The sequence below is a fragment of the Tursiops truncatus genome, chromosome 2 (assembly GCF_011762595.2).
Source record: "Tursiops truncatus isolate mTurTru1 chromosome 2, mTurTru1.mat.Y, whole genome shotgun sequence".
NCBI lineage: Eukaryota > Metazoa > Chordata > Mammalia > Artiodactyla > Delphinidae > Tursiops > Tursiops truncatus.
The window spans coordinates 11,746,320-11,818,408 of NC_047035.1; the positions used below are offsets into that span (position 1 = coordinate 11,746,320).

Genomic DNA, 72,089 nt, shown 5'->3' on the forward strand with positions numbered 1-72,089 from the left:
GAGTTTGTATAATGAATGAGTAAAGAGCCCTAGGAAAAGGGACCAAAAGGGTGTCCTTCACAATGTCCAGAGCCGTATTTCTGGGTGGTGTGAATAGAGGTAATCTTAATTTTCTCCTTTCTATCTGTATGGTCTAAATGTTCCACACAGAACATTGATTCGTTTATCTGGTAAATTATTTACAACAAATGCCAATTACTGAAAAACAATGGTAAATTATTTAAAAACAATCAATACAAAGCAGGGAAAGACCAGCCTTTACCTCAGGGCCCTTGGGTACAGGATCTTTCTGGAAAAAAGTTCAAGGTTACCTTAAGCCCCCAGAAATCACTCCAGGCAATTGTGAGAGTACATCAGTATGCCCAAAGCCCAGTCCCACCAAAGCGGATGGAGGCTGCGCCCTGCAGCAGGTCACCGGCCTCTCCATGGGCTCTGCCTTCTCCCCTGTGGATTGGGGCAAGGATGTATGCAGCATTCAGCACAGGGCTGTACCCCTCTAGGTGCCCCAGAGATCCAGGAGATTTGGCAGGAGTGGGGAGCAAAGGAAGGTTATTGTCCCATTTGCAGACGAGGTGACTGAGGTCTGGAGGCTGGAATTGGAACCCCAGTGCAGGGGGAAGGGTGGCTTCATGGTCTCTGTCCCTCCACCCCTGTACCTGACGGCCAGGCACGTCCCCTCACCCTCACCCTCCCTCGCTCTGACACTGCCTGAGAACTGACCTCCCCAGGGGAGGCGACACTCACAAGTGTCCCCCGTGCCATGAGCGTCCCTGGAGAGAGCAGTGTCCCACCAGGATGACAAATGGCTGCTCTCAAGGCCAGGCTGAGACTGGTCACCTCTCCAATCCAAGTGATTCATAGCTGACCCTTCTCTCCAGGCACAAGAGCCCGTCCAGATCCACCGGGACGACATACAGCCTGCAAGATAGCTGTTGACAAAATCCAGGCTGTGGTTTTAATGAAAAGCAAAGTGAGGATTTTTTTTTTAATGAATAGACTTTATTTTTTTAGAGCAATTTTAAGTTGACAGAAAAATTTAGCAGAAAGTGCAGAGAGTTTCCGTAGAGCCTCTGCCTCCCCACCCCTCAGTTTCCCCTACAAACCCCTTGCATTCATGTGGCACGTTTGTCACAATCAGTGAATTATTATTCCTAAAGTCCAGAGTTTACAGGGTTCACGATTTTTTTTTAGTTGTAGTAAAATACACATAACAGAATTTACTGTTCTAACCATTTTCAAGTGTACAGCTCAGTGACATAAAGTGCTTTCACGCTCTTCTGCAACCATCACCACTATCCGTCTCTCAGACAGAAACTCTGTACCCGTTAAACAGCGACTCCCCATAGAGCTCACAGGTGCTGCACATTCTGTGGGTTTGGACAAACGCATTGACAGGTAGCCTCCATCACAGGGTCATACAGAGTAGTTTCACTGCCCTAAACATCCACCTATTCATTCTCCCCTTCCCTCCTAACCTCTGGCAACTGCTCATCGTTTTACTGTCTCCATCATTTTTTTGCCTTTTCCAGAATGTCCTGTAGTTGGAATCATACAACTAAAAAAGTGTGACCTTTTCAGACTGGGTTCTTTCACTCAGCATACACCTTTCAGAATCCTCCCTGTCATTTGAGGGCATAACGGGTAGAGCTGAATAATATTCCACTGTCCGGAGGCACCATAGTTTGTTTATCCACAAAAGTGGGGGATTTTTCATGAAAAAAATTGTATGCTAACTTTTGGAAACTGAGAGAAACCAAGAGGAAAGGAAGAAAAACTATCCCCTGTAATCTTATGCCTGAAGACTATGCTGTGAGCACTTTGCTATCATTTCCTCCGTGTGTGTGTGTGTGTGTGTGTGTGTGTGTGTACGAAGATCTTTTTTGGTTTGATGTAGCATGGTACATAACATTTTTTTTTTTTTTTTTTTTTGTGGTACGCGGGCCTCTCAATGCCGTGGCCTCTCCTGTTGCGGAGCACAGGCTCCGGACGTGCAGGCTCAGTGGCCATGGCTCACGGGCCCAGCCGCTCTGCGGCCTGTGGGATCTTACCGGACCGGGGCACAAACCCGCATCCCCTGCATCGGCAGGCGGACTCTCAACCACTGCGCCACCAGGGAAGCCCGGTACATAACATTTTGATTCCCCTTTTCTCATTAATTATAACTTTGCTTTTTCCGTGTTCATAAATTCTCTGTAAGCATTTTTTCTTGTGCATTTTTTAAATGTCTTCAGTATTCTTCTATGACTGGGGATGCCATAATTATTTTACTCTTCCATTTCTAGACACTGGGGTTGTTTTCAATTTTATGCTAATATAAATATAAATAAGTCCACCTTGAACTGTTGATGCTTAAATAATTGTATAGGTCCCCCCCCCCCACTTGCTAAGAAGTGGAGTAGCTGAGTCAGAGAGCATGAACATTTTAAAGATATCCCAGAGATTTCTTTCTTTTTTAATGCATTAAAAATTTTTTTCAAAACAAACAACTTTTTCTTGAAGTATAGTTGATTTACAATGTTGTATTACTTTCAGTTGTGCATTCATAGATTTTTTATTGTGGCAAAAAACACGTAAATGTTACCATCTTAACCGTTTTTAAGCGTACAGTTCAGCGGTGTTAAGTATATTTACATTGTTATGAAATAGAGCTCCAGAGCTTTACATCTTGCAAGTCAAAGTCTGTATCCATTGAACATCAGCTCACCGCTCCTCTCTCGTCCCCCCTGCCCCTACCCCAGCCCCTGGCAACCACCATTTTACTTTCTGTTTCTAAGAATTTGATTGTTTAAGATACCACATATAAGTGGAATCATACAGTATTTATCTTCTCATGATTGGCTTATTTCACTTAGCGTAATGTCCTCAAGATTCATCCAAGTTGTGGCACGTGTCCGACTTTCTTTTTTGAGGCTGAATCATATTCCTTTGTATTTTTATACCATATTTTGTTTATCCATTCATGTGTTGATGGACATCTGGGTTGCTTCCACCTCTTAGCTATTGTGAATAATGCTATGAATATATAGCAATAAACATACAAACAATATTTGTTTGAGTCACTGCTTTTAGTTCTTTCGGATACATATCTAGAAGTGGGATTGACAGATCATATGGTCATCTATTTTTAATTTTTTGAGGAACCTCCATATGTTTTTCCATAACTGTAAGACTATTTTACAATCCTACCAGCAGTGCACAAAGGGTTCTAATTTCTCTACATCCTTGCCAACGCTTGCTGTTTTCTGGATTTTAGGTTTTGTTGGTTTTTTTTTTTTTTGAGATTTCTTTTAAAGAGCCGGAAGGGAGCATCTGGTCAGTGGTTCCCAAATTTCATGTCTTTCTTTTGAGCTCACAGTTCAAGAGATGTTTGTCTATCAAACACATTGTACCAAGAACTCGTTAGCTTCCAGTCTCTATCCATTGGTCCAGTGTGTGCAGGTCTGGGGATTTCCCTTGGGACTGATTGCTGGCTATCTGCGCTGCCAGTTCTGTGCCCCCTTCTTCCAGGCATGCTTCCAGCTGCACACACTTCCCAGCAGCCAGCTGCGGCCGTGCCACTACGTCCTCACCAGTGGAATGGGGACAGAAGTGATCCACACAACTGTTTAAAGGGCTCGTTTACCTGGGGTTTCTCTCTCTCCTTCCTGCAAACAGAGCACAGGACAGTGGCCCCAGGGATGGTGGCTCACCCTGTCCTGCCAGCCAAGGTCTCTTTGTCACAGCATTTGGCCTGCAGGGACACAGCCCCACGTAAAGATCACAGTGGTCATTGTCACTTCAGTGTTATTCACTGGTGTGCTGTTGGTCAGAGCAGAAGACTGGAAATGGCCTAAATGTCCACTAGGGGGCAACAGTTAAAAAAACTGAGACACATCTGTCCAGTGGAATTCCCTGCAGCTCTTTAAAAAATGAAGTTAAAAAATTTAATAGACTATTTTTTCGAGCAGTTTTAGATTCATAGCAAAATTGAGCCAAAGGTACAGATGTTTCCCATATACCACACGCCCCGGCAGGCAGAGCATCCTCCACCAACACCCACACGGAGGTGCATTCACCACAGTTGGTGAACTCACACTGACACATCATCATCACCCAAACTCCAGAGCTCACACTGGGGTTCACTCTTGTACATGGTTTGGACGTGCTTATGACGACATGTATCCACCGTTATAGTATCACACAGAGCCGTTTCACTGCCCTAAAGAAAAGCTTTATTGTTAAAAAGTTAAAAAAAAAGCAAGAATCAAAACAGTATATTTCTGTGCTAATATATTTTTTTCAAGTGGGGACAGGGTACATATTTGGGTTTGCTTGTACTTGCAAAGCACCACATCTGAAAAGGAGCCACAGAAACCCGGGGTCAGTAGTTATCAGTCTCACCCTAGGGTGCAGGTGGGTGGGAACTGGGCAGATGGGGGTCAGGGCGGGAAGAAGTTTTCCACAGTTTGTCTTTTTATACATTTTGATGCTATGTGAATATATTACCTATTCAGAATGCAAATAAATACAGTGTAAAATTTTCAATAGTTTCTTTTCCCATTTTATTGTAACTCAAAGTTCACGTACGCCCCCGCCGGGCTTCTGCTTGTTGAATCCCTGAGCTGAAAGCGTCTGGCTGAAGGCAGAGCTGCTCAGGGTTCAAGCTGTCCGTGGCCTCCAAGTACAGAGGGAAGCTCGGCCACAACCCCTCCCAGGACGCCTGCCCTTGTCGGGCTCGCATCCAGCCTGCTATGCCCAGGCGAGGCCCAGCCCTCCACCTGCCGCCCCACACAGCCAAGCTGCTCACCCCCTTCCTGCCAACTGAGCATCCTAATTACATGATAAATACTAATTGCCCGTGACTAGGATCTTCCACAGTCATAGACATTAACCAAAGTCACACCTAATGAGCCTCACCGTTAATTATCCGTGCTCACTGCTCCAGGATTTAATTAAGCCTTGGCAGGACACAGCAATCCACATAGGCTGAGCAAGGAAACGGAGCTTGCAAAGACACCCTCTTTTCATCAGGTGGCCTGGCCAAACTGCTCCAAGTCTCCCTTCCAAGCCCCCGGGTTTTCCCAGTGAACAGGAGACACTGGAGAAGGGAGCGCCTGATGTATGCCAGGCAGAATCAGACACGGTTGCATACCCTATCTCATCTAATCTTTGCAATCACTGCAGGGGCTAGGTCTCCATTTTACAGATAAGGAAACAGAGGCTCAGAGAGGCCTAGTGACTCTCCAAGCAATTGGCAGGGCCAGGTCTGTCTGAGCTGCAGGTGCGTAATTCCCACTACTTGCTGCTGAGGAATGGTATCTTAATGGTATTGTTTTTCACTCTGACCTTGAACCTGTGTTTTTTCTTTCTCCAAAGCATTCCCAGGTCTTGTTGTGTCTTTGTCTCATATTTGTTCACTAAGAAAACAAAAGGCTGAAGTATCTGAAGCCCAGAGAGATTGTGACGTACACCCAGTCACACACCCAGGAAGACAGTGGGGTGGGTGTGGGGACGGGGGTAAAAGACCGGCCCTGCGGTCAGACTGCCTGGTTCTCATCCTGGCACATCTGTCCGGGCTTCGTTGGACTTCTTGAATCTAAGGCTTGATTTCTGTGTTGGTTAGAACAAGTAATGCTAGCTGCTGTAACCAACAACTTCCAAATCTCAGTGGCCTAGTAGAAAAAGAGTTCATTTATTGTTCACTCAGAGCAAGTAGGTGGTCATCAGGTGACCTTCTTAGCAGGGGCCCAGGGACCCAGGGTCCTTCCATCTATGCAGGAGTTGTTAACCACTGCTGGACCCTTGAGAGGTCTATGGATAGAATTCAGGGGACCCATGAACTTAAATGGGGAAAGTTATATCATTATTTTCTTTATTATTGAATAAAATTTAGCATTTTCCTTTTATTATGAATATAGACAACCAACCACAATTTTATACCTGTGAATATGTTTCCAGGGGAAGTCACAGATATTTTGATATCCCATTACAGTTGCTGCAGATATCTTGAAATATTGTTTACACTCATTCACTACTTTGAAACAATGGTGGTATTAAACCTGTGACTAGCTGGCATGGGATCAAAGCTCTTCTGTCTATAGATGCTTGGTTGGAAGCAGATGGCCTATTGCTGGCTACGTACTTAATCGTTCAGCCACAAATGGTGGCATTGCATGCTCTCATGTTGGTGACAAGCTCTCTCCTTTGCTTTCCAGCATTCCCTAATGTTTACTGTTGATCAGTACCTCGAAGGAAGTGAGTCAAACCCCGGGTGGCATGCTGCTTCCTTCTGATAGCCGCCCTGACCTCTAAGAATAAAATCCTTGGCGTGAAGGCCACCAACTGGGGCTTATAGAGCTGTTTGGCAGGAACTAAGGGTTCCTTTGTGGCTGTGATTCCCCACTTGGCTTTGCACACAGGGAAGGGTGCTGCACTGGTCACCTGGGGGTGCCCTGGGTGCTGCAGCAGGTACTGACCAGAGGCTGGGGGCCTCGGGTCTTTGAGCCTCATTTGCTGGTGACCCCAGCAGAGTCTGTCCCCCTCCCACTTGGCGATCATACCGAACACATACACTATCTAGAAATTACGAGAACCTAGACAGTACTCACGCAGTTCCTCTTTTACTGAGTCTTCCCATTAAAATGACCTGATCTTATAAAACATATTCAAATAATAAACATGAAAAATGTTCTACCTGATTATATTCAACCTAACCAGTAGTCAAATGAATATTAAACCAATGAGATACCGTGCTCTCCATTGGATTTTAGGAACTGCTCTCTCGTTTTTATTCTAATACTTGCTGCAGGTGAAAAGGCACTAAGAAATTGGTCTACTCCTGGTGGGTGGCAAGCTGGCTACTGCCTCTCTGGAGGGCAGTTGGGTGACTTGCACAGCGTGTCGGAAAAGTGCCTCTACCTTTAACCCAGTGACTCCCCTCTGGAATGTGTCCTAAGGCACTCAGTTCAAAAAATGTATTTATGCACAAGGTATTTCATCACAGTGTTATTTTGAATAGTGAAAGATTCCTTCCCTCCAAAGTACGCAGTATTAATGGAATAGTGAAGTGGTGGTCCAACCAGTTACTGGAAATATTATGTGGTTAGCAACTTGAAAAATTGTCTTTAAGGTCCTAATGTCGAGATCTTGCTTTCTATCTTTCTCCATGAAAAGGAACCTTTTTTGCAGAAATGGCTGATTCCAGGTCCAGGAAAGGAATGTTCCAGATTAGACTGGAACATCTTGGTATGCTGGAAAGCAAAGATGTGCACCAAAGGGGGACAGGTGGAAAGGACGCCAGAGCTGGCTTGAAGGGGCTCCCCCTAGCCAAACCTGGGACAGTTTAATTATCAACAAGGATAATGACCACACTGGATTTCAACACAAATAAGTGTTTTTTTTTTTTTTTTGTGGTACTTGAGCCTCTCACTGTTGTGGCCTCTCCCGTTGCGGAGCACAGGATCCAGATGCGCAGGCTCAGCGGCCACGGCTCACGGGCCCAGCCGCTCCGCGGCATGTGGGATCCTCCCGGACCGGGGCACGAACCCGCGTCCCCTGCATCGGCAGGCGGACTCTCAACCACTGCGCCACCAGGGAAGCCCACAAATAATTTATTAAAAAAGAATTCGTAAGTACACAGTGATAGTATTTAAAAAAAAAAAAAGAGTGGTGGGAAAGAAAATGGCCAGCTAACAACGGTAGAAAAAAATGATATATTTATAAAATCATCATTTTGTAACCACCAATATAATAATTCAGGCAAGGATCACCAGTGCATTCTTGTTTTGTTTTTTCTTTTTGACAGTGCATTCTAAAACCACTGAAAATTTGTTGGGGAAAAGGGTATTTGCATGGTCTCACGGTATCACTCCACAAAATACTTATTACCAAAAAAAAAAAAAAAGGAAAAACATGCTTTTATGATGGAGAGACCAGGCAGGAGCCATTTTAACTAAGTGGTCAACTTAGCATCATTGACATTCTGTGGCTCCGGGACTGATGTGCTGACCTGACATCACTTGTACAGGAATTCCTCCCCAAAATGTGGGACCTGAATCGAATTGTGAGGAAACAGACATCCATGTTGTTTGTCTTTCTACAGGGTAACTGGCCCACGCTCTTCAAAATATTGGGGTGGGGAGGGATAAACTGGGAGATTGGAATTGACACATACACACTACTATGTATAAAATAGATAACAAATAAGGACCTACTGTATAGCACAGGGAACTCTACTCAATTACTACATTACTACTCTGTAATGACCTACATGGAAAAGAATCTAAAAAAGAGAGTGGATATGTGTATATGTATAACGGGTTCACTTTGCTGTACACCTGAAACTAACACAACGTTGTAAATCAACTCTACTCCAGTAAAAAAATTTTTTTTAAAATATCAAAACAAGAAGGACTAAAAAAGGGGCGGAGGAGAAAGGGCTGTTCTAGATGAAAGGGACCAGGGTGTGGGGGTGAATGGGATAATCCAATGTAATCTTGGATTGGATCCTAGACCAGAAAACAATTTTAAACAGCTTACAAAGAACGTTTTTTGGACTATTAGAAAAATGCGTATATGGACTGGATATTAGGTAATATCCTTGCACAATGTTAAATTTATCGGCTGTGTCAATGGTGCTCTTGTTATATAGGAGACTCTGCCTCTCTTCTCAGACCCAAGCTGGGATCTATCCTGGGATGAAGTGCCATGAGGTCTGCAATTTAAGTTTAGGTCATTCAGAGAAAAAAAAAAAAAAGAGAGAACGGATGGTGCAAAATGTTAACAATGGGGGAATCTAGGTGAAGGGCATATGGATATTCACTGTGTTGTCTTTTCAACTCTTCTGTGAGTATAAAGTTTTTCATGTTTATTTTGAAAAACATAGGCAAAAAATAATGTGGGTGGTATTTACTACAATACTGTCAGATACTATTATGTCATCAAAGTAGGATATGAAGTTGTGTATACATCTGGATGTACAAATATGCTTGTACCCATGGCAGACAGCTGTTGTTTGTAATCATTGCATTTGCACTGATTATAACATGCATAACTAGCAGCACCCTTATTTTCTTTTGGCACCTACCCTCCCTCTTTTGGTTCATGGGGTTTGGATGTGGGGGCCATCTACATCCATCTGTCTCCAGGGATTGGTGGGCATATGTCTTCAGTTAGTCCAACCAGAGCCAATGGACATCTACCCCAGGGCTCTTGCTGGACCCGTGGGGAAGAGGTGGTACTTTTTTTCACTGAGGTTGTCAGGTTGAGAGGATGTGAACGAAGCAGTGTGGTCATCTTTGGGGAGTAGCTACCTGTGAGTCAAGCTGACACAGGAGAACTAAGAAGGAAAGAGAAAGATACCAGTTGACACTGTTTGAGCACCTGGATTTAAACGTGCCTGAAGTCAGGTGAACCTATAGATTTCCTTTTTCTTATACCAGTTTGAGCTGGTGCCTGTTGCTTGCACCCAAGGAGTCCTAGCCCTACAGCATGGAAATGCATAGAAAAGGTGTATTTGTTTCCTATCACTGTGTAACAAATTACCACAATTCTAGCACCTTCAAACAATACCCATTTATTATCTCGAAACTTCTGTGGGTCAGGAGTCTGGACACAGTTTAGCTGGGTTCTCTGTTCTGGGTCTTACAAGGCTATAATCAAGATGTTGGCCAGGTCTCATCTGGAGGCTTGACTGGGGAAGAATCTCCTTCCAAGTTTGTGCAAGTTGTCAGCAGAATTCATTTCCTGGCAGCTGTATTACTGAGGGCCTAGCTTTTTGCTGGCTGTCAGCTGGAGGCTGCCATCAGGTCCTAAACGTTACACACCATCCCTTGACCCATGGGCTTCCTCAACACAGCCACTCACTTCATCAAGCCAACAAGGAGAATCCAGTCTGCTAAGATGGAATCTTACATAATGTAATGTAATCAGGAAGCTGACAACCTACCACCTTTGCCTTACAATGTAACCAAATCAAGACACTGATATCCTATTACATTCGCCATATTCTATAGGTTAGATGCAAGTCACGGATCCCATCTGCACTCATGAGGAGGGAATTACACAAAGGCATGGACAGGAGATCCTTGGGGGTCAACTTAGGGTCTGTCTGCCACAAAAGGGATGGGAAGAATCCACTCTACAACTGCCACACCCACCCCTACCCACCACTAAATTCTTATTTACTGAGTATTTACAGTTGAGCACTAAAGCTCGTTTCTTCCTTAAATATTTGAGAGGAGTTATCACTGGGAAGTGGCTGGATAGGGAGGCACTAAAAGGGCACCAGAACTTTGGTATGGTATGGCATATGGTATTGCTTAGAATTTTTATAATGAGCATGTAGTATGTAATTTAGAAATACAATTAAAATAGAAAATTGAATATACAGTGTGACTTCCACTATAAGCTGTTTTTTCTCCACTTCTGGACCTTCCTATGTACATACACATACACAACGGGAAAAGACTGCAAGGAAACAGGCCCAGATGTGAAGACTTACTAGAGGGATGGGTCTATGGATGAATGACACTTTCTTCTTTACACTTTTCTGTATTTTTCACAACAGGAATATTACTCTAATAATCAGATTTTTTTAAAAAGTGATTTGAAATGTTTTTTAGGTCCAATATTATGGCTGAAAATAAAGCAAACCCTCTTGTTTACCTTCTGTAGAAAGGCAATCTCCTGCTTGGGTGGATGATGGAGTGTCTGCTTCTAGAACTCAAAGAAAGAAATCAGATGGCAGCGGGGAACACACATCTGCTTCCTCTCACACTGATAAACTCTCATCAGAATGCATCCGGCTTTGCCACAGGACGAAGCATTATTTGAAAAAATATGGCAGGTTTTCTCCAGTGACTAAAAGCTACTGGAAAGTTCTCGCCAAGATGGTAAACAGAAGACCTGGTGCCAGACAGATCTGGTAAGCTGACACGTTCAGTAACCAAATAGTCCAAGCCCATGGCTACATGAAAACAAACTGAAGACATGTTTGATCTCATTTTTATAGCTAATTAGAGGACCCTGATGGGTCTCCGAACCTGTTTGCGGGTCTGTGAATTTAGAATTAAATATGAGGACCAAAGACCACACCTGTAGTCAGAACAGATAAACACAACACACACTTTCAAAGCTAGGTTTACCAAGCTTGCTGCAGCCCAGGAGAAGGCGTCCTCAGGAGCATCCCAGCGGGGAGACGAGAGGGGCTTCTTCTAGGGTTTGTGTTTCTGTTGGATGATTGTAGGGGGCATTAAAGAACCAGGGGCCTGTTCTGGGTTGGATGCTGTCAAGAAGCAGGGGCAACGGGTGATTGAGTACTTCAGTGATTATCACCTAGAAGGAGAGTTAAAATGGGGCTTGAGTTGTTATTGGTGAAACAGCAGCAATTGCTCAGAAAGGAGGAATGCTTGTCAGAGTGGGGGGGGGTTGGTAATTTGGGGGCTCACAAGAGTGGCCTTTTCAATGTCTTGTTCTGAGTATTGTTCATGTCCAGCTGGGAACATGGCTGACTGTTTGTCAGTAGGGCCGTTTTCTACTTTCTCACTCCCATCCAGCTTTAAAATAAACATAGCACCCGATGAAAAACTAACACTCAGATACACTTTCAACTTAGAAAATGCTCTTTTTACCTGGGGAAATCCTTTGTCACCCATCACTGTTCCTCATTAGTTCTGGTTTAGAAAGTTGTTTGTTTATTCCAGAATGATGGCGTGATGGAAAGTTAAGAGGCAATTCAATTCAGCGTCAGTATTATGTTTAGGGAACTACTGTGTGATTGGGGTTCATAACCAGGGAAGGACACCGTATCAGAGTCTATTGCTGCTGTAACAAATTACCACAAGCTAAGTGCCTAAAAACAACACAAATTTATTCTCTTACAGTCGTGGAGGTCAGAAGTCTGAAGTGGGTCTCACTGGGTTCAAATCAAAGTCCTGGCAGGGCTGTAGTCCTTTGCGGAGGCTCTAGGGGAGAATCTGCTTCCTGGCCTTTTCCAGCTTCTAGAGGCTGCCTGCATTCCTTGGCTCATGGCCCCTCCTCCATCTTCAAAGCCAGCTATTCAATCATTCTGACTTCTGCTGTCATGACACCTCTGACTCTGCTTTCTTCTTCCATCTTTTAAGGACCCTTATGATTACATCGGGCACAGCTGGTTAATTTAGGATAATCTTTTGTTACAATCCTTAATCACATCTGCAATGTTTTGACATAACATATTTATATGTTTCAGGGATTAGGACATTTGCGGGGTGGACATTATTCTGCCTACTAGAGACACCTAGCCTGGTATTTTTTTGGTGGGGAGGGGCAGGGAGGAATTCTGACTTAATAGAGAAAGAAGCATCTAAGCTGACAGCAGGAGGGGCCAGGAACCAAGAAGGGAAGTGTCTTTAAGCAGAGGGGAGGTCTGGAGGTGGAGAGAAAGCAGGGGGCATTGGTGGGTCCATCAGTCATCTATCGCTGGGTCGTGATGCAGTAACAACCAAACTCCCAAATCTCAGGGGCTCACAAAAGCCAAGTTTTACTTTTTGCTCAAGCTACATGTCCATTGTTGACGTGCGCCATGTTTTGGCTCTGCTCTATGTCCTCTTCGTTCCAGGAGCAGCCCCTGTCTAGAACATGTTGGGTTCATGGTGGAGGAACAAGTTAGGGGGCAAAACCGTAAGATGATGCTTAAAACTTCTGCTTGGGAATGGCTCAGGCCCCTTCCACTCACATTTCATCAGCCAAAGCAAGTCAGGTCATATGGCCAAGGCTGACATCAGCGGGACAGGAAGTAAAATCTTCCCATAAGAACAGGCAGTGAATAGTTGGAACAGCAATAGACTAGCACAGTACAAGAGGCTGGAGTGTAGTAGATGTGGGGGTGGCTTGAAGCTCATGAGTGAGGGCAGATCATGCATGACTTTAAAAACCAGTTTCCTTAGAATGTAGGCTCCACAGAGATAAACCCACGCACCTATGGTCAACTAATCTATGACAAAGGAGGCAAGGATATACAATGGAGAAAAGACAGTCTCTTCAATAAGTGGTGCTGAGAAAACCGGACAGCTACACATAAAAGAATGAAATTAGAACACTCCCTAACACCATACACAAAAATAAACTCAAAATGGATTAAAGCCCTAAATGTGAGACTGGACACCATAAAACTCTTAGAGGAGGGGCTTCCCTGGTGGCGCAGTGGTTCAGAATCTGCCTGCCAATGCAGGGGACATGGGTTCGAGCCCTGGCCCGGGAAGATCCCACATGCCGCGTAGCAACTAAGCCCGTGCACCACAACTACTGAGCCTGCGCTCTAGAGCTCACGTGCCACAACTACTGAAGCCCGCGCACCTAGAGCCCGTGCTCTGCAACAAGAGAAGCCGCTGCAATGAGAAGCCAGCGCACTGCAACGGAGTAGCCCAAGCTCGCTGCAACCAGAGGAAGCCCACACACAACAACAAAGACCCAACGCAGCCAAAAATAAAAATAAAAAATAAATTTATAAAAGAAAAAAAAAACAACTCTTAGAGGAAGACATAGGAAGAACACTGTTTGACATAAATCACAGCAAGATCTTTTTGTCTCACCTCCTAGAGTAATGGAAATAAAAACAAAAATAAACAAATGGGACCTAATGAAACTTAAAAGCTTTTGCACAGCAAAGGAAACTATAAACAAGATGAAAAGACAACCCTCAGAATGGGAGAAAATATTTGCAAACGAGTCAACGGACAAAGGATTAATCTCCAAAATATATAAACAGCTCATGCAGCTCAAAATTAAAAAAAACAAACAACCTAATCAAAAAATGGGCAGAAGACCTAAATAGACATTTCTCCAAAGAAGACATACAGATGGCCAAGAAGCACATGAAAAGCTGTTCAACATCACTAATTATTAGAGAAATGCAAATCAAAACTACAGTGAAGTATCACCTTACGCCGGTCAGAATGGGCATCATCAGAAAATCTACAAACAACAAATGCTGGAGAGGGTGTGGAGAACAGGGAATCCTCTTGCACTTTTGGTGGGAATGTAAATTGATACAGCCACTATGGAAAACAGTATGGAGGTTCCTTGAAAAACTAAAAATAGAACTACCATATAACCCAGCAATCCCACTACTGAGCATATACCCAGAGAAAGCCATAATTCAAAAAGACACATGCACCCCAGTGTTCACTGCAGCACTATTCACAATAGCCAGGTCATGGAAGCAACCTAAATACCCATTGACAAATGAATGGATAAAGATTATGTGGTACATGTATACAATGGAATATCAGTCAGCCATAAAAAGGAATGAAATTGGGTCATTTGTAGAGATGTGGATGGACCTAGAGACTGTCATACAGAGGGAAGTAAGTTAGAAAGAGAAAAACAAATATTGTATATTGACACATATATGTGGAATCTAGAAAAATGGTACAGATGAACCGGTTTGCAAGGCAGAAATGGAGACACAGATGTAGATATGGACACCAAGCGGGGAAAGCGGCAGGAAGGGTGGTAGTGGTGCTGGTGGGATGAATTGGGAGATTGGGTTTGGCATGTATACACTAATATGTATAAAATGGATAACTAATAAGAACCTGCTGTATAAAAAAATAAAATTAAAAAAGAAAAAAAAGAATGTAGGCTCCACCAGGGCAGGATCTAGGTTGCTTGATCTTTCTAGCCCAGTATTTCTCAACCTTTTTTTTTTTTCATTATTACTCCCTACCCCAATAAAATCTTAATGTCACAGATGTACTGTTATGTACTGCATGTATATTTGGGCTTTATAAATATAAACAGTAAGATACTTTTCCCCATCTAAAAATCAATTTTCACCCCCTTGAAGGTGATATCAGCCCACGTTGAGAATGCATGTTCTAGCCCCAGTTACATTTGTTTTAATTAATTCTTGAGTTCAGTTGACTTAAGCCACATTTGTGAGTGAAAGCAAATTGTTAATAGTTGATAAGTTTACATGCATAAACCTTATTATATACTTTGTGTAAACTCAGTTTAACTAGCACCACAAGAAGCTAATCGGCTAAAGAGGAGAGGTCCAGTGGAGTAGAGAGGAAACTTAATTTGACATTAGAAAAGAACCTGATTGTACCTACATGTTGCTTTGCAGAACTTTCAAAAAGTGAATCTAAATATCGTATTGCTTTCAGAAGGCTTCTCCACTGTGAGGCAGCCTTGCCTGTCTTTTGGGAGTCATTAAGCAAGACTGAACTCTCCCTGATGATTAAAGGTCTTCACTATGAACATCTAGGACCAGCGAAATCCTCAGGTCACCTTTTGCTTTTATATTTTAAATTATTATGGCTTTTCCCTCTTTGGGAAAACCCTGACAAGCTGCCCAATCAAAGTCCTCGCTACTAGCAATGTGCCTGGCCAGTTACAGTTCTTTGCTCTGGCTTTGGAAACCAGAGGTGCTGTGTGGACGGGACAGATGCTGAGTGAAGGTCCGAGGAGCTCTCGAGGAGTCATGCGTGAATTTAGTGTTTTGCCTGATTCAGTCAATGAAGTTCAGTGAACAACAACTGAAGGCCGCTTATGTGTCAGGCAGTGTTCTAGGCGTTAAGGATATAATAGTGGATTAAAAAGGTAGTATCTTTGTCCTCACGGGATCAGAAATGTCATTTTGAGTTTACGAGCTCTGATAGCACAAGAGCGGTGGTGCCGGACAGTGAGCCGTGCTTAGGCTGGTTGATCAAAGGATGAGAGATATTGCCTTCAGATATGAAGGGCTCTGCTCTTGGATTTCACTTTTCTCTTTGTCCTTGACTTGAACAAAGATGAGGCATTAACTATGAATGCGGAGACCAAGAAGTTATGGGGGAAAGTATCAATTCACTGACCTGGTATTCTTTGCAACTACATAGGAAAATCACCTCCTCGGGTTCAGCCCGTCCTCACCTCAGCAAATTTAGCACCTTTCAGGGACTTTGCATTTTAACCCACTGCCACTCCACTTTGCATGGCCTGTCACCTTATTCAGGCTCTGCACCAGTGTCACCTCTGCAGGGAGGACTTCCCTCTCTCCTCCCCCATGTCTCTCTACGCTTTGCCTCGTTTTATTTTTATTCCCAGCATTTAACTCTTAGTGACACATTATGCGTATGTTTGCAGCCTGCCTTCCCCATTCAAAGGTAAGCTCCACGAGGGCAGGGACTTTTGTTCGCCACTCTATTCCCAGTTCCTAGAAGGGGCCAGCACAAGGGTATGTAATTTGAACTATCTTATAGTCCTGTGATGGCTTAAGATTATATTACCACCACTTTTTTTCTTCGAGACATTTGTAAATGAGGTTTCTGTGTGTAACACACTTGATGACTCAACTGTTCATACAAAAAAAAAGTTTTCTTTACTTGGAGGTGTTTGTGTTGGAATCTGTGTCTGAAGAGCAGACCACATGTTAGAACTGTAGAAGTTCAGAAACATTCAATCCACAGCCTTCTCACTCAGGAAAGAGTTCCTAAGAATACTAGCCTCAACATGTTCAGAATAACCACAAGACATTTTTCTGTCATTTCTTTCTTCTGACCAATCACAGCCTGAAGGGCTTTAGGCTATTAGTCCCTTTGGCTTTGCCAGTTTTGTCCTTCTACTTCCATCTAGACCAAGATGCCCATACTGGCCTTTTCCAATACAGCTGACCTCCTAAAGTAGGGAGCTGGAGCCCAGCGAGGCATATTTGAGTAGGTTGTTTTTTTTCCCCTCCAGGGTGAGTTGTATATAAGTCTTCCTAAATGAAGGCTAGAATGTCCAGCCCCAGACATTACTCCCTTAACGACAAAACTAACCAGGGTAGACACAGTTCCACGTTTTAACAACTCATGCTTTTCCTTTGAAGTTTCTGTTCTGCAGCAATAGAAATGGTAGGTTTTAGAAAGCACAAAGTCTAGAGAAAGGGAAATCTTAAGATAATAAAATAATCTTATTTTCCAACTGACAGCTATAAATACAAAGCAGTACATTGAGAAGAAAAAAATTCAGCTTTCACACAATCCTTTTAAGTAAGTCAAGAAGGTTTCATGTTATCTGAGGATAAGTGAATGGGAGACTTTTAAAAATCCCCTAGTGTGTTAGTGGTCAAGAATACAGAAACTGAAAGTCAATTAAAGATTTAAGTAACTTCAGAAAAATAATCTCAGAAACACTTTGTCAAACTATTTCCAAAGCCAAGAATGCATAAAAACTGAACAAAAGATTTAGAGCCATCCCAACAAAAACCAGGAGGACATGCAGAGACGGGAAGTCTGGCAACACACGATGATGAAGCAGGTGCCATTTTCCATTTTAAGTATGTAGCCTGGTTTTAATCATTTTCCAGAAATGGTTCCAAATTAGAAGAGAAAAAAAAAAACCTTTAAAAGATATTAATAAGTCTAAACTCTTCACTCTGTTTGAGATAAGACGTGACTTCACAGCTCAGACTCTAATAGGCTATCACACCTGAAGAAGAACTATGACATCTAGGGACATCCCTGGTGGTGCAGTGGTTAAGAATCCGCCTGCCAATGCAGGGGACACGGGTTTGAGCCCTGGTCCGGGAAGATCCCACATGCCGCGGAGCAACTAGGCCCATGCCGCAATTACCGAGCCTGTGCTCTAGAGCCCGTAAGCCACAACTACTGAAGCCCGTGCACCACAACTACTGAAGCCCGCACTCCTAGAGCCCGTGCTCCACAACAAGAGAAGCCACCGCAATGAGAAGCTCCTGCACCACAACGAGTAGCCCCCGCTGCTGCAACTAGAGAAAGCCTGTGTGCAGCAACAGACCCAACGCAGCCAAAAATAATTAAAAAAAAACAAAACTATGACATGTAGATTTAATAACGTGTCTCTAGCCTACCCTCCAAAATCTCATATCCACTTTTAGATGGTATAGAACTCTCTACCCTTTTCATTCATGTTAAATTGGAAAAAAGCCCAAACACACCTAAGATGACCTTTAAAACTTCATTCTCCGATGAAAAATAAGAAACATATACATCTAGCATACCAAAACTTTTGAAGAATTTATAGGACAATTAAAGTCACAGTATAAATATCATTAAGAATAGAAGCTGGTCAGGTTTCCTGTTAGGCACCAGCAGGCTACTGCAAAGGCATTCCTGACAGGAAGGACTATACCCTTTGCCCAGCCCAGGATCTACATATGCCAATTATATATGAAGAGAGACTGCCAGTGCCCGGCATGGACAAAATGAGAATTCAGACATGTAGATGACAAGGAAAGCCAAAACAGACATTATGCTGGACTTAAGGCAGAGAAAATGTCCCTTTTCAAAGAATAACTCTATATAGTCTCTGCCTTGGAGTATTTTAAAAACACAAAGGGTGTCAAACCAAATTTGATTCCTAAATGCTACCAGAGGGGCTATGGATGTCCTGAGCCCACCCAAGGTATAGGCTAGAGAAAAGGAAAAGAGGTGAAGGAAGACAATGGATGAACGAGTAAGAATTAAAGGAAGACAGCATGTGGGGTGGGAGGGGGAGGAAAAGAAGCGCACACACCACTAATGCAATTACAAGTGGCATCAGCTCTGATTTCTGGCTCTGCTCGTGAACGCCGATCTGGAAAGGTCTTGTTTAAATGGGAGTGAAAAATTATTATTTTTAAAAGAAAAATGCACAGTAAATTTTACTTACGTATTTACAGAAAGATTTATACCAATCAAGCATTTAACAATGTAAAAAGTAAATCTACATTTGCAAAGTTAAATATACGAAAATACAAAGCAGACTGAATTATCAAAAAGAAAACATTTTATTTATATCACTAAATACAATTAGTTTCCCTGATTATAACCCATAATGAGTGTCACCTAAAATACAGGATGGTCTGTACAGAGGCAGACACCCCCAGCATCTCCGTGTGTATGCATATATACACTGAGCCCCTGACCTCGAAAAAGCAAAAGCTGAGCTCGTTAGATTATTTTTGTTTGTAGAAACTCTTACCATTTGAAGGAAATCAGAAGAAGATTTTGGTAGCAGAGTACTTGTATAATAACTTAAAAAGTTAAAAGCCTGTAGTGATAAAATAATCTTGTGTACCCTTCTCGGGAATTTCAGGCAAGTGACCCTTCTGCAGACCCCAAAACTGGAGAGAGATGACCAATCACCAAAACAACCTGGCTCAGTTCATTTGCCATGTGGTTGGTCATGGTGCATTTCTGGTGTGTAAGTCAACAGAACAATCATGACCCAGAGGTGAAGCAAAGCCTGAAGAAAGAAAAAACAATTTATGGATTAGCCAATAAATCAATCCTCCCTAAAGGCCCACTGTGCAGCGCACTGAGGGCAGGAGCTATGTCTCGTTTGTCTCTGTATTCCTGTGGCTAGTGTGTCTGCAACAGTGCAGGCGTGCAGTACGTGTTTACTGGATAAACAAGGAAGAAACAACTGTACAGTCAAATGAACTAAAAAGTGCAATGGAAGGTAATAAAGAGCTACAATACCTACAGCATTCTCAGTTGAGAGGGGCAAAGTCTTGAACACATTCACAACATGCACACGTACACATAACTAACCCATCAGGGGATTACAGTGCAGAGTAGATGGCCTGATTAAAACTGCTAGGTGTACATGAAGTTGGCTGGAAAGGCTTTTTAGAACAGAGTTGTGGTTGGTGTTTTGAAAGAGGGTTTAGCCATGATTTGGTGAAGAGGAGATGGGAAGACGTTCTTGACAGGAATAATGTGTCAGGTTTCAGAGGTCGATTTAGGGTCCAGAACAGGACCTGCAGTGATACATTTCCACTAACTCCCTCATGGTGGTGCTGACATGATGAGGTTCCATCACGAAGTGCCTTGCACACAAGAAGTGCAACATCTCATCTCAGGCTGGCAGAGGGTGCCTGTGTTCCTCATCATCTCCCCACCCAGATGTGGGCATGTTCTGAATCCTTTCTGACGCCATTCAATTTTTTTTCTTTCACTCTCCCCATTCCCCTCATCTTAAAACCTTTTTGTTTAAAGGAGTAACTCTTCCCTCTAGTGGCTCACAAGGAAATTTCCAAGTATGCTGTTATTTCTTCTCAAGAAAACTGCCCGTCTTAATTCAGTTCAACTACTTTTAGACATCCCCACTCAGAACAGTCAGTGGGCTTTTTAGGCTCACAGAAGATATGACACGGCATCCCAAACTATGGTAACCATTTTATTAGAGCTAAGAAATCTAAGAAAGAAAATACATCACCTTTGAGATCCCTTTAGGAAATAAAGCAAAACACATGGAAATAATTAAACTTTACTTCAAGATAAAAATGAAATCAATTGTTTTGTATTGTATCACTGGAGGGGCTTAGAAATAAAGGTAATCATTAAACTGCACTACGGTTAGTTTTACTGTCGGCAAAGCCTTCAAGCAATTTATTTTTTAGACATAATGAATTATCAACATTACTTGTACACTTTAAGAAAAAAAACCTTAATTACCAAAAATGAGTTCTATTCTCTTTCAAAATTGATTGCTAAAAGTTTAGTCAAAAAGATCAGCAGCTGAAAAAAACTAGTTAAAAATCAAATGCAGCACTGTTTTTGCAAACAAGTTTACTTACCATATATATAATTACAAAAACTCGTGCTATGGGGTATCTTCGGAGAAAAATTCCCAGACGGATGCTGTGCAAGTGGTAGGGGTGGAGAGAGAGGAGAGAGTTACACTCAAAACATGTTCCTGTGGTAATATCTCTTCATGTTTTTTAAGACTTTACTCATTTAAACTATTTATGTGGCTACCACAAAAGACAGATTATTTCTGTTTTATAGTAGATTGTTAAATGATTACTTGAAATAACCATATAAAATATCACAGCAGTGAACAAATACTTTTATCATTATTTGGGGATTGACTGTTAAGCTTTTAGCACAAGCTATTCCTCTTAATTCTTCAGCTGCAACTGTAGAAGGCACACTTGGTCCCTCTAGCAATCATTTTTCTTTTAGGAACCAAAGGCAAGTGTGAACACATGCATAGGAAAAAAGAGTCTAGTTGGAATGAACCTGTAAATAGCTAATCTGGGAGCTTTAGCATGGACACATACTTCTAAAAGGCTCCCAACTACAGAAACTCAAGTAAACACTTTAAGAGTGGGAAGCATTACGACGTCCAGACCTATTACTATGCCTTTCTGCAACATTTTTTCCCTAAGACAGATACATGCACAGATACACCTTTCTTCTACGCCCTTCTGCTTCTTTCACTACCCTTGCATATATGCCTTCACTGCCTTGCATATATGTTCTCTAAAAGCTAATATGTATGTTGAATACATTAATAGTTGAAATAGATATGCTCAATAGTGTGGAGACAGTGACTATGGCATCCAAGGCTCATGGCTTCAGGAATCCAAATTAGTAAATCATCCTCATTTTTAACACCACAGCTCTATTCTGACACAAAAAGGTAAGAAGAGACTGTTCTGTTAGGCAACGATTCATTTCAACTATGTTTAATTATAAAAACTAAAAGGCAAGAGAGTTTAGTAGGTTATTTAGATATGAACTTTATCAAGGCTATACACATATACCGGGAGAACATTTTCTTTATAAGGTGGATGACTACTAGTATAAAAAGTTTTATTTATAAATATATATAACATATAAATTTTTATTTATATAGTATATATAAAATATATATGAAAATAAGTACTATTCATTTATATATAGTGGCATCTTTTATTCTAATCATATGATGAAGTAAGGAGATAAAACATTCAAATGGATTCATTTACATGATACAGGCTTTCTCAATGAAATTTAATGAGTTTTCAAACAGAGTTTATTACAGAAAGAAGAGAAATGATCAGAGTTAAACACCTTCAACAAAACACAGGCACTGGCAGACCTCTTAAAGCAATTTCATGACACTGAAATATCAGCTTGGGGGACTTCCCTGGCGGTCCAGTGGTTAAGACTCCGGGCTCCCAAGGCAGGGGACCCGGGTTTAATCCCTGGTCAGGGAACTAGATCCTGCATGCCACAACTAAAAAAGATCCCACGTGCCGCAACTAAACATCCCGTATGCTGCAACGAAGATCCCGTGTACCGCAACTAAGACCTGGTGCAGCCAAATAAATAAGTATTTAAAAAAAAAATCAGCTTTTAAATAAGTATTTAAAAAAAAAATCAGTATTTAAAAAAAAAATAAGTATTTAAAAAAAAAATCACCCTGGTGGCCCAGTGGTGAGGACTCCGCGCTTCTACTGCAGGGGGCCCGGTTCAATCCCTGGTGATGAAACTAGTCCCGCAAGCCGCATGGCGCAGTCAATCAATCAATATCAGCTCTGCTGGACAGGACTCACCATGACTGAAATCACTGGAGAATGTTACAAAAATAGGGTCCGTCACTCACTGGTGCCGGCACTGCTTACCTAAACTGGTCAATTGAACTAGCGGCTTTGCGGACTTTTCCATACATTCCTGCCAGATTAGTTTCTGTGTCAGTAAAAAGAACAGGAACGTTTCGCAGACGTGTGCCTGTTTAAACAAGAAAATAAGTAATTAACGTACAGACACCAGAGTCAACTTTCTAACAAAATTATAGTTGAATATACCTTATGTTACATATGGAAGAAATTCTCAAGGTCAACTTTTAAGCAATAACCAAAGGTGAAAACATTAAAAAAAAGACAGTTTAAATATGTAAACTTCCATACCCGCAAAAATCAAAATTCAAAAACTAAGAAAATTATTTTTCTATGAAATTAGCAAAAATCAGAGTTTACCGAGTATTGGTGAGAGGCAGCATTAATGGGCACTTTCTTCCTGGGCCCGCAGGAGTGAGGCCACACACCCTTTCTACAAAGCTGGTAACTCCCAAATTCGCATCTCCAGCCCAGCCCACCTCCAACTCCAGGCTCGTCCATCACCCTTTCATTTCCATCTGGATGTCTAGTAGACATCTCAACTTAGCACACCGCACACTGTTATCCTGATTGCCTGCCCTTGCTGCCAACCTTCTCTTCCTGCAGTTTTCCCCATCTCAATACACAACTCCACTTTTCCAAAAACCTTTAACTCCTTTCTCTCAAACTCCACATCTGATCTGCCCGCAAATTCCATCTGCTTTCCTTTAAAATAAATCCTGAACCCACCCCCTCCATCCCCACTCTGGTCTGAGTCACCAGCATGTCTTACATGGGTTAATACCATGCCCCTCCCTGGTCTCCCTGCCTCAGTGCTTAGCTCTCTGCAGTCTACTCTTGACACAGCAGCCAGAGACATCTTGTTAAAATATACAGGTCAGCTCAGTTACCCCTCTCAAGACCCTTCTATGGCTTCCGACTTCATTCAGAGTAAAAGTCCTTATACAGACCTAAACAGCCTCCTCCAAGTTCTGGCCCCTCATTCAGTCTACTCCAGCTGCACTGGTCTCCTGCAATATGCCAGCTATACTCCTGCCTCAGGGCCTTTGTACTTCTCTCTGCTTGGAACACTTTTTCTGTAGATCTCGTCATAGTCTACTACCTGACTTCCTTTGGGACTTTAATATAATGCCACCTTTTCAACAAGGTCTTCCTTGACTTCCCTGTTTAAATTATTATCGCCTCCTCACATGTGGCACCCTGCACATCTTTCTCTGCTCCATTTCCCTCTGTAGCACATATCTCCAGCTCATACTACTTGTTTACTGCCTGTCTCCTCCCCTGTATTCCCCCACGACACCAGAATGTGAGATCTATGGGGCAGAGTCTGGCCTCTTCTTGGCCACTGTATCTCTGCAACAGCACCTGATACTGAGTGGGCACTTAATAATTGTTTGCTGATTTCGGGAACAAGAATCAAAAGCCTTTAAATGTGTGTACTTATTGACCCAACAATTCCATTTCTGATCATTTATCAATCTCCAACAATAAGGAACTGATTAAACAAACTGCAGTATTTTCATGTGATAAATTTCTATAAAGCAATATATACATATTGTATTAAATATATTATTAAAATATATTAATATGACAAAAATGAAAAATCAATAAAACAAGTACTGCAAACATATATAGGAAAAAAGTCTGGACAAAGATGTTCCAAAATGTTACCTGAGGGCAATAGATTATCAAATGATTTTAATTTCCTTTTTTTTGCATTTCTTTTTATACTGAGACTGTGTTATTAAAAAAATATATAAAATAACATGTTATTTGAAAAAAAGTTCTAAAAATTTAAAGCCAAAGAACTAAGATTTGTTGAATGACTACTTTGTAGTCAAAGTAGTTATGAAGTTCTAAAACTAAAAACCTGATCTGTTGAAACTTATGCTAAAATCTTCAATATTCTTCTTGATCATGTATTTTGAGAATCTATATATTTCTCCATTAAAATTATAGAGCACGGATATCCTCATGTGACTATGTATTAACTTTAATATTAATAATTATGGTTATTAAAGCAAGTCTTACTTTAAGATTCCTGAAAGCCCCTCTCAACTGAATTATTTGTCCTCACCACCCTGTTAAGTGTCCTGGGCCTTCTTCTCCAGGTTCGAAACCAGTGTGGGATAGTAATCAGCCCACTGTCCAGTTCATTAACGATCATATCAAACAGTGCATAGCCCAGGCCTCGAGAAAAATGGCTGCTTTGTTAGATAAAGCTTCTTTTTAAACAAAAATGGTCTTTCTGTAACTTTTCAAATCATGTTTGAATTAGCAACATTGAAAATTAAGGCAATGAAATATTCTTTTGAGATTCCCTATTTTTTTTTTTTTTTACCTTCACCACCGTCAACTCCAGACATGTTAATAGAAGACCCATTACTACTGCTTCCAGCGGCGGAGTTCATTTGCTGCTCAAGGCGCTCCAGCTGGAAGACCAGAGAGTTCTTCTCTGTGCTGAGACTCTCCAGCATAGTCTGCTTCTGGATGAGAGTCTCTGTCAGCTGATGGAGTCGGTTTTCTAACTCAGACTGACTGCTATTGCTTAAAGTTTTATTCGTAAGCTGAAAGGCAAAGTATTCATAAGATTACTACATAAAATGAAAGGCATACAACACAGAAACCACGTTACTACATTCCCACAGGTAAACCGTGGCATTAAATGATTTCTCAAAACTCTACGATTCTTTCACCATCTACAGAAGCGATTTTCAAACTGTATTAGTGGACCATGAAATCAATTTGGTGGGTCACAGTTGCCATTTAAAAAAACAGAACAGAATAGTACATAGAGGGCACAGCATATAGTGTGTGAGAGTATTCTTTTGTGAAACTTGTTTTGGTTTTATACGTGTAAGTGTGTGTGAGTATAGAGACATGACTTAAATTGTATTTCTTGCTATGTCATCACAGTCAAAAACATTTGAAAGCACTGGTACACGGGACACAGTTCAAGCTTCTCCACCTGGATTCAAAACCTCCGTAAGTCAACAGTTGTGGTGCACTGCAAAAACCACAATCTCTGCGCTGCAATTTCCTAGCTACCTGACCTTGGACAAGTTGCTACACTTCCCCCAATCTGTTTGCTCACTTGTGAGGGTAAGAGTGCCTTTTGCACATGGCACTTTGGGATATGAAAGGAGAATTTTCCTAGTAGGGTCTGGCTGACAGTTGCTCCTTAATAACTTCATTCCATCTTCTATTTGCTCTCACCTGTATCATCTTCCTCCGCTCCCATTTGGCCTCTGCTCTGCTGTTCAAATTTTCCCTTTTGGGCAAACCCAGTCCCCTTCTCTTCTCCCCAGTCCCCTTCTCTTCTCCAGGCTCTGCCTCCCTTCAAAGCCTCTTCCTTGAAGCCCTTTCCAACGACTCCAGCCCGAGCTGATCTCAGCCTTCTTTTAGACTCCTACTATCTTGGCATTTAGCTTCACTATTGTAACAATTTTGCCTCCTCAATGAAACTGCCAGTCAGCTCTGTGAGGGTAAGAATCACTGTCTGCATCAACACAGTCTGGAAAAGAGGCTGAGAGACTGATCTAAGTTGAAAACCCCAGCTCTGCCACTTCTTAGCTACAACCTAGGGCAAACTACAAACTACATTGAGGTATAGCTGACTTTTAGTTTCAGGTATACAACTTAATGATTTGAAATTTGTATACACTGTGAAACGAGCGACACAATAAGTCTAGTTACCATCCATCAAGCTTCCTTCCTTCTAAACCGCTTACAGCACTCCCACAAATTAACTGCAGGGCTAGGTCTACAATAAGTAACTATGAAATGGAATTAATATTGAGTATAAACTAAGATTTACTTACTATTAAAAAGGAATGCTCAATTTTAAGATTGTACTGTGATCCCCAATCTTACTCCACACTTCAATATTTTTTAGTTGATTTACATTTACATTCAGTGAAATACCCAGATCTTAAGTATAAAATGAGTTTCAACAAACGTATTAACTGTGCAACCAACACCCAGATAAAAACACAGAATATTTCCATCACTCCCAGACAACACTGCTCTGCTCTCTATAACCAGAATTTAGTTTTGCCTTTTCTTGAATCTCCTATAAATGGAATCATATGGTATGATCACTTTTGTGTGTGGCTTTTTAAAAAGATTTATCCGGGGCTTCTCTGGTGGTGCAGTGGTTAAGAATCTGCCTGCCAACACAGGAGACATGGGTTCGAGCCCAGAAAGATCCCACATGCCGCAGAGCAACTAAGCCCGTGCACCACAACTACTGAGCCTGCGCTCTAGAGCCTGCGATTCACAACTACTGAGCCTGCGCACCACAACTACTGAAGCCCATGCGCCACAACTACTGAAGCCTGCGTGCCTAGAGCCCATGCTCCACAACAAGAGAAGCCACCGCAAAGAGAAGCCCGCGCACCACAACGAAGAGTAGCCCCCGCTCGCCACAGCTAGAGAAAAGCCCACATGCAGTAACAAAGACCCAATGCAGCCAAAAATAAAATAATTTTTTAAAAAACTAAAAAAATAAAAAAGATTTATCCATGTTGTTGTATCAGTAGTTTCTTTTTATCGCTGAGTAGTATGCAATGTGTTTACCCATGTACTTGTTTTTTCTTTTTAATTAATTAATCTTTGGCTGCGTTGGGTCTTTGTTGCTGTGCACAGGCTTTCTCTAGCTGCGGCGAATGGGGGCTACTCTGTGTTGTGCGTGGGCTTCTCATTGTGGTGGCTTCTCTTATTGTGGAGCACAGGCTCTAGGCGCGTGGGCTTCAGTAGTCGTGGCATGCAGGCTCAGTAGTTGTGGCGCACGGGCTTAGCTGCTCCGTGGCATGTGGGATCCTCCCAGACCAGGGCTCGAACCCGTGTCCCCTGCATTGGCAGGCGGATTCTTAACCTGCGCCACCAGGGAAGCCCCCACGTACTTGTTGACAGACACTTCAGTTGTTTCCAGTTTGGGCTATTTATGAACAAAGCCACTACAAATATTCCTGTACAAGTCTTTTTGTGGACATATGGCTTCACTTAGACTGAGTAAATATCTGAGGTTATAGGTTAGATGTATGTTGTTAATCTTATCAGAAACAGCCAGTTTTCCAAAGTGGCTGTACCACTGTACCCTTCCACCAGCAGAGTATGACAGTTTCAACTGCACCACATCCTCAACGCGTGGTATTGCCCATCTTTCCACTTTCTGCCAGTCTAGTGGGTGTGGAGTGCTGTATCTCCCTGAGGTTTTAATTTGCATCTCCCTGATGACTAATGATTTCGAGCACCTATTCGTGTGCTTATCTGGCTATTCATAATCTTCTTTTGTGAACTGTCTACCCAAGTCTTTTGTCCATTAAAAAAAAAGTAGTTGTGCATCTCTTTAGTTTCTGTAAGAGTCCGTATCCTGGTCACAAACCCTTTGCCAGCTGTGCTATGCATTGTAACTAGCTCCTCTCAGTCTGTTGCTGACCTCTCTTCATTTTTGTAATGGAGTCTCTTGACAAGCAAAAATTTTTAATTTTGATGAAGTCCAATTTTATCACTTTTTCCGTCTATGGTTAGTGCTTTTTGTGTCCTAAGAAATCTGCCTTCTCCCAAATTGCAAAAGATTTCCCTATACTTTCTTGTAGGAGCTTTGTAGCTTACACCTAGCTTCATTCCAAATCAATTTTTATTAATTTTACAAGTCTAATTAGGGGATAAAGATCAAGGTTCATTTTTTTCCACAAGTTTTTATCTAGTCCCATAAAATAGTTTTTAAAGAATGAAAAAATAGTCAAACTGCAATGTAATTTTTTTATTATTATTATTTGGTTGCATTGGGTCTTTGTAGCATGTGGGATCTTTCGTTGTGGCAAGCGGGCTCTCCATCGCTGTGCACAGGCTTCTCTCTAGTTTGTGGTGTGCAGGCTCTAGAGCACGCAGGCTCACCAGTTGCAGCACACGGGCCCAGTTGCCCTGCAGCATGTGGGATCCTAGTTCCCCGGCCAGGGATCGAACCCACGTCCCCTGCACTGGAAGGCAGACTCCTAACCACTGGACCACCAGGGAACTCCCATGCAATGTAATGTTTTAACAAAGATACTTTTCTCCGAGGAGGCCCAAAGGTAATAAGATAAGCAGAAATAGCATTTTTTATTGTTCATTCAGTATATATCTTAACTCACTAATTGAGTGGGGTTTTGTTTTGTTTTGTTTTTTTTGCAGTGTATTAAGGGGCTGATATCTTTTCAAATTGTACAACTTCCTTCTTACTTAGATGAAAAATCTTTCAGAGATAACCTCCTATGGTTAATTCTTGATTAACAGAAATACCACAATATCTTAGACATAGTATGTACTCAATAAATATTTTTAAAATATTGGAATGTTTACCTAAGCATTAAACTGAATGATGGTTTATGCTCCTTTCTTTTCTTTAATTTTCTGTTAGCAAGTCATCTTACCATTTATAATCATTTCACAAATGTAGGAAAGGGAAGGAGAAGGGAACACTCAAAATCAGTTAGCTGTCCCCAACTCTTATAAAAATTTAAAGTTTTTAAACATTTTAAATTATGGACTACTAAGAAGTCTAAGAACTTAAAAAAATTAAAATTATTTGACTTTTCATGTTCAAACAAAGTCATCACCTAACTGAAAAATGAACTAGTCAATCTTTATGCAAATTATTTAAATGATCAATAAGTTCATTATTTATTAAGTCACTCATGTGAATATAAGAGAGGAAAGGACAGTGTATAATGACAGGGTAAGTGAATGCACGATTCTGTCAGTTAATGATAAAGACTGGCAAATCTGAGTGGTAGGCACATGTTATTTTCTATGTTTCACATTTTCAGTTATAAAAAGGTCTTAGTGACTCTAATGAAAGATCTATTAATAAGAAAATGTATCGTTGGATTTTTCTTAGGAAAACACAACTGTAAAACTGGCAATCAGCAAAACTACCACTGAAGTTAGATGGTATGAAATTCTGGAGTAACTCACATCTCCTTGGGTGACTGGTTACAAGATACCTGTATAAGAAGCAAGCCCTGGAATACAGCAAATGCAGACTCAAATGGCATTCGATGAAAATTCTGTATCACATTGAAAATAACTTACCTCACTACTCCAACAACAGGATTCAGGTGAAAATACAGGAAAAGAAAGTCTTACTGTATCTCTAAAAAAAATGTACTTTTACAATGGTATCTTTGCTCAAGTAGTGAATGCTGCTTCATACCTGATTCCTGAGTTTTTGAATTTCATCTTCTCGATCTTTAATTCTGCTTTGCAATGTGTTCTTTGTTCGATACAGATCTTCTTCCATGTAGTGGAATTCCTACAAAGTGAGGCACAAATAAACAAAAGCTAAGTCAGTGCTCCCTATGTCATCTCCAGTACCTGAAACAATGCTTGACACAAGGTAGGCACTTGCTCAATATGTGCTGTGTGTATACTGAATGAGTAAATAAACAGACTTCAAGGGATCTGATGAAAAGTTAATACTTCAGCATGATGTATCAATTTGTGTATGATGACTATCTAAGCACAAGTCTTTTTTTTTTTTTAATAAATTTATTTATCTATTTATTTTTTGGCTGCGTTGGGTCTTCATTGCTGCGTGCGGGCTTTTCTCTAGTGGTGGTGAGCGGGGGCTACTCTTTGTTGCAGTGTGTGGGCTTCTCAATGCAGTGGCTTTTCTTGTTGCAGAGCATGGGTTCTAGGTGCGTGGGCTTCAGTAGTTGTGGCTCATGGGCTCTAGAGCTCAGGCTCAGTAGTTGTGGCGCACGGGCTTAGCTGCTCTGCGGCATGTGGGATCTTCCTGGACCAGGGCTTGAACCCGAGTCCCCTGCACTGGTAGGTGGATTCTTAACCACTGTGCCACCAGGGAAGTCCCAGAGCACAAGTCTTTATTGGTCATATGTTTTCATTTTTCTTGGGTAGAAAAATGTAGGAACAGAACTGCTGGATCATATGACAAGTGTATGCCTAGCATAAAGGAAGAAAACTTGCCAAACTGTTCTCTGAATGCTTTTCAAAATACCTGTACCATTTTGCATTCCTACAGGAATATGAGAGAGTTCCAGTTCTTCCACATCCTTTCCAACATTTGGTACTGTCAGTCTCTGTAAGTGTGGCTATTAGAGTGGGCATGTAGAGATATCTCACTGTGGTTTCAATTTGCATGCCCCTGATGATTTTGGGCAGCTTTTCACGGGCTTATTTTTATCAGGCAATATCCTGCACCTGTTTTGCTCCATCACTGATAAAACACAGAGAGAGGAAAAAAAGAAATACCTCCAAATTCACTAACAACTGCACGAAACTAGTTTGTACGATGGACAGGATTGGTAAGAGTCAGGTGAGAATTAAAGAGTAAAGCAATGCCAGGAAAGGAAGAGTAAATCATTAAGTATCTTCAAAAGCATTATGTTTAACGGTGCAAAGTAAGGGGAGCTGTATGAAGAAGTAACGTGATATGGAATCAAACTGCTAGAGACTACTTTAGACATTTAGTTCAAACTGCTCACTTCACAGACTAAAAAAACTGAGATAAGTGAGAAAAGAGGAAATGAGGAAGGTAATTAGGTTAGGTAGGGGAATCATAATTTACAAGGTTTGCCCAGTTTCTTTTAAGCTCTAGGCTAGCATAAAATTTAAGGCTGAAATTTACTTAAATTACTTAAAGGACTATTTAATCCCAAGATTAAGTACTTCCAATTCAGAACATCTGATTACTAAATAAATAGCCTAGAGCTACATTCAGCTCCACTTTCCTCTACTTAATTCCCTCATTTTAGAAAAGGGCACTGCAAGTGGATGTGTAAAACCATCGGCCATAATAAAATGAAAGTTATCTCACTAAACATCAAGAACATCAAATTCTTGCCTTTTAATATATACTAGCTCCTTAAATAAATGAAAATGCAATTGCTGAAAGGAGAGTTAATCTTACAACCAAATTATCTAAGATAGCCTATGATGTACCCTACAGGTTGTTACTCGGTGAATTTTTCTCTTACTACTCAGGAAATCACTGTCATAATAAAAACAAACACTTCCCTGAAAATAGAACCAGTTTCAGAAATGATAAATCCTAATGAAAAAAATCTTCAAAGAATATAAGTATGCAAAGCTGGAAACGTTGTAAGTGATGCACTGAGAAATATACAAAGCTTTCCCTCTTGTAAAATGAAGAGAAGAGTGATTTTATTGTGAAGATGAAATAAGATTATGTATACTAAGTACCTATAACAATGTTGTTACTCAGTAAATTATAGATGTTACGAATATTAACTATAGATTCTTATTGTGAAAATGTGACTGTAAACATGTTTAACTGTGTTAGTACTGAAACTATCATATAAGTACATTGAAGTAAAATAATTTGGCTTGGAGAGCAGACAACTGCCAATTGAATAATGAAATATAATTTTAAACATGATTTGTAAGTAAAGTCTGTTATAAGCATTTTTTCTCAAAACAGAAAAAGCAGTCTATTATGGCACTAATGTTGTATTTATATTTCTATTAAATAAAAGTTACTACTGTTTCTAGAAAGTAAAAATCTGATAAAATACAAAAATCAACTGATGTTTTCAAGTGTTCTAACATACATACTCTGACAAGGAGATACAATAAAATACAGACAGAGCAGTAGAGAGAATTCTGGGCTCTGGGACAGGAATCCTGGATTCTATTCTATTCTCTAATTAGCTGTGTGATATTAAGCAAGTCTCAAAATCATTTTGTGTCGCTATATTTCACCTGTTAAAACAAACAAACAACGAGGAGGGTGGGTTAGTAATAAGGTAGGAGCGACCTCTGAGCTCATCCTCTAAGAATTTCAGTAAGCTGCTTTACTAAAAGTCTCCTCATATGACCGCTAGTGTACAGTCTTCCTAGGTAATCATCAATCTAAAATCCTTACCTGCTTCTGTCGGTCCAATTCTGCCTCTAGTTCCTGTTTAGCTGCTTTTTGTCCAGCTATTTGGTCTTGCAGATCCTGTAATTGTTCTCTTGCTGATTCTGCTTCACTAACCTGCTGAGCCTCCATATCCTAAAAAGATGAACCGTACATGTGAAAGCAATAATGAACTGTTCAGTTCAGTATTTACTGAGTGATCATTATGTGCTGTGAACTGGGCTCAGCAGGCACTGGAGGGATAAAGATGAATGAGACACAGACGCAGACTAAACGGAGCACAAAAACTGGCACCTCCTTATATAACACGGCAAATGGTGAGAGAGATGAACAGGATGCTGCAGCAGAAACCATTTGGTTTAATGACCGTGAGCAGACAGCGGCTCACTGGGAGATGTATCTCTCTATTCAAAAGTAACAATTTCAAGAACAGAACTGTAACATCAAAAAGGACTTCACTGCCTTAGTCCCCTGAAATTGCAGGTTATAATTAGTTTTTGTACATGTGTGGGTATCAACATACAGTAACATACAGTAAAAATAACTTTTCTCTCATATCACCTGAGGTTAGTATGTTTCTTTTTTTAGCTCTATTACTAGTATCTGTTTTCACATCTTCCCATATTTCTCACTCTAACTTCTTCACTTGGTGTCACTATTCTCACTTATTCAAACTCAAAAACCAGCTTCTAGATATCTGTGAAATCCACTAGTGGCAAAGAACATTGCTCTGGGTTCTGTATTTTCCCTCTATGGGTTGATAAGCACAGTCCATTCATACAGTACTACATGGAACAAAACTGGCATCTTAACTTTGCTTTTTATCTTTTGGTACATTGTGTTATATGCTCATCTCCACAAACCCTGGCACTTCGCATACTGTTTGAAAGAACTGACAGATTAATGATACTCCCAGACAACCACAGTAAAATACTCTAAATTCACACAACTTTGTGGACTTACTGGAAAACAGCAATAAGTTAAATTATTTTTCCCTACCATTTTCAGGGTGAGTAGAAAGCAGACTAATCTTTGTTATAAATTTGACTAAATCCGATGAATTCTCAAGAGATGGGCAGTAAGTGCAGTGGTTAAGGATACGTGTCCTGGAATCAGACAGACTGGGTTCTAATCCTGGCTCTGCTACTTTACGAGTCATGGCAAGTTACCTTCCTTCTCTGCACCTAAATTTCTTCAAACTGTAAAATGAGAATGCATCATCTCCCTCACGGGGTTCTGGTACGGAATAAATGAAAGGACATATGTCGAGGGCTTTGTGCAGCGCTTGGCGCATGAAGTGCTCAGCAAATGAAAGCTGCTATAATTAACAATTCTTCCATTTTGCCAGACCTAATCCTACAGTCCTTATTATCAATTTCATAAACTTCTTGAGAAAGGATAGGAAAATGTGTCAATGTCATCAATGATGCTGGGGTAGGGATGAGATATTAAAGTAAAACAAATCATATTTTTCATAATCTCAGGCAAAAGACACGGAATAGGTAGGAAAAAGTTTAGCATTTATTCAATTTCAAATTCATGGGACTTAAGTCTTTGGAATTCAAAATTATTTAGAGAAAAAAGATCCTACACTTTGAAGGACAGTAAGAAAAAACCCCAGAAATAATAGCAGCTACGATTTACTGAGCCTATTATGTGTCAGGAACAATGCTAGGCCCTTTATACATAGTATCCCTTATTCTCAAGAGAACCTTGTTCTCATCTGCAACCTACAGATGAGACAACTAAGGCTCACTGAGATGTGGTACCTGGTGTAAGGTAACACATCTACTAAGTGCCAAAGCCAGGATACAGGATCTGCATCTAGATCTGACAGTCAAACCCATGCCCCAGACAAGCCAACCCATTCTCACAACTTCCACACTTGCCACTGTTGTTCACGTACATCTTACAAATCAATAATTTCCTAAGCTAATGCATGGATAAGTATTCCTGGCAGAAAGTTGTTTTCTTTTTTCTTTTTTAAGAACAGAAGGCTCATTACCCCACACTTTTATCTTTCCCATCCTCAGAGACCCCTCCTATGTCAAAGACCCCATGTTTAAGATAAATAAGTGGCCCAATTTTACCTTTCGATTAAATATATTAATTACGCAAACTATAAAAGATTATGCATGAAACTATAAAAGATCATCCCTAAGCCCATTCTAATATTAGACAACACCCTAGTTTTAGAAACAAGCCCAAATCTAGTTTGTTTTTAACCACTAGAATGTTAGGTCCATAAATATGAAGACTGTCTGGTTCTCTGTTATAGCTCTAAGCCTAGAAGATGCCTGGCACATGGCAAATACCTGGTAAGTATTTGCTGAATGAATGAATCTGATTACCTATCTTTCTTATTCCTATAACTTTAAGTCAATCAATGGAAAAGAAACCTATTGCTTTAGATTCACTTCTATATGGTAACTAATACTCCCAAAGTTTCACACATTATTTCACCAATACCCTTCCCCCAAAATACAGAATCCATCATGTCTCAAACTACTAATACCTGAGGGTAAATGGCTATCTGTGAAGCTGAACAGTAATGTATCTTACCTGTAATTCAGATCTCAGCTGATGTATCTGACCCATCAGTTTCTGTATTTCCTCCCTTTGCATCTCCTTCTCATGCCGAAGTTCTTCTAGTTCCATGCTATTTGCAGTACTGCTATCTAGGCCTTCAAAACCAGATCCTTCCTTTAAGCTGTTAATCAATTTTTCTTTAGACTATCATAAAACAAAGAATAGCAGAGATTAGCTTGTACACTGAATATCATCTACCACACACCAATTAAACTGTTACGGGAATATTCCAATAATATTCTCCATCAGAGAAAGTCCACAGAATGTTAAATCCATAGGGATAAAAATGCAACAGAGCTTTGCTGTACAGTGTTCTTGGACTGTAGTCCCCAGGACCATGTTATTGTTGAAAACTTGTTATTAACAAGATTCTTCTCATTCTTTCTTATACTTCCCCCCCCACAATCACATTCCACTCAACAAATATTTATGGAGAACCTACAATGGGTTTGGCACTATGCTAAGCGTCCTATGTAATAAAGACAACGTCACTCCAGATAGTACCCTCTGCCTTATAAACTAAAAGGGAAGTGACAAATATCCGATACAAGGCAAAGTTCTGAGCAGAAAAAAATACACTTCTGGGGAAGAGAAGGGTTTACTTGAAAGATAGCTCTTATACTGGTCCTGGAAAATGGCTAAGATTTTAAAAGGTGTAGAGAAAACAGAGGACAAAGCGTAAAATGAAAAAGCACAAGGGCCCAAGAGTATCCTGGGATGCATTCAGACAAAATGTCAGGACCAGTGTGTGAGGGCTTCGGATACCAGGCTAAAATGTGTGAATTGTACTGGGCAGTCCAGAGCCAGTTACCAGGAAGTGGATAAGGAAGTGATATGACCAGAGGTGCGTTTGAGGAGGGTAACTCTGGCAGAGGTTTAAAGCGGTAGCTCACAAACTATCGTCGGTGGGCCAGATCTGGCCTGTGGCCTTTTTTTGTATAGCTCACTAAGCTAAGAATGGTTCTTTACATTTTCAAAGGATTATAAAAAAGTAAAGACAAAGAATATGTGATGGAGATCACATACAGCCCTCAAAGTCTACAACAGGTACTATTTGGCCCCTTACAGAAAGTTTGCCGACACCTAGTATAAAAGATAAGTTGGAAGAAGAGATTTGACATGGGAAGACTAGTTTAAAAAGTGCTGTAATCCTAGGCCAGTAATAAAAAGAACCATTGGTTCCTTCACCATAAATATTTGAAAGTCACTCTCCTCCATCAAAAATAGTTTCTCCTGGGCTTCCCTGGTGGCGCAGTGGTTGAGAGTCCGCCTGCCGATGCAGGGGACGCGGGTTCATGCCCCGGTCTGGAAGGATCCCGCGCGCCGCGGAGCGCCTGGGCCCGTGAGCCATGGCTGCTGGGCCTGCGCGTCCGGAGCCTGTGCTCCGCGGCGGGAGAGGCCACAACAGTGAGAGGCCCGCGTACAGCAAAAAAAAAAAAAAAAAAAAAATAGTTTCTCCTTTTTATGGGTGATGTCTTCAAGCTTTTATGTATTTTTCAAATTTTCTATAATAAACATGATTAGATCTACATCTATATTTATACATCCATACCTCCATGTGGCTACACAGCAGACCCCTCTACTGAGCTCCAGGCCTACATTTCTGATGGCCTTCCTGATACTTGCACCTCGATGTCACATCAATTTTGCAAACTCACCATAATTTATCATAATCTCCTTCAATCCTAAACTGCTGTCTTTCCTTTTTTCCCTTTTGTAGTAGTACACGAGAACATCATTCGTACACTCAAACCAGAAACCTGGAATCATCCTAGATTCCATTTACCTTTTTCTCTCTTCTTCCAATTAAATCTCCAAGTCTCATATATTCTACCTCCTACATTTCTCCTAGCAGTCTCTGGTTTGTCATCCTCACTGCCACAAACTCAGATCAGGTCCTCATCATTTCTTACCATTATTTTTTATAAAAGCCTCTTCATCATCTACATCTCACCATCCCACTCCTCATCCCTTCAATGTAGTCAACAATTTACTGAGAACCTACTAAGGGCCAGGCACTGTGCTGGGGATTCAACGATAAACAAGACAGACATCCAGCACCACCACCCCCAACCTCTTCATGGCTGCAGCAGTTCTTACACCCAGATCTGGTCATGCTGCTCAAGTCCTCTGAAACCTCCCCACCCCCTACCATCACCTAAAGCATAAAATCAAAACTCCTCTGCACGGTATGCAAGGCCTTCCACAATCTGGCATCTGCTGTCATTGAGTTTTCTCTCCCATCTCTTTATCTCTAATACTTGATGCTCTAGCAACAGACAACTAGCTGCAGTCTCCTTAATACACCATGTTCCCTCAGGCCCGCTATGTTCTGGCACAGGCTGTTCTACCTGAAATCTCCTCCCTACCATGAGTCTTCCTACTCATCCTTCAAGTTCCTCCTCATACAGCATCTCCAGTGATCCCTGACATCTCCAGGCAGGTTTTAAGGACTTCTTCTTTCAAGTTCCCATAGTACTGCGTCAATAATTTCATTTTATCAATTGCCTCAGTGTTGTCCCACTAAACTGAATGCTCCCTTAAGAAAGAGGACACATCTTTTGAGCTCAGTATCCTCAGCACCTATCAAAGTGCCTACTGAATAGTTAGGTGCTCAATTAAGTACCTCTTAGATGAATTAACAAATTACACTGATACAACACAAATAATTAGAAAGAAGAGTTTAGAGGAGATGGATATGATATTTCACAGAGGTAGAATAAAAAAGGGGGTCATAGCCAATAGGAGGCAGGCGCTAAAGGAAAAAGGTGGAGTCAAAATGCCACTGCAGTTTCAAGCTTCACTGCCTTGGAAGGTGGCCATATCACTTATGTAAACAGGAGAATGGAGGGGAAGCTGATTTGGGGGTTGGGACATCCCACACAGAGAAGCATGGCAGGCATTCAGAAACCAGGTGGGAAGCTGGAGCCATGCTGAAGTCACATCAATGACAGAAGCAGAGTATATGACAAAGCAAAATAAAAAAGAATAACAAAAAAGGACAGAAGAAGAGGACCCAAGAGAAACAGCAGTAAAGAGAAGACAGAGAGCTAAGGCAGTACAAGTAACATTAGAAGGCAACTTTCAAGAAGGTAGGAGGGTTCACAGGGTCAAAAAGCTCTACCAAAATCAAAGTGGATGGAAACTAGTAAGAGGACAGAAAGCATTTAGGTCACTAAAGACTTTTGAGAAGACAATTTCAGAAATGTAGTGGGGACAGAAATTACATAAAAGAGTTAAAGTTAACATTCTAAAATGAAGATGACAGATATTATACGTCTGGCAGATGTCGCACGTCTGGCATTAAAAGAAAGGAGAAGGACAGGGAAATGGATCGAAGTGGTCTAAAGAGCCAAAAGCAATGTTTTTAACAGTTGTTATGTTCTTCCTTGTTGATCCTCTTGAATTTTTCAGAGTGACTGGTCTAGGCCTCCTCCAGCTCTCAGATCTCCTCTCCCAGCTTTTTCCCCCTCCCTTAGATCTAAGACTGTAGTCATCTAATGTAGCTTTCAACTTCTCTTTCCTTTGCCTTTCTTATCAGAGTGAAGATGTGCCCTTTCATTTTTTTGAGGGGGGGGGATAATTCTTCCGCCTGTGCATTGATTCCATCTCCTTTCACCTCATTTAAGCCCTTTCTCCATAAGTCTGTCCTCTTTCTTCCTCTGTATCTTTCTCTCTGCTGCCTTCTTCTGGCTCAGCTTGCTCAACAGCACATGGTTACTTAGTGGAAGAAAAAAGACCAGATCTTGAAACACCTAACTGAGGAAAAAACATTGCTTTTGGTGATTAAGGTGACAGGTTGAAGACCTGAACTAGGGAGTGGCAGAATTAATTTTTTTCTTAAAAGGAAAAAAGTGGTAGGAACAGGAGACATTTCATCTTTTTTATAATATTTCTAAGAAGAGCAAGACACATGAAGCAAGCCAGCCCAGTCAAACGGGAACAAAGTATCTCACAGATCTATAAAAAGTCTCAGAATGTCTCTCCGTCATCTGGCCTATCTTAACATTCACACATGTGCATCTCACGCTTACCTGGAGTATTCTAGTAGCTTTTTGCTTGTAGTCAATTAATTCCTGCTTAGAGGACTCCAAGTTGGACTTAAGCATTTTGATTTGCTGCTGTAGCTCATCCGCTCTCTTCTTCTCATCTGAGTATTTTCTTTCCGCCAGGGTAACTGCTTCTGCCAAATTCTGGCGCTCCGCTCCCATTTTATTAAGGCGTGCAGAAAACTCACTCTGTGACAAAGTTTATATTATACTTATTGTATCATTTTGCTTTGAGGTGTACTTTACAACCATCCATTTAGACATCTTATGGGATTTATTAGCTCAGCCCAACAACATAACAGGGAGGTAAAAAAAGTTCTTCATTTGTTAGGAACTGAAGAACAGGAACACTAAGGTTGTGGTTCCCAAACATGGCAATTCATCAAAATCAGTGAGGGAGTCTGTTAAAAATACAGCTGCCCAAGGCCTTCCTTGGGCTTAACTGAATTGGAATTTCCAAGACTGGGCTTGGGAATCTGTTTTTTAAGAAGTTTCCCAGGTGAATCTGGTCACTTGGATACTAGGTCTGGTCTGACCTAGCTGATAAATGAATAAAGGTCTACAGAAAACTAGAAAGTCTATTAGAAAACAAATGCAAGACACAAGTACACAGCTACATCTTTTCTAATATCATGGCTAATGTTTTTCCTTTATTTCAGTTTTTCTAATAAACTATTCCCTCTAATTTTTTTAGCTTAAGAAACTTTTAAAGTACACTCTAAAAAACACATGGTCTGTCCCTTAGCCTAAATTTAGTTCTGAGAATTATTTATATTTTACCCTTATTTTCAAAAGCTCCCATCACCAAAAAACTCAGAAGGTGAGACAGAAGTCAGAAAGCTTTCATGGTTACACGCCAATAACTAAAGCCCACAAACCTTTGATCCAACATTAACTCCTGTTTGGAAGGAAAGGAGCAAGAGGACCACTCAGTGAGGCACACTGAGCATATGAAATGTGTCTGCAACTGAGAAGTGCATTTTTAAGTTTGTTCATTTAAATTAGTTTAACATAAATACTGAAGCTCAATTCAATTAATAATAGATTTATGGAGATATAATTCACATTCCATAGAGTTCACCCTTTTAGGATGTACAATTCAATGTTTTCCTGAATACAATTCAGTGTAGTGTTCTCAGAGTTGTGCACCCATTGCCATTATCTAATCTCAGAACATTTTCACCGCAAATAGAAATCCTCTACCCATACGTTCCCCTCCCTCCCAGCCCCTGGCAACCATTTATCTACTTTCTTTCTCTATAGATTTGCCTATTCTGGACATTTCATACAAATGGAATCAACAATATGTGGCCTTTTGTGTCTGGCTTTCTTCACTTAGGATAATGTTTTAAAGGTTCATGCGTGTTATAGCATGAGTCAATAATTCATTCCTCTTTATGGCTGAATGATATCTCCTTGTGCAGATATGCAACATTTTGTTTATCCATTCAGCAACTGATGGACATTGTATTGTTTCCAGTTTGGGGCCATTACGAATAATGCTGCTATGAACATTCATGTAAAAGTTTTTGTGTGGACATGTATTTCCAATTTTCTTGGGTATATACCTCGGCGCAGAATTGCTGCAGCATATGGTGACCCTATGCTTAACTTTTTGAAGAACTGTTATTCTGAGTATGTTTAGAACAACTTTTTCACCTATATATCTTATGAAATCTAAATACAGATCAAGTATTTCTAAAGAAAATTTAGCGAGTGAATTGAGATGTGCTGTAAGTGTAAAACACACCATATTTTAAAGAATCAGTATGCAAAAAAGATGTAAAATATCTCACGAATAATTTTTAACATTAACTACATGATGAGATGATAGTACTTTGGGATATTTTACTGTGGTAAATAAAATATATTAATAAAAAAATTTAAAAGCCTATATTACCTGTTACTTACTTTTAGGGCTGAACTATTTTCACCTGTTGAAAAGACAGTGAGCCAGAGGTTCTCAACCCTGACTACCCATCAGCTACACCCGCAAATCGTGTAAATCCAAATCACCAACACCTACGCCCTACCTCACACATGGGATCTGACTCCCTGGGAATGAAGACTCAGCATCAGAAAGTATTAAAACCACACAGGAGGTTCTAATGTGTAGACAGAGCTGAAAATCACTAAACTAGATGCAAAAATTCACTTAAGTGTAAAACTCTAAATAAACATTATGTACAACTTTCTCTTGAAATAACAGAACCAGATTAAATTGGAATCAGAAAAGGCTTAAATAAAAAGAATGAGATGCCTCAAATCAATTTTTTTTTTTTTTTTGCGGTACTCGGGCCTCTCACTGTTGTGGGCTCTCCCGTTGCGGAGCACAGGCTCCGGACGCGCAGGCTCAGCGGCCATGGCTCATGGGCCCAGCTGCTCCGCGGCATGTGGGATCTTCCTGGACCAGGGCACGAACCCGCGTCCCCTGCATTGGCAGGCGGACGCTCAACCACTGCGCCACCAGGGAAGCCCTCAAATCAGCTTTTAATCAAATAATGGTAAGGCTGGCTGCACAACCAAATTAAATGAAAAGATGTATATATCTAATGAGTATTAAGTATTTTAATTGTTTTTCAACGTAGAAAATTAAATTTAGCAAGGATCAAGCTAAATTTTCAAATACTTAGTTTTTGCCACAGAAACAGAATTCTCTGAAATGCACTGCAGAATTTTATTACAGTAAATATGTTAGGAACAGTGTAAAGCGATTCCTCCTCATCCAAATAATAAAAGAGCCCTGCTGTCCCCATTCTAACCTGCATTTGTTTATAGCTCTCCTGCTCTCTCTTCAGAGTGGCATCTGCTTCGTGCAATCTCTCCTGAAGAGTTTGTAGAGCTTGATTGTGCAGGCTACTACCTTCACTGTGATCCTGCATTATTCTAAAAGAAAAGACATCACTTGAAATAACTCATTTCCACAGTATACAAATGAAAAGGTAGAATAATTTTTAGAGCACTGGCATATTAGCACAAAAAAGACGGTTTGACTAAAACATTCTTAGAGAATCTTTTTCCCTTTCAGTGGACTGTAACCTATATTTTTAGGTATCCAAATATAAGCACACGCCACACATCATTGTATGTCAAAAGATTAATGACACTGCTCTTCAAATATTTTTAAATTCAGAATTTGCTAACAATGCATCTCAAGATTCAGATAATAAATCCATTTTAACCACACACATTTCCAGCATTACCAAAAGCCACATTTTCTCTCTTGTAAATTTACGAAGTTAAATTTTGATAAGACAGTATTTACTACCATGTTTATCATTACTTGCATTGATAAACATTCTAGTTCAGTTTCTCATTATTAATAGAGTTAGCTACCGTGATTTTTCACTCTGTAAGGCTTCCAGTGCTTCTGTGCGAGTATTCAGCAGCTGGTCAGCTTCTTGGAGTCTCACTTTCAGTACAGCCAGCTGGGAATCCTTTGCAGCCACCGCTTCAGTCAGGTCGTCTACTTGTGCTTGAAGTTCTCGAGTTATTCGATCACTCTTTGAATGGTCAACATTCCACTTTTCAACTCTTGCTCTTGCTTTGTTTAATTCTTTAAAGAAAAAAAGAAAAGGAAAGAAAATTCTCCATACAAGTAAACACAACTTTCTCAGAGCACACACAGATTCTCCTCTGAATCCCTTTAGTACTTATTGCCAAAATTAGAAGCTTACAAATATCTTCAACTTTTTTGCTCCAAGAGGGACCTCCATTTTCCAAGGCCAACATTCATATCTATATTACAGTTAATTGGCTGGAAACAGGCATGAAGCTAGCTGCTCTTCTACAAATGTCTTTTTCTGGAGATATGTCATAAAGCATTTGGGAGCCAAAATCAGTACACAGCCGAGAGTTCACAAGATTAAAATGGTCAGTGGATTTCTGGAGTTCTGCTACAGATAGGAAAGAATGCACATCCAAATCAAGGGTACACGATGTACATCCCAGTAAGACTAAAAGAAACAAAAACAAAACCTGAAGATAAACACTGGAAAGAAATGTTTCTTTCAATTACTGTGGCAAAAAGATATTCTTTTAACCTAGAAAATTGGTGCAGAAAGAGCAATGCAGTACAGAGTGCCAACCAAAAAAAAAAAAAATTAAATATTGAAGCAAACTGTACAGGGTCTCTGGAAAAACTATTTCTATGTCTAAATTAGTCTGGGTTAAAGTGAAGCTTCTTCTAAAGTCAGTCTAACAAGGCTTACACTATCTTCCTATTCATGGTTTCTAAAGAATGACCAAATAGGCCAGTGTTCTGTTTCAGGTGGGTGGGAGGATGACTGTTCCCATTTCCAAATCTGGGCCCTATATTTCTGTGAAAACACTATTTTACAAGTCCCATCTAAAATCTAATAGTTTAGATATAATCAAGTTTTTAGTTTATTTTTGAAATGCTAAATTCCTAACCCTTGGTAATTTAAATAAGGCTCTACCCTCTTGAGTTTCCTTGGATCTTTGAAGTAATGAGGCCATTTCTTGATTTAAAGACTGAACCTCATTCCTCAGCAGTTGATTCTCCAGTCGAAGATTAGACAGTTCATGTGATCTCCCATCATCTTTAGGCATTGGGTTGTGATCAGCACAGGCAGCACTTGATGATACATTTTCCTTTGAAGAAATCTCTTGGCCTTCATGGCCAGAATCTGAATTATTAGAGGCTTCTGTAAAAAAAGCAAATACATCTTTGTTACATTGGAATGCTCACTATATATGCACTAGAAGCTTACTGTGGTAGAATGCCTTTTGGCTCAAGTTGACTGCTATAGCTAAAACACCATAAAAAGTAAACTTAAATTTTTAATAGACTTCCCTCTGATGAAATTTCATTCTCATACATACAGCCTATAGATCTGTAAGGACCCTCGAAATCTGGATACACTGAACAAATGGTGATAAAGAAAAGATACAAGAATACAGTTCTGGGAAGGGGGAAGAAAAAAGCAGAGAAATTTACGTGGTTGGGTTTAGGTAAACAAGGGTTTTGGTCTCCCTTCTGTCTATGAATCATTTTTGAAAAAAAGGGAGAAGTTTCAACATTGAAAATACTGGAAAGGCATAAAAGAACAGCTGTGGGTTTCGAGGCAAGGAGAGTAATAACAGGTCAGAGCAATTTGTTATATACGAAACTGGAGTCTAAACTGCCTTACCCAAAGAGATACTCATTAATTCAGATACTCATTAATTCAGTTTCATCTTGGTTTTGTTACTAAATGTGATGCAAACACACTTCTTACTTACTCCAAAAAAATTAAGTATGTGCTAAAAAATGAACTATATCTAAATGAAAAAGTTCTCAACATCTTTAGTGATCAAGGAAATGCAAATTAAAACCAAAACAAGGACCAAAACACACCTGCTAGCTGGCTAAAATTAAAAAGACTACATAAAATGTTGGTGAAGATATGAAACAACTGGAACTCTTATAGACAGATTGCTGGTGGCAATATAAATGACATAAACACTGTGGGGAAGCATTCACAATTTCTTATGAAATTAAACATGTACCTACCTTTTGACCCAGTAATTCCATTCCTGGGTATTTATTGAACAGAAATAAAAACATTTTCCCACAAAAAGACAAGTACAAAAATGTTCATAGCACCTTTATTCACAAAAAACAAAAACTGGAAAATCCCCAATGTCCATAAAAGAGACTGGGTAAATTGTGGCATAATACTACACAATACTACACAATACTACACAATAAAAATACTACACAATAAAAAAGAATTATTAATATACTCAATAACGCGAGTGAATCTCACTAACATGCTGAATGAAAGAAGCCAGCTAAGAAAGTATTCATACTATATGATCTCACTTTTTGCTGGCAAACGTGAAGTTTTAGAACAGACAAAAATAATCTAAGGGGAAAAAAATCAGAACAGTGGGTGCTTGGGGGATGGGTGGGGAGATCAACTAGAAAAGGACATGAGGCACTCTCTGAGGCAAAGGAAACATTCTTTATCGTGATAAAGGTGTGGGTTTCATAGGTGTAGCCATTTGTCTGTACAACTAAGATTTTCGCATTTCAATAACTTGTAAAAATGATGAGACAAACAGGGAAATTTGAATACTGACTAGATATTAGATGATACAAAGGAATTATTAATTTTATGGTGATAATGGCGTGATTGTTCGTTTTGAAAACTTGTATTTTTTAGAGTAAATAAAATATTTATAGAAGAAATGATATGAGATCTGTGATTTGCTCCAAAATAATTCTGTGGTGGGTAGAGGTAAAGAAAGAGATTGAAAATGAGATGTTATAAATGAAACAAGAATGGCTATGAGCTGTTGATGATCATCACTGGATAAAACTTAATATGGGGGTTGAGGGGAACCATCAGTCTCTACTTTGGTATATTTGAAATTTCCAAAATAAAGATTTTTTTTAATGAATAAAAATTGAGAAAATTTTAAAAATTATTTTTAATTTTATAAGATTTTAAAAAGAAATAAAGTATATATCCAAACCTGTAAGATATATCTAAAGTAGTATTTAGACATTTATAGCCTTGAATATTTACATTAAAAATGACAGGAAGAAGCTCCGGTGGGGGGAGGAGTGGCAGCGGCCAGGCAGCCCAGCTTTGCAGGCTCTCAGCGCGGCCCGCAGGCACCCGGCACGCGCCGGCCCCGCCGCCACGATGCCCAAGAGGAAGGTCGGCTCCGCCGAGGGGGCGGCGAAGGAGGAGCCCAAGAGGAGGTCGGCGAGGTTGTCAGCTAAACCGGCTCCTGCAAAAGTGGAAACGAAGCCAAAAAAGGCGGCAGGAAAGGATAAATCTTTAGACAAAAACGTGCAAACAAAAGGGAAAAGGGGAGCAAAGGGAAAAGAGACTGAAGTGGCTAACCAAGAGACTAAAGAAGACGTACCTGCAGAAAACGGAGAAACTAAAAACGAGGAGAGCCCAGCTTCTGATGAAGCAGGAGAGAAAGAAGCCAAGTCTGATTAATATCACACACCCGGTCCTATCAGTGGTCCCTGTCTCCAGTCTTGTACAATCCAGAGGAATATTTTTACCAACTGTTTTGTAAATGCAAGTTTTTTAGTAGCTCTAGAAATATTTTTTAAAAGGAGGGAATCCCACCTCATCCCATTTTTTAAGTGTAAATGCTTTTTTTAAGAGGTGAAATAATTTGCTGGTTGTTTATTTTTTGGTACAACCAGAAAATAGTGGGATATTGAATATGGGAGGCTTTGATTGTCTTGGGTGTCAGCTTAACATTCCACAGATGGAGGGTAGCTTTTATATCCTATAATACAAAGCACACTAAATGTCAAGTTTGAAGTCAGTTGTGCATTTAATGTCTTAAACACTTTAAATTACTTCTCTTCCCATGTTGTTTTTGGTAGAATTGTTTCCTAAAGCAAACCACTCACCCCTTGATCTTGGTTCTCCTGGGCAGAATTTTGTGCACTCTGTAACATCTTTGGTCGTGGTAGTCCAGTTCTTCTAGTAACTGTTAATGTGCTGTGAACAGTGGACAATTTGAGTATGTAGTGTACATGATATTAAATTGTGAATTAGTGGGACTTACGATATAACAGCATTATCAATATTTGAAGATACTGGTACTTGATATCCTGTGAAGGAAAATTTGCCTCCAAATTTTAAGCTGGAAAGTCACTGGAATAACTGTTCAGAAAAGATTCACAACTGCATGATTTTTTAGATTTTTGGTACGTATGTTGAGAATTGTGTACAAACGGAAATGTCTGTGTACTGATCCTCAAAACAGCCAATAAAATTTCAATTATGAAAGAAAAATAAAAAGAAAGGTAGGGGGCTTCCCTGGTGGCACAGTGGTTGAGAATCCGCCTGCCAATGCAGGGGACACGGGATTGATCGCTGGTCCCGGAAGATCCCACGTGCCGCGGAGCAACTAAGCTCGTGTGCCGCAACTACTGAAGCCTGCACACCTAGAGCCTGTGCTCTGCAACAAGAGAAGGCACTGCAATGAGAAGGCAGCGCACTGCAAGGAGAAGGCAGCGCACCGCAACGAAGAGTAGGCTCTGCTCACCACCAACTAAAGAAAGCCCGCGCACAGCAACGAAGACCCAACGCAGCCAAAAATAAGTAAATAAAGTATACTTTTTTAAAAATGAAAGGAATTAATGAGTTATGCATCCATCATAAGGATTACAAAAACAGCAAAATAAACCCAAAGAAAGCAGAATAATAAAGATCAGAAATTAACAAAATAGAAAAGAAACATACTAGAGGATCAACATAACCAAAAATGGTCTTCTGAGGGAGACACTGTAAACTACGTTATGTCAATAAATTTTTAAATGTACATGATGATGAAACGCATCAAACTGTATACGTTAAAAATGTGTAATTTACTGCATGTCAGTTATACTTCGTTAATGCTGCTTTAAAAAAACAAACATTTAGCAGAGTGCCAAATATTGGTATTCTTCACGTGGTATTTGTGATCAAGCTTTGATTTCTGCAGGGTTACTATAAGTGATTAGTGTCTGACTGTGTTAACATTTCAGCTGTGACATTATTTTCCTGAAATTAAGTAAAATAAATATAATCCTCCCGAAAGTATATGAAATAGACAAATTCTTAGAAAAAAATATAACTTACCAAAAACAGATTTAAAAAGAAATGGAAAACCAATTGAATCAATAGTTAAATCCTCCACTAAGAACACCCCAGACCCTGATGGTTTCACCAGTGAGTTCTAGCAAACATTTACTGAAAGTTAAGTTTGGTTTTAGGTTTAAGTAAATCAACTGAGTTGTATACCATATTAATATTAAGAAGAAAAATCATGATATCTCAATACATACATGAAAAAAACACTGCCAAAATTCAACATAAAAACTCAAATTAGAAATACACGGAAACTTCCTTAACCCAATAAAAAGTACCTATGAAAAACTTAACACAAACTGAAACACTCAAAGCATTCTCTAAGACAAGGAACAAGACACAAAATTGGTTTTCAAGTACAAGCCAATGTAGTAAGGCAATAAAAAGAGTTTTTAAAAAGATAAAAGGGTTAAGCAGAAAACAGTCATTATCTACATATGGTATTATTGTGTTGTTGAAAATTTAAATGAACGTATAGAAAAATATGAAGCTTCAGAGCTATCTTAGGTTGCCGTGTGTGTGTGTGTGTGTGTGTGTGTGTGTGTGTGTATTTACAAAAACCTATAGACAGCAACAAACAGAAAGTAAAAAATTTTAAAGCATACCATTTTTAAGAGCTTTAAAAAATATAAACTACCCAGGAATAAATCTAACAAAAAGTATGTAAGACACTTATGGAAGAAACAATAAAATCTTAATGAAAGACATCTAAAAAATAATTATACCATGTTAATAAGTTAGAAGATTCTATGTTGTAAAGATGCTGATTCTCACCAAACTATCTGTATGTCAGCAGAAGCAATGGACTCCTAGTAAAGACCAACAGAATTTTTGTGGAACTTGGCAAGCAAATTCTAAGATGCATATGGAAGTACAAAAGTCCCAAGAATACCCAAAACATTCTTGGAGAAGGACAAGGTGGTAGAATCTGCTCTTTGAGATATAAAGACATATTATAAAACCACGTTAATTAAGACAATGTGGCACTGACATAAAGACAAATAAACCAATGAAACAGAATTAAGTGTCAGAAACATACCAACATATAGATGGATATTTGATATATGACAGAGGTGGTATTGCAGATTAACAGGGAAAGGAAATATTTTCAATAAATGGTGCTGGGATAACTGATTTCCATTTGGGAAAAAAAGGGAACTAGATGCCTACCTCACACCATACATAAAAAACAACTTTAGGTAAACATCTAAATGTGAAAGGCGAAAGTATAAAACCTTTTCCTATAATACAGAAAAATACCTTTATGACCTCAGGATAGGAAAAGATTTTCTAAGACCCAAAAGACACAAACCATAAAGAAAAAATTGATAAATCATTATATTAAGAACTTCTATTGAGACATTATAGAAAAAGGAAAAAAACAACAAGGTAAAACTGGAGGAGGATGAGAAAGAATTGCCATCTAGAACATAAAGAGAGTATCTATGAATCAGTAAGGAAAAGGACACGCTTCCACAACACTCTGACCATACCTCAACTGCTGCATTTACTATATTACATGTATATTATCTGTGTCCATGTGTATCTCATCCAATAAACTATAACCCATTCACTTCTGCATCCTGGCCCAATAGGGTCTCAATAAATGTTTGTATAATTAATCAAAAGATAGTTGAGAAGAAATTTAGGATTGTTCATACCTAGTTAATTAACTGCTAGTGCATGCACCTGTCTTGAAAGCCCAAAACCCATCTCTTTACCACTTTTTTATCTTGAAATACAAGAAAGATTTTATTCACTAAGAGCCAAGACTGTGGAAGAAGCTAAAAGGTTTAAGAACATAACAAGCTCCCATGAGCTATCAGCTCTATAAAGAATCCCTGCAAGGACCTATCATGTTTATTGTTATTTTAAAATGCTTCCTAGGTACTCAAATTAGCCACATTACCATGTAAACATCATTTTTTGCAGGTGAGAAGATGTACATGTTGAGGTAATTTCATAGCAAATTAAACAACTGAAAACCAGAATTCTAAGTTCTTACTTCACGACTAAATCAATGCCTTTAACCCTCCAACTGAGATCAAAGTTCAGTTTCTCACGCTTTACTTTCAGGGCAGGCAGGGGGAAAAACACACCAAAAAGCTCACAATCCAGCATATAAGTGAAGTACAGCCGCCTGTTACTCTTATAATACCAATGACAGAAAGAAATGAATCGGAGATAGTTCCAAATCCAAACCTATATGTTTCCTTTCAGATTTCAAAATTTTCTTCTTTATATCTTAAAACATCTTAGAGAATCATTTTGGATATAATTTAAGATGTTGGGCTGAGGACTTCCCTGGTGGCACAGTGGTTAAGAATCCGCCTGCCAATGCAGGTGAGACGGGTTCGATCCCTGGTCCGGGAAGATCCCACATGCCACGGAGCAACTGAGCCCGTGTGCCACAACTACTGAGCCTGCGCTCTAGAGTCCGCAAGCCACAACTACTGAGGCTGCGTGCCGCAACTACTGAAGCCCGCGCACCTAGAGCCCATGCTCCGCAACAAGCCACCACAATGAGAAGCACACACACTGCAACGAAGCGTAGCCCCCGCTCGCCACAACTAGAGAAAGCCTGTGCGCAGCAAACAAGACCCAACGCAGCCAAAAATAAATAATAAATTAATTAAATAATTAAAAAATAAAATGCTGGGCTGGGTAAAGTTACAACAGACAACATTCAAAGGTCCCTACTGTAACTGTATATTGGCTAATAGTGTTCTATGCTGTCCCCTTATTTACACCACACACTTCAGAGAGCCTGCCCTTGCGCCAGCAGGGACAGGTAACAAAACAGAGCATGACAAATGCTACCAGAACATTTTAGGCTATGATGACATCCAATTTGGTTAACTCTAAAAGAAACAGAGGACTGATTAACTACCATGGCTTTGGCTCCCAGAAGGATGTTCTTCAATGGTTTTGATGGTGGTTACACTGGTGTTCTCAGAACTGACGCTTGTTGTCCGAGAACTCTGCAAGACAGGTGTTTTGCCCCTTTCTTTTTTGACTTCCACTTTCCCAGTAGGCTCCTTCTGTGAACTATTAAGAAAATCAAACAGCAGCTCATCATCAGGTTCTGACTTTTTTCTTCGAACAAACTGGGATGAAGGCCTAGGAACAGATGCATTTTCAACAGGATGGGAGGCCTCCACCGATGTCCTAGATCCTAGTTTCACATTTGCAGTCCCAGCTAAGATGGTGGCTTTTTGATTCCTAATATTATCAGCTGCTGAGGAAATGTAAGTAGCTTTAGGTCCTGTCTGATAAGTCAAATCTGTATTTTGCTGGTGAAGTTCAGGATAGTCAGTATTTTTGCTATAAACAATGCCGCTGGTGTTCTCTTTTCTACTGAGAGCTGTTGCAGCCCCTTGATCAACTCTGTTTAAAAGATCCTCTGCCTTTCCAGCAAGATCAGCAAACCAGGACATGATGGCAGCAGAATAATCCTATTGGTGAACCTGTAAAAAGGATATAAAATGATCAGTGTGGCTTAACAGCAGTGCACAGCGATTAAGACCAGGCTCTAGAGTCAGATAGTCCTGGGTTGGAAAGCCTGACCCTGCCTCTTACTATGTAACTTCAAGCAAACTACTTGACTGAAACTGAGAAACTTCACCTAGAAAATGAGGAGTACTTACTTTACAGGATGGTTTTAAGATGAAATACTGCATTAAAAAACACTTTGAAAAATGCCTAGCCCACAGTAGGCACTCATTTGAGTAGTTGCTACCGTAATTACAACTACCACTACTACTGTTATTCCTGTTTCAACTAAGTGTAAATACTGCAGCACTATCATGGATAATTTAGGTGTGCATATACACGCCTAAAATATACCTTCAATAATTTGGATTCTCAGTACCTACTATATGCACATTAAGCTAAGTTCAGAATAAAACAATTACGATTGCACATTCATTTGATGCATATATTTGGGTACTTATCCAGTGCCACAATAAATCAAAATGATGATGATGAAATAACTAGTTTCCATTTCATAGAAGAGTAGCATATAAAAAAGTCAACAACCATTTCTTGAATGTGCACATTATTCCTTTTGCCTGGAACCCTCTTTCACAGTTAATTTTTTTTTTGTTCTTGGTCTTCACCTGAACGTCATCTGCCCCCGAAATGGCTCTTTTGTCCCATCTAAATTAGGTCCTATCATTCTCTGTTCACACACTATTCTTTTCCCTCACATCCCTTCATGTTTTATATGTATTTTTTTCCCCCTGTCTCTCCCTCTTGGGGAAGGGGAGGCAGGGAGTGGGTGGATAAATGCCATGTGTGTTTTGCTCACCAATGAATTCTCAGCACACAGCAGGCACCCATAAATACTGCTGAATGGAATTAATTTTTATGTTAGGTGCCCTGCAAACATTATCTTTAGCACACATAATTTTCACAACCACATTGTGCGGTAAGTAGCAATACCCTTTTTTCACAAAAAAAAAAATGGGGGGAAAGGTTTAGAAAGATCCCAGAGTTTAGACAGCAGCTCAGACAGGCAAATCTAAGTCAGCCAAAAACCACTTTTTAACCCCTGCGTTCCCCATCTAGCCTCCCAGTACATGAACAACCTCAAGAAGAAACTCACCCTCTAAACCTGTTCCTTACAAAATGGGATAATTACATGCCCCTGTATTTCACAGAGCTTATGTGAAATCCAATGAAAATAGAAGCGACATGCTCCATAACATATAAAATTCCCTACAGAGTATGTATCATTCCCGAGTAAACACTGGTGGTAAGTAGGGAACAAATGATCTCTCCTAATAAAGCAATCAAAACATACTTATTAACTTATATCTTGCCTCTCATTGTAAAGTTTTAAAGGGTTTTAAAACAAAAGCCTGTGCCTTAAGATTGAGTACCCAACTAAATGTTAAGATGGGCCCTAGACACTTGCCCCACGGACAAAAGAACTGTAGCAGACTTCCGAGGTACAGAGCCCTCAAGAAATTCCGCCCAGTAACTGGCCCACGCCGACCTGAAGAGAGAGAGGGTGAGAGCGCAAGGGATAGGGATGGGGATGGGGATGGGGACGGGGACGGGGACGGGGACGGGGATGGGGATGGGTCGGCCGACGTTGGTGGCAGGGCATGCACGAAGACCAAGTGTCAACACAGAGGAAGGAAGGCTGGGGATCAGCTGGTCGGTCCCAGGGGCTCTGTCGTCAATGCCAGGTGGGCGAGTACAGACCCCCACTTCGCTCCCTACCCACTGCACTGAGCCTCCGGAGGGGGAAGAGCGGCCAAACCAGGCTGGGGTGGGGGAAAGAGGAACGGGGAGGGCACTAAGCCACGTCCGTGGAGGCCCAAGGGGGCCCTGTTCCTGAGCCCCCGGCAGGGCGGAGAGAGCAGGGTCTCCGCTGAGGGGATGCCGCCCCCGCCTCTAAGGCCGTTAAGGCGCCAAGGGGACCCCTCGGCCCCCCGCGGCCACCTCACCTGAGGACTCTGGAGCGGCTGTACCGCGGCCTGGTCACTCTCCCAGGCCTCCCGTCCTCAGCAGCCGGCCGGGAGAGGGTCCAGGTTGAGCAAACCTGGCCCTCGGTCGGCCACGGCTCAGTTACTCTTCCGGGAGACGTGGAAGAGCGGCGAGGACCCCAAAACAGAGTGGCTTCCGAGCTGCCTGAGCGGGCGGGAGCCTAGAGCAGCCACCTGGAGGCGGCTCAGGCACCACCGCCGCCGGCTGCGGGGCCCTTGCGCCTGGCCACTCCCTTTTTCCGCCTGTGGCGAGCAAGGGCGGGGGCAGGGCCTGCGTACGTGTGACGTAGCTCGCCTCCCTAGGACCGCGGCCCGCACGCGGCCGACACAACATTGGAGGCCTCGCCCATCTGGGGGCGTGCCCCACAGCGGCCCACGTGGGTGGCAGGGGCGGTGCCCTGCCGGAAGGAATAGGAGGCCCGAGACACAGGTGGAGCGGCCGGCATTTACCTTTCCCCATTCTTCCTCCGCACGCCTAGTTTTACGAATGAGGATGTTGAGGCCCATCCTCAACGGGGGATGAGAGTACAGAAAACAAGAACTAGTGGCAGAGACATATTAAATAAACCACTGAATGAACAAGACAATTTCAGAGCTTTACCAGAGCTGTAAATACAAGATAATAGGGAGAAGTGACTGGAGGTGAGGGAAGCGCTTTAAATGATGTGAACAGGGAAGGTCTCTCTCCGAGGAGGTGACATTTGAGCTGAGACCCAAATGATGGAAAAGGCCAGTAACGGGCTTTCCATACAGCTGTACTGTAGTTATGCATACAGTTCACTGAATATTTGAAATAAGTCTAAAATCCCCATTTAATAATTCAACAAATACTCAGCACCTACTTTGTGCACAGGGTTGACTTAATTTGGCACTAATGACAAGCCTACAACATAGTCCCAAGGACCCTGGAGGTTAAGTAACTTGTCTAAGATCATGTGCCCTAGTAAGGAGTCCATATTACTCCAAAGCTTGAGCCGTTAGACTCAACGTTTTATTGTCTCCAAATTAAATATTGGGAGTAATTACAGCTCCTTCTTTTCTTCCTCTCAAGTAAGGTTTAGCCCAGTCCAGTAAGCAGAAGAACTTTCAGCAGCACCAGGAAATAATAATAGTAATAATGATAATAATAATAGCCTCTAATAGTTATTGTGTACTTATTAAGTGCAGTATACTGTGTTAAGCACTGGACGTGCTTCACCTCATTTAATTCTCAAAACAGCCATAAGGAAGGTACTGTTATTATCTTGTGGTAGGTGGCGTTGTTGCCAGCTATTAAGTGACTCCTCCTGTTAAGGATGTAAAAAATTAAGAAACAGAAACCTAAATTAAATAGAGTCAGGAGACCAGAAGGGAGAGCTCTCTCGCCCAAGAAGTAGAAAGACCGCTTTTCTCTCCTAGCAACAAATCAGCCAATGAAAAGCTGTGGACACTTTTTTTAGTATAGCCCTTCCAACCCCTTTCCCTTTCTATTACAGCATTCTCCTTCCCTTGCTGTGTGGGGACTTACATGTGGCTCACCATGGTTGCAGACCCCAAATTGCAATTCTCTGCTGATTCCAAATAAACCCATCTTTGCTGGAGAAATACCTGGCAGCCTAGTTGTTTCAGGTCAGCAAGGATTATACATCATCACCTGTTGCCTTGTGACTGCAATGCATCCTGTAGGAAGAGTGTCCTTTCCAGCCTTACTGATGTCAGGCTTGATCACGTGACTTGCTTTGGCCAATAGAGTGTGAAGAGAAGTGTCTTTCACCACATCTGAGCAATAGTGTTAAGAGCCATTATGTATTCCTACCAACGCTCTTAATCTTTTCCATCTCTCATGAGAATGGCCTGTCCCAGATGGAGCTGCTCCCTCAGCCTGGGTCCTGGAAGGAAAGAGATGTGAAGCAACCCACGCCTGACAAGTCACATGAGTGCAAAAGAAACCTTTGCTTTTAGAGATTTGTAATTGTTTCTTATGCAGCCTTACCTAATGAAATCTAATACATACCCCATTTAACAGATGGAGACACTGAGATTCAGAGAGGTTTAGTTACTTTCCCAAGGTCACACAGGAAGTAGGTAATACATCTGGGATTCCAACCTACATCAGTGTGACTCCAGAAACAATATTGTTAATCAGTGAAGGGATGAGAATGAAAGAAGTTGAAGCAGAGCCAGATCTCCCATATGAAAAAAAAAAAAAGGCAGTGAGAAGACTACCCCAATGTTTCAAGAATTCCCATGTACACTCCCTGAGAGAGTCAGCATATAGAGACATACTACCCAGAAGTCATCGGGGCTAGGCTGGATTAGCCAGAGAAACAGCACAGCCAACAGAAAGAGGTTACAACTTTGCCTTGTACAAGACACATGCAAAAAATACTAACCACAAAAGAAAAGATTGAAATTTGGACTTTGTTAAAATTAAGAATTTCTTTTCATCAAAAACAACAACAACCACAGCAACATTAAAGCTTGCAAGGCTTTCATTAAGTGAAAGGCAAGCCAAAGATTGGTAGATAATATTTACAATACATACATCTGACAAAGGATTTATATATAGAATATATAAAGCTCTCCAACAAATCAATAAAAAGTATCAATCAACCCAACAAAAATAGACTAATATATAAGCATTTCACAAGAGAAAATATCCAATGGGCCAAAGCACAGGAAAAAGTATTCAACACTATTAGTCATCAGAGAAATACAAATTAAAATCACAATGAAATACCTTTACACATCCACCAGAATTGCTAAAATGTAAAAAGATGAAAAATGCCAAGAAATGATGAGTTTGTGGAGCTGCTAGGACACTCGTGCATTTTTGACACAACTGTTAAGTGATAGAACCACTTTGGAAGACTTGGGCTCTGTCTTTAAAGGTAAACATAGGCCTACTCTATGGCCCAGTATAGGGCTACCCTATGAGTCAGCAGTTCCACTCAAGAGAAATGGAGGTGAAATGTCCATCAAAAGACATGTACAATGAAAAACAAATAATTCTCCATGCAGCAACATGGATGAATCAGACTTACTTGAATTAAAGAAATATTGTTGAGTTCAAAGAAGCTAGTCCCAGGGGCGGGGGAGGGTTGGATTGGGGGTTTGGGACTAGCAGATGCAAACTATTATACATAGAATGGATAAACAACAAGGTCCTATTATATAGCATGGGGAACTATATTTAATATCCTGTAATAAACCATAATGGAAAAGAACATGAAAAAGAATATACATATGTATAACTGAATCACTTTTCTGTACATGAGAAACTAATATAACATTGTAAATCAACTATACTTCAATTTAAAAAAAAGAAGCCTGTCTCAAAAGACCACATACTGTATAATTCCATCAAGATGAAGGACAAGAACAGGTGAATCTAATCTGTGATTATAGAAGTTATAACAGTAGTTACCTTTGGGGGCCAGATATTGACTAGGAGTGGTCAAGATGGAGGCTCCTAGAGGGCTGATAATGTTCTATATCTTGAATTTGGTGTTGATTATGGGTATGGATACACATGTAAGAGTTTATAAACTCTGTACTTAACAACTGCTAACTTTATTTCATGTATGTTATATCTCAATGAAAACAATTCAAAAAAACTACACATACCCTCTGAGAAGGTAATTTTACTTTTAGGAAATTATCCTACAGATATACTCACACATATACAAAGTTATTCATTACAGCATTGCTTATAATAGCAAATACTGGAAACAAGTTAAATGTTCGTTGATTTAAAAATCTCGGTACATTCATCCAATGACGTACTATGCAGATGTTTAAAAGAAACAGAAGCTTTTATGCAAGGATGCGAAAAGAGCTCCAAGATCTTAACAATATCTGATGTTTTAAAAAACCAAAAATTAAAAAATGGTGTTTGTAATATGCTATCATTTGTGTACAAATATCTTTGATGAGTAGAGTCTATCTCTTGAAGGACACTTTCTTTCCCTCCTTGGAGAATTCAGCTGGGCAACAGGAGTAAGAGGGAGGTTTATTCTTCAATGAATCCTTTTTTGTATGTATCCTCTGAACTCTGTACCATAAGAATCTATTATTTTCCAAAAGTTAATAATATAAATAAACTTTTTTAACTTTGAACGCCCTTGGAGGCTGAAAGCATTCCTCATGTCTTCACAGCCCTTCCTTTCAGAGAGCCTGACACCCTTCATTTATGCCACCTGCCCAGCTCTGCAGGCTTTTTCCCTAGGGATTTTGTGACCTTCTTTGGAAGATGCCTGTGTTTCTTCAGCTCCGGGTTTCTGTGATTCTACTCCTTGCTGAGCAGCTCTGACGAATGAAATTGTGAACCTCTTTGTGCATTTTTAGCTTCCGGCAGCAGGAGGCACTCTACGCTTAAAAATATATACGTACGCTTGTATGTTTGTATGTATGTATATTACATCTGGATTGACAAGTAAAATGAGTATTGCTGGATCGTTTTGTTTATAGAGCACAGAATGTAATATTTCCATGAATCAACGCTGGGTGACGCCCAGGAATTTCATATTCCCATACCTGTTTGGGAGTTCCTCCAGATTGACAGACCATTTCTGGTGTTTTCCATGTCACCTGGAATGCTAAGCTGCTCCCAGAGATGAGTCCCTCTGCCACTGCAGCCCTGATGAAACCTCCTAGGCCCCCATTCACCCCACATCCTCAGCCTGTCATTGCCCCTGCTCAGAGGCCTCCAACCCCCATATGACCCAACATTGGCAGCAGGGCTGGGTGGGGAAGAGGCTTTGTGCTGTCCTGGAAAAAGCAGATGCCTGAGAGTCAACAAACATCACACGCCTTGCTTTGGCATCATAGGCAATTCCACTTCTCTCTCAGGGCCTCCGTTTCCTCACCTGTAAAATGGGTGGTTAGTGGTTTTTAAGGTGTATGTGAGTGATTGTTATACTGTAGGCTTCTTTCTTTAAAGGAAATCTTTATGTCTATGCCCCGTATGTAAAATGCATCCAAGTCAAGCAGTCCTGATTGAAGAGTGTGGAGGAAGAGGGAGGGGGGCAGGGAAGAAGGTATGCAGAGCCCCTCCCAGTCTTTCCCCAAGCCCTACCAAGAAGCTCTTGATATAGCTACTAGGGAGTTGAAAATGTCTTTGCACTCTTTGCGCTCTGTACTGGGTTTGTTTTGTTTTGTTTTGTTTTGTTTTGCCGGGGGTGAGCCACAGGCTTGCGGGATCCTAGTTCCCCGACCAAGGATTGAACCTGGCCAGGCAGTGAAAGCTCTCCAAGTTCCAACCACTGGAAGTTCCCCGGGTGCTCTTTAAGAGCGTCACTCTGAGATTCTGGGATCCTGTGGAAGGCCAGTCCAGCTTGGGTGCAGGGAATTGACCTTCATCTTATCTTCTTTGTGCCATGGACCCTTTTGCAGAATTGTGTGTGTGTGTGTGTGTGTGTGTGTTTTAACAAGTTCATCATTTAATAAGTCTGAATTCATTTTCACCACATGGTATTGTAAAGGGTCATCTGTTGAAACACTGTAACAGATCATAGTTTTAAAAAGTCATAGATATCCTGAGTTCTGTATGAATTAGTGGTAGTAAGTTAGTTCCTTTGTTTTGACTACGAGCCTCAATTTCACTGTAGAATAAAGAATGTAGACCAAAGAAAGCATAATTGGTCACTCATAAAGAACAGTATTGTTTCTTTAATTTGAAGCTTTCTGAATGAACGGGTTCAGGCCTGATGTAATGGTACAAAGGTTATTTAATGAATAGGCTATGTGGAAATTGTACAAAATGTTATTAACTTTAATCATTAATAGCTTAAGCAGCACTATGTTACTAATCGCTATTCAAACTCAAAAACCTGTTTTTGAATCCTCAGGAAGGCAGCATGTGTACACAACCGAGCCACCTCATACTTAGAGGAGTGTCAATATGTATTTCAACAGAAACTTTGGCTTTAGGAAAGAGTTAACAAACATTTAAAATAATGACTCTGGGGCTTTCCTGGTGGCGCAGTGGTTAAGAATCCGCCTGCCAATGCAGGGGACATGGGTTCGTCCGGGAAGATCCCACATGCCACAGAGCAACTAAGCCTGTGCACCACAGCTACTGAGCCTGTGCTCTAGAGCCCGCGAGCCACAACTACTGAGCCCGCGTACCACAACTCCTGAAGCCCGTGTGCCTAGAGCCCATGAACCACAACGAAGAGTAGCCCCTGCTCCCGCAACTAGAGAAAGCCCACGTGCAGCAAGGAGGACCCAACGCAGCCAAAAATAAATAAATAAAATAAATAAATTTATTTTAAAAAATAAAGTAAAATAAAGTAATGGCTTTAATCATCATTTTAAGTATATGGTAGGGGAAAGTGTGCTTTAATTAAATACACATCATACCAGTGATGCTGGCAAGGTTGAAAGTTACTAGTTTGTACATGACAAGACAGTAAGAGAAAAAAGCAATCCTTTGAAACAAAGTTTTAAAAATATATGTTCACAGCGGTTTGTATCAACAGTATGCATTTTATGACAATAACTTGTACAGATTGAGCACCCTAGGGCTCTCTTTATATCCTAAAGAAAACAAATTTGCATTATTCTTGGGTTGTACCGAATTTAAAATAGATCAATTGCACACTTACCCCCTAGACAGGATAAACTGTCCTGGGGTGTACTGCTTTAATACCATCATTAAAATTGTTTGCAAAGAAAACCCAGAGAATTAAAAAACAAAACAAAACATTTTATTTCTTGGGAGTGGAGAGTCTTTTATTTGCTGTTATAATGAGCAAATATCATTCATTAAGTCAAAAATGGAAGGAGCATGCCCACAAACACTATTTGAGCAAAGCTGACCAATATATATTACGATTTAAAAAGTGAAGATCGTATATTATATGTTACAAGTCCCAATTAAGCAGTGTCAAAATGACACCTGTTTCTTTGCTTGCTTTGTGATCATACCCCTTGGAGGTGTTAAAGGGGCTCCTGGCATTCTACTTCTTTTTCTCTGCAGGCTTTAAAATCTGAAAAGAACAAATTAGTGCTTTGTCCACACTCAGCATGGCACCTCCATTGTCAAAGTCTCCACAATAATCAGTTGCAGAAGACAGAGTGACCAACTGCCTCTTTGCAAAAAATTCATACCATTTTCAACCACCTGATGGGCTCTACATATAAGATCCAAACTACGCTGATGGAGAAATTTGGCAACCACTTCAGCACCAAATGTGAAGGACAACTCCTCTGTCATTTTCACCTCAGCCTAAGACATCTTTACCTGGGTCAGACCACAAAAGATCACAAAGAAGACCTTGATTTTGTATATCAGTTGGCCGCCCAGTTCTCGGAATCTGCTCCATAGATTGAAGACCTGGGGACAAACTTCCATGACAGCAGAATGTTTTCTCATCCATAACGGCTGCTAACAGTAAACAGTTAAAGCAGTCTATGGAAGTTTTCCATAGTGTAATGTTGTATCTTCTTTTACATTCATCATAAAAATCCATACATGCTATTGATACTGATACACTCGTGGTTTCCTCTGAGAAGAAAAAAATTCTTGGGATATTTGATTTTCTTTAGCCAATAAGAGGCAGATATTCTCCGAAGACTGCTTCTCCCTGTCCCCAAGAAATAGATAATTGCTTTCTGGTGGGAAACCACCATACTCCAAAAGTCGAAGCAAATCATAGTATTACCTGTGGGTATCACCACTATTTTTAGCGGTGCTTCAAGTTCTCGTAGGATGGGCTGACTGAGAAAGATCTCTTGGGACTTTAAGCACAGTCCTCTGATTTCATTGTCTTGTAGCTGGACATTCTTGCCTAGCTTGGACCCTCTAACTTCCAACAGCCATTGGATGAGGCTGTTGATGTTGAGTTTATTTGTATCTGCCATCGCTGTCCCACTGCCCACCCTCCCGTACGTGCGGCCTTGCACCCAGGATTCACATCTCCTTTCCCACAGCCAAGAGCACAGAGGCGGCCCCGGCGGTGGTAGCAGAAACTGTTGGTGGGTCGCCCCTAACCGCCCGCACCCCCTGCTTCCTCTTTCTCTCCCCACTGGAACCATGAGGCAGAATTGTGTTTTTAAACCATAAAATAATATACACAGTATGACAAAAGAAATTATAGTGGGAATATTGAAATACAGTTATCAAAATATTTTAAAATTATATGATTCAATAATCTATATACTTTTAAAATTAACACATCAAATAACAGTGTGTAAAATGAAACCTGGGGGATTTCCCTGGAGATCCACTGGTTAAGACTCTGCACTTCCGATATAGGGGGCACAGTTCCATCCCTGGTAAGGGAACTAAGATCCCACATGCCGCCAGGCAGGGCCAAATAAAATAAAATAAAATAAAATGAAACCCAGCCTCCCTACTGTGGCCCATAAGGCCCTGCAGGATCTGGCTCAGGCTGCCCTCGCCAGCTGCATCTGGAACTGCTGTCCCTCAGACTCACAGTGTCCAGTCATCCCACCCTCGAGAACATTGGCCTTGATGTTCCCACTGCCTTGGAAATTTCCCCTCCACACATTCCCCACCCCATCATCACCCACAATTCCCAATTCACACGGACAGTCCCTTCCCATCATTCACGTCTTCGTATAAAATTCTCCTGCTCTGGAAGTTTCCCTGGCCACCCTGAGTCCACTAGGTCCTGTCCTGCTCCACACGATACCTCATTCTTTTCCTTTATAATATTTATAATTATACAATTTTATTTTGTGTAATTATAATTTGTGCAATTATAATTATGCAAATTTATAATAATCTGTATAATGTATTTTTATTTGTTTATTTACTTAGTGTGCATCTCCCCTCCATGAAGGCATAGACCACATCTGTCCTTCTCTTGTGTACCTAGCACCTAGGACAGGGCTTACTACTTGGTAGGTGCATACATATTTTGTTAAATGAATGAATGCAGTGGTCCCACCCTGTGGATTAGAGAAGCTGGTTCCACGAGATAGGCAGGTACCTCAGAAAGAATCTATCGCATATGTAGGCATCCAGCACAATACCTGGCACACGACAGGTGCATAACAAACGGTAGGTATGATTTTTATGTCCCTCTGAGTTTCCCCCTGCATGACCTTCTGCTTATTCTTCTCCATCCATAATCCACATCCTAAGTCCTAGTTCCATCCAAAATGAAGGCATGGGTCTTGCCATGGGCCTCCTGGACCCCTCCCATGCAGCCTGCCTAACCCACAAGGCCAATCTACCTCTTTCTTCCCAAAACTCACCTCAAGTAGTTCCCCTACTTGGTTTTCAAGGACCCCAGAAGCATGGGGGTGGAACATTCTACTGAAATGCTGGAGACATTCCATCATGCAAGCATAAAAAAGCCTGGTAGAGTTCCTCAGGCCTGAGAGGAGGGGTCTTCATCACCCCTCAGGGGAGACATCATCTTTGCAATCAGGTGTGACTTTGGTGGCGTGGCCAAGGGGCAGGGCCAACCCAGCCCCCTCTCCTCAGGAGGCCGAGAAGGAGGTGAGAGTCTCAGGAAGGAGGGATAGTGGTGGGGCTCCCCGGTCATGGAGGGCAGAGGAGGAGAGAAGCGTGCCTGAGTCTAGTGACGGGGCCCAGGAAGGGGCACACCTGGGTCATTGACATCAGTCCCACGTAAACTGACTGTTAATCGTGATTTGGGGATCCGTCATCTGAATGCAGGTGGGGTAGCTGTGTGAAGCCACATAGGAGGCAGTCAAATAAATGTGTGCTTGTTTCAACTCATGTCCCTCCCGACTGGTCTGTTCTCCCCTAATTAGGGAACTGCAGCAGCCTAGCAGGGACTCGGTGCCTAGCTTCACCCATCCAGTGTAATTCCCCCAACAGGTACCCACTGCTCCATCCAGACAGGTGCCCCCCCATTCTGAAGACAAGCCTTGTGAGTTCCCCAGCTGCTGGCCTTCTTTCACTCTGGCCACTGTTTTCCATTCACCCACTCTTTCCATTTTGTTGAGTTGTCTAGTCTGTGCCAGGCACAGCTAGGCATTAAGGAGACAGATAGAAGAATGTCTGCTCTCAAAGAGCTCAAAGTCTGTGTGGATAGATAAGAAAACTGACAATTACAAACAAGGTAGTAAGTCCTGCAAGGGAGGCCAGAGGAATGAATGAATTAGTGAATTAGTGAGTAAGTCTGGGTATGTGGACATACCTCAGTCTACTCAATCCTGTAGCCCCCGCGCATGGTGTGACGAGTCTTATGTCCACCTTATCAGTGGGTAGGAGCAGACAGGTCTAGGACTGAATTCCCAAGGCCATGCCCCTCTCTTAAAAGGATACATGTGAGATGTCTAAGGCAGAGACTTGGGGAAAGTGGGATCCTTAAAAGGTTTTCCTTTCTATGAACAATAAGGAATGTTTCTCTTGATCAGTACAAACCCCTTTTCTTTCTTTAAACTAGCTTTTGGAAATTCATTCATTGATTGATTCAACAAATATTTATTAAGCATTTTACTATGTGCTAAGTACAAATCCAGGTGCTGGGGATAGAAACAAAAGGGACCAAAGCAAAGGTCCCTGTTCTTGTGGAGCTTATATTCTAATGAGAGAAGACAGATAAAATAAGTCAAATTCTGGCTGAGATGAGATGGTGGTAAGTGCTATGAGACAATACAAAGCAGGGAAGGAGGGGGCAGTGTTCCAGGTGGAAACCGCAATTTTCAATAGGATGGTCAGGCAGGCTGAATGAAAAGCTGACACCTCTGTAAAGAGTTGAAGGAGGTAAAGGAGTGAGCCCAGAGGTCATGCGACAAGGGAGAGGAAGAGTGCTCCAGCCAGAGGGGAGTGTGAGTGCAGGGACCCGGAAATCAGGGGCAAAGGGGGCCAGGACTGTAAGAGCAGAAGGGGCAGAATGGTTGGAGGTGAGGTTGGAGAAGCAGGCAGGGGTCAGATAATATGGGTCCTTCTAGGCCCTGTGGAGGATTCTGCATTTTAGGCTAAAAGTGTTAGGAAGCCATTAGAAGGTTTCCAGCAGAGAATTGCTTTAACTCACGTTTAGCAACGTGATATACATTTTATGTGTCCACGTGACTGAATCTGGGCATGCCCAGATAGCTGGCTCAACATTATTTCTCAGTGTGTCTGGGAGGATGTTTCCAGATGAGATTAGCATTTGAATCAGTAGACTGAGTATAGCAGATTGCCCTCCCCAATGTGAATGGGTATCAACCAATCCAATGAGGGCCTGAATAGAGCAAAAAGGCAGAAGAAGGGAGAATTCGGTTTCTGCATGACTGTCTAGGCTGGGACGTTGGTCTTCTGCGCTCGGGCTGGGAATCACACCATTGGCTCTCCTAGTTCTCAGCCCTTCAGGCTGCAACCACACCATTGGCTTTCCTGGGTCTCAGCTTGCGGATAGCCGATCACGGGACTTCTAGGCCTTCATGACTGCATGAGTCAGTAGCCAATTCCATATCCTTATCATACATGCAGACGTACATACATACATACATACTGTTTCTCTAGAGAACCCTGACTAATACATCCGTCTGGATGGTGTGTTGAGAATGGATTGAAGGGGTCCAAGGACAGGAGTAGGACAACAGTTATCGGGTGATTGCAATAATGCTAGTGAAAAAGGAGATCGCCTGCCCCAGAATGATAGCTGTGGAGGTGATGGAAGTGGTCAGATTCTGGATCTGTTTTCAAGAGAACCCATAGGATTTTGCTGACAGGTCAAATGTAGGGTATGAAAGAAAGAGCAGTGTCAAGGACGAAAACGTCAAGGTTTTCTGCTGGAGGACCCGGAAGGAGGACTCGACATGAATCAGAACGAGGGGAAGGTCAGGAGCTCAGGCTTGATTAGGGCAAGTATGACATGCCGAGCGGAGATGTCAGGTAGGCAATGGGATGTGTGAGTCTGGAGTTCCGGGGAGAGTCCTGGCTGGAGAGAAAAGCTTGGGGTCATCAGAACATGGATGGAACCTAAAACCATGCGACTGGGTGAATCAGCCAGGGAGTGAGTGGGGATAGAGAGAAGGAGAGGTACATGACTAAGCCCTGGACCCACCAGTGTTCAGAGATCAGGTTAAGGAAAACCAGGAAGTGTGGGGATCCTGGGAGCCTCGTGGAGAAAATGTTGAAAGGAAGAGGAAGTGATCAACTGCATCAAATTGTGGGAGAGGGCTTGATTGCATATACACAAAATATCCGGAGCAGGTAAATCAATAAAGGCAAAGAGGAGATTTGGTGCCTGCCAGGGGTTAGGGGAGTGGGGAGTGACTGTTGATTGGGTACAGGGTTTTCTTTTGGGGTGACGAAAATGTCTTGAAACTCGACAGAGACGGTGGTTGCACAACGTTGTGAATATATTAAATGCCATTGAATTTTACTGTAAAATGATTAATTTTATGTTATGTGAATTTCACATCAATAAAAAAAGTTCTGTGAGAGATCAAGTGTGCTCAGATTGGGAAATGACTGGTGGATTTTAGAAGTGTGGCGGTCTTTGGTGGTCTAGGCAGGAGTTATTTGGGGGGCTGTAGAGCAAAAACCTAAGGAGAGTAAATTAAAGGGAGAATGGACACGTGAGGGCTGCCAGAGGGCCACAGTACTCCCAGGAGGTTTTTACCTCTCCACCCAGGGCCAAAGCAAGGATCGCGTTTTTTCCTTCTGTCATTTTATTCATTAACCTCAAGGCTCACTCACCTCTGGAATCTGGTTTTGACCTTGGCATCAGCAGATTTCTTATACTTTTTTTCTTTCTTGCTAACTCCTTCATGCATTTAAAATGATGGTTTTTTCCAGCTTCACAAATTCGGTGGGTATCCAGTGGTGCCTCATTGTGGGTTTTCATATGTAAACATATATTGTATGTGTACACCTTGATATTGTCAATACAAACTGTCACTTGCCATGGGCACTTGCCATCGAGCTCTACAAGGATTAAATCATGAGCTGCTGCAGCCACTGACTTTCAACACCCCTTGAAAGGGGTTCAGGGTGGAGGGCAGAGATAAGGTCTTCTGTGCTCTGGGAAAAACTAGCAGAACAGGTCTTCAGATAGTTAGATATTTTCAGGAGACGATATTATGAGCCCAATTCTTGTATCTCCTCATATCTAGAAAAGCACTAAAATCCTTCATGGTAACATCTGCTTCTTGTGACTAGCAGAAATCTTCTGCAAAAAGTATGTGTCTGATTGCATGCACTCCCCCTTCACCAGAATCACGTATATACTGACCTTCCCCTCTACCTCTTTGGAGCAGTTTCTCAGAGCTATCTGAAATACTGTCTCCCGGGCTGTCGTCCTCATTTTGCCCCAAATAAAGCTTAACTCACAACTCTCACATTGTGCATTTTTTAAGTTGGCAATATACATGTATGTAAATACGTACTTTATAAGTATATAATGTATATATATAAAATATATTTTAAAAATATTTTTATCTAATGTTTTTTTAGGTATTTTAATGTAGGAAGAGTTCAGGATATTTTATACACAGCTTGCTTGGACACAAATTTCCCCTGCATTTTTTTAACCTATCTTTACAGTGAAACATAACACACGTAGAGGAGTGTACAAATATCACATATATGTACAAATATGTGCTTGCCAGTGCACCAGAGGCCCCTGAGTGTTCTTTCCTACCAGAACCCTCTTCTCTCCTGAAGGTAACAACAATCCTGATTTTTATGGAGATCAGTTCCTTATTTTTACAGAGGTCTGAGATATTGTGATTTATAAGAAATATATATCTGGTCATTCAGATGACCAACATATATTTCTCCATATATAATTTTGCCTCTGTCCACAGTTCCTGGCTCGTAGCTCCCCAAACGCTTGGAATTTCCTAAGTGTTGAGAGTGATGAAAAGTGTCTTGTGTTAGTGAAGTGATGGAAGCACTAAGGGTAGAGGCTGTTTGCCAGGAGAACCAACCAACTTTCATTCCCACCCTGTGGGGAGGGGAGAGGGGCTGGAGGGAGAATAAATGGAATACATCACCAATTATCAATGATTTAATCAGTCATGCCTCTCTAATAGAGCCACTGTACAAAACCTAAAAGGACAGAGTTTGGAGAGCTTCCTGGTTGGTGAACGTGAGTGGATGGGAGGCAAAGTGGCCAACAGAGGGCATGGAATCTCTGTGCCCCTTCCCACTTACCCTGCGCTTGAAACCAAGTCCCCTAAAACAGAGTTCCCCTGCAGAGTTCAGGATTAACCTCTCTATCTAAAACTTTATTCCCTTTCTCGTCCAACCCCTATTCCCCTCAGGATTGAGAAATATCAAAGAAAAGGGGGATTGAAATTGAGCAGGGCCCTGTGGGGCCTTCCTGATTATAAAAGCCCCTCTGTGTCTCCTGTTTCTTGTTTGTAGAAAAAGGCTTTAGTTTCCTAGGCCTTCCTTGAGTTCCAAAGAGCAGACTCAAGCAGTTACTAATTAGGGAAGTGAGGGAATGCAGAAACAGAGGGAAAGCAGTCAAGAAACAATAGTTCAGCAACAAAACAGAGACTTAGTTCCTCCTCAAGGGATATATATATATATGACAATCTGACGCATATCTTTGAGTTGTTCTGCAAAAATGAAGATCCCACCCTGCCTCCTCTTCCCCTGCTCATCATAGTGACGATGACTACTTGCTGACCACAAGCATGTGGACCCCAGACTGGCTGCAATCAGGAGGTGGATGATTAAGATTCCTGAAACACCACCCTGTTACCTCACCTCCCACCCATCAGAAAAAGTTATGCACGCTGCAGCCCTCACCCCAAACATTGCCTTTAAAAACCCTTCCCTGGGGCTTCCCTGTGGCGCAGTGGCACAAGAAGCAGCTAACACAGATGTTACCATGAAGGATTTTAGTGCTTTTCTAGATATGAGGAGGCACAAGAAGCAGCTACCACTGGGCTTGTGACTGGCCTCTAAAGTGAGGGGCGGAGGTGAGGGGCGGAGGTGAGGGGCGGAGGTGAGGGGCAGTCTTGTAGGACCGAAGCCTTAACCTGTGGAGTCTGAAGCTAACTCCAGGTAGATAGCGTCAGAATTGAGTTGAACTCTAGGACACCCAGTTGGTGTCTGAGAATCGTTTGTTAGTGTGGGGCACACCCCTCACCCCCACCATGTTGGTATAAAAAAAGGACAAAGAATGTCACTCATCCTCCAGTTATACAAAGGGTTAAATCACTACCTGGGGCAGTTGCCCAGTGGCTGTGCACCCTGAGGAGAATTCAGAATGGAAACAACAGGTGAGGCATCCTGTGCTTTGGATAAACAGGATGAGGCTCCAGCTAGTTAAGAACAGGCTCCTAGATAGCTAAGATGCATGTATCTCAGGAAGAATTTCAAGCCCAGATTCTCGCATCTTCCCATACACAGAAAAGCACTAAACTCATCAACCTGAGATATCGTTTGTGATTAGCGGTAACCTTTCACCAAGATGCATGCTTCGCTACATGTTTTCCTAGACAAAAACATTCATGTATATACTGGTTCCTCCCCGACCTCTTCAGAGCAGCTTCTCAGAGTTACTGAGAGGCTGTTTCTCAGGCCATCATCCTTAGTAAGATCCTGAGTAAAACGCAACTCACAGCTCTTAGGTTGTGTGGCTTTTCTTTTCAGCAGGCACTGGAAATGGGTCTCAGAACACCAAAAAAAAGGTCACTTACAGGGCTTCCCTGGTGGCGCAGTGGTTGGGAGTCCGCCTGCCGATGCAGGGGACACAGGTTCATGCCCCGGTCCGGGAGGATCCCGCATGCAGCGGAACGGCTGGGCCCGTGAGCCATGGCCGCTGAGCCTGCACGTCCGGAGCCTATTTTCCGCAACGGGAGAGTCCACAAAAGATTACTGCTCATCACAAAGGACAGGTATCTCAAGTTAATGGTTATAGTGCTTTTCTACGTACGGAGGATGCGAAGAGCAGGGTTCATTAAAATTCTTCCTGAAATGCATCAAACTATCTAAGCACCTGTTTGTCCAAAGCACAGAACATCCTGTTACCACCTTTAATTTCCTCTGTCTGAAGCACAGAGTGCCTCATCCTGTTATTGCCATAATGTCTTTGTCTGAAGCACCAAGTGCACTGTCAGCGGCTGCAGCGGGTTAATCTTTGTAAACTTGGATGGAGAGTGAGACGCTCTTTGCTCCTCTTTTGCTCGCACATCCTCACAGGAAGCAAAGCAGACTGTACAGTCATACATGCAGGTAGAGTGGTGGATGCTCTGGAGGTGCTTGTAGAGGTTCTCTTCTGATTGATTGACTTGTCTCAGAAGAACAGGAAATGAGGTCACCAGCTGAAGATGAGGATTGGGGAGGAGGTCATGGGGTTTTAGGAGTGAGAAAATGTGAAAGTGCCACTTAGCAGACTGGGAAACGAAATTATAGGGAGAATATGGGTGATTTCTGGATAGCATCCAGGGCCCACTTCAAGCTGGGCCCTGAACTTACAGTGAGATGTGTCAGCCTGGTTGCATGATCCTCTGCAGTGGCATTCTGCCTCCTAAGCTCTGGGCCAAGCAGGGGGAAGCAATGGATTAGCCAGGTTCAGCTAAGCAAGTCTGAGGAAATGAAAGAGCCCATGAAAGTGGCCATAGAATTTAAAGTGGGTTAAAGGGTGTAAAAGCATGAGGTAAGTGGCAGACAGCAAAGCACATTGAGTGAAATGGATTGTAGGGTCTGGAGGGTTACAAGGACTGTTAGGGCCGAGGTCCTGGAGAGAATGAAGTGGAAGGTAGGAAGAAGTGGTGGAGAATGGGATGCTTGAAATTATGGAGGATTGGGGGTTCCTGGTTGCTATGGACTGAATTGTATCCCCCTAACTCGTGTATTGAAGCCCTTATCCCCAATGTGATTGTATTTGGAGATAGGGCCTATAAGGAGGTAATTCAGGTTAAATGAGGTCATAAGGGTGGGGCCCTGATGAGATAGGATTAGCGTTCTTAAAAGAAACCAGAGAGTGCTCTTTCTTCGTCCCCATCCTCTCCTCCCCACCAAGGGGATGACACAGTGAGAAGGCCAGAAGCCAGAAAGAAAGCTTTCACTAGAAACCAAATCTTGATCTTGAACTTCTAGCCTCCAGAACTATGAGAAAATAAATTTCTATTGCTTCAACTACTCACTGTATGGTATTCTGTTATAGCAGCCTGAGCAGACTAATACACTGATAATGACATTTTCTGCTCTAGGATATGACATGGGATTTGAGGCTCAGGGTGTTGGAAGGAATAGCTGTGGGTATATTGCAATCACTGAGAATAGAGACAGGCATTGTGCAGGAGAGAGTGACAATGATCCAGGAACAAGAAGCTTGTTCTTCAGGGAACAAGGATCTCGGTTCTGGTGTCAGTAACGACTGTAACTGGGAGACGTGGTGGTTGGTAAGGTCTGAGACTCAAAGAGGGATATTGCTAGGGAGGACACAAGGCAGAAAACGGAGGCTCTGAAGCCAAGTGGTAGAGTAGAAATCCCACCCAAAGCCTGGTCGACATCCCAGTGCAGACCCAGCCTTGTCTCTCACTCCTTGGGCCCCCTGCCCTCCCAGGCTTATTGGAGGGGTGAGTGAGTCAGTGCCGGGAGAAAATTCTGAACATGCTGGAGGGATCATAATCTTGGCTGACGAGCCGCTGAAGAGGCATTGAGCAAACAAGAGCCATTCTGTTCACCTTAAGAGGATCCAGTTTCACTCCTGGAATGTGACGACAGTGGATGCTTTGTAAAATTACATGAAAATGCCCTTGGTGAAGGGAGCTTTCCAGGAAAACGTGCACTAGAGCCACAGGCTGCAAGCAGCCTCCATCGACAGCAGTGCCTCTTTCAAAGAGCAGGAGTGAGGTACAGCTTTCACTCCCACCTCAGGGCCTTTGCAGCTGTTCCTTCTGCCCGAAGATATTCACAGAGCTTGTTGCATTAATTCAGGCTCCCTATCCTAACGGCCCAATGATAGAGCCTACCCTATCATTCACTATTCCCTTATTCTGTTGTCTTTTCCTTCATAGCATTTATCATCATTTGATGCTACTTTGTTTATTTCTGTGTCGACACTAAAAGGCAGGCGCCATGGAGGCAGGAAGTTTGCTTTCTTGTTCATTTCCAAATTCAAAAGCACCTGGAGCAGTGCTCAGTGAATTTTTTTTTGATATGAATGAATAATCTTAATCTTGAGGAAAGTTATCTGGGTGGGGTCCTGAAGTCAAATTATTTTACAAAAATAATGCCCAGAGGGCTTCCCTGGTGGCGCAGTGGTTGAGAGTCCGCCTGCTGATGCAGGGGATGCGGGTTCGTGCCCCGGTCCGGGGAGATCCCACATGCCGCGGAGCGGCTGGGCCCGTGAGCCATGGCCGCTGAGCCTGCGCGTCCGGAGCCTGTGCTCCGCAACGGGAGAGGCCACAACAGTGAGAGGCCCGACTACCGCACAAAAAAAATAATAATAAAATAAAATAAAATAAATAATAATGCCCAGATACCAATACAAAAGGAGGCATGCACAAGACTATTCACTGTAAACTATTTATGATAGGAAGAGACTGTAAACCACCCAAAGGGCCATCAATAGGGATGGTTGAGTAAGTTGTGCTCCATCCTCAAAGTGGAAGACAATGTACCCTGCCAAGATTCTCCATCATGAAGTTACTTGTTTTTCCTTTTGAGTTAATAAATACTTTGTGGGGAGACATTTCAAGACTATGTAAATATCCTGTTTCTCATCCAACATTCATCTGCTGGGCTTAACATCCGTTGATGTTGCTTGCCTGAATTCATTATTGCTATGACGACTGCCAAATGATGATTTTCTGATTCCATCATTCCTTCTACATTTATTAGTTAGCATTCTACTGCAAGTAAGTGCTTTCTTTTCTCCTCATTCATTTATTGATATCAAAGTAGACTCATAGATTCCTGTTTTACCCCATGGAATAAAATCTGTTACTCTTTTTTAAAAAAAGGATTTATTTATTATTTATTTATTTTTGGCTGCGTCACGTCTTAGTTGAGGCATGTGGGATCATTCACTGCCGTGCGTGGGCTCTTCATTGCGGCGCACGGGCTTCTCTCTAGTTGTGGCGTGCAGGTTTTCTCTCTTTAGTTGTGGCGCGCAGGCTCCGGGATGTGTGGGCTCTGTAGTTTTGTGACACACAAACTCTCTAGCTGAGGCACGCGAACTCAGCAGCTGTGGTGCATGGGCTTAGTTGCCCCGTGACGTGTGGGATCTTAGTTCTCTG

The 72,089-nt window shown here is 41.5% G+C and overlaps 1 protein-coding gene and 2 pseudogenes across 5 annotated transcripts; 1 reads left to right on the forward strand and 2 right to left on the reverse strand.

The window, feature by feature from the left end:
- Positions 1-7,416: 7,416 nt before the first annotated feature.
- On the reverse strand, positions 7,417-54,568 carry GOLGA5 (golgin A5). 5 transcript variants are annotated; one of them, XR_012329864.1, is made up of 15 exons: positions 52,929-53,117; positions 50,363-50,939; positions 43,297-43,524; positions 42,194-42,413; positions 41,620-41,743; positions 38,843-39,046; positions 34,782-34,952; positions 32,226-32,354; positions 29,535-29,633; positions 24,678-24,903; positions 22,343-22,448; positions 20,528-20,591; positions 18,928-19,191; positions 11,860-12,105; positions 7,429-11,313 (listed from the first exon to the last, which is right to left on the reverse strand). XR_012329864.1 is itself a non-coding variant. In XM_019918737.3 (13 exons), the coding sequence occupies exons 2-13, from the start codon at positions 50,907-50,909 to the stop codon at positions 19,111-19,113; spliced, it is 2,199 nt and encodes a 732-aa protein (XP_019774296.1). In that variant the 5' UTR covers positions 50,910-50,939; positions 54,475-54,568; the 3' UTR covers positions 18,715-19,110. The 5 variants fall into 5 exon arrangements, 2 of the variants coding, with proteins under 2 accessions (XP_019774296.1, XP_004327309.1); XR_012329866.1 differs by lacking the exon at positions 18,928-19,191 and having other exon boundaries at positions 7,417-11,313; positions 52,929-53,118; XR_012329865.1 differs by lacking the exon at positions 7,429-11,313 and having other exon boundaries at positions 11,828-12,105.
- Positions 45,395-46,217, forward strand: LOC109547210 (non-histone chromosomal protein HMG-14 pseudogene; annotated as a pseudogene).
- Positions 54,569-58,589: 4,021 nt separating the features above from the next.
- Positions 58,590-60,812, reverse strand: LOC101336476 (serine/threonine-protein phosphatase PP1-gamma catalytic subunit B-like; annotated as a pseudogene).
- Between the last annotated feature and the right edge of the window lie 11,277 nt (positions 60,813-72,089).

What these genes read in the sequence shown, in the direction of transcription:
- GOLGA5 (XM_019918737.3), bottom strand. Translation starts at nt 50,909, where the DNA reads ATGTCCTGGTTTGCTGATCTTGCTGGAAAGGCAGAGGATCTTTTAAAC. An exon ending in AGCTGAGATCTGAATTACAG is followed by an intron (nt 32,355 to 34,781) that starts GTAAGATACATT and finishes TCATCTTTTTAG; the next exon opens with GATATGGAGGCTCAGCAGGT. An exon ending in AATTGGACCGACAGAAGCAG is followed by an intron (nt 29,634 to 32,225) that starts GTAAGGATTTTA and finishes CTCACTTTGTAG; the next exon opens with GAATTCCACTACATGGAAGA.